Below are 70096 nucleotides of genomic sequence, written 5' to 3' on the forward strand. Positions count from 1 at the left end.
TTTCTTAATTATTAATTTTATTCTCATATATCATTTAAATTATAATTATTTCCAAATAGAAGAAATATCTCACTTAATAGTATCATGATGAATTAATGAAATAAGAATCATTAAAATATATTAATTGAATTGAATAATATTATTTAATAATTTTAGATGAAATAAATATAAAATTATGACATGACATTATACGATAAAATCAAACATTTATATATGTATAATATAGTAGATTACTCCAACTAACACCAATATGAAAAACATTATTGAACAAGTAATGAATATCACCGAAAAATTGGATTGACCGGTTTAATTAAAATATTGAACAATCAGGCCATGTTTAGAAAAATTAGTTGAAAGTTGAAAAATTAATAGATAAATAAAAATTAATAATTAGTAGCAGAAATTTGTTAAGTTAATTTATTGAATCATAATAATGCATTTGGTAAAATAATATGTTAAAATAATTAATAAAATTGAAATTAAATGAAAGAAATGAATATGTTTTCATGATATTTTATAAATTTAAATTTATTTTATAAAAAAATATTTCTAGTATTTATAATTTCATTTTTTGAATTAATATTAAGCTCATGTATTGTATTTAAAGATAACTTGTTTTGATTATATTTTTTAGTTAAATATATATATATATATATATATATATATATATATATATATATATATATATATATATATATATTAATTGGCTTAAAAGTTTTTTTTCTTTTATCTCACATGGGATTAGTTCAAAACGTGAAAAGGAGTAATAGTAAAGTGTGTTGTAACTTATTTTTTAAAAGTTAATTTAGTTAACTTGTTTCTAAACTCAATATAAAGTCTACAAAAAAAAACTCCACTTAAATATTAAGCTTTTTAATTTTTCCTCTAAATGCGTTTCATCACACCTAACTTTTTGACAAGCACAATCCTCTCTCTATAATGAAGCGGCGTACTGATCTCAACGTTATGACATGCATACTAAAACTGACTGATTGCAAACATTGTATTATACAAAGAGAACAAAATCCGGAATAAGTACGTAACTAGTTAAGTGTTCTTAGTTTGCTTATTACAAGTGGATATCTTCAAAGAAGAGAAGCAGAATCGATGGGGAAGAAAAACGGAGAAAGAACGGTACATAAAAGTGACCGAAATAATAATATGTCCTTATAGTAAGAGTTCTGGTTTGTCTTTAGTTTTGGCATCTCATGGCACAATTCAGTTATGTTTAATACACGTAGTGTATTAAATATGTGCATTATGTAAGAGTCAGGGAATGAAGGCAAAAGGAAATTCAGATTTGTTGCAGTAAACACATTTGGGTTCTTCTTTAAAGTAGCCATTCCATGAAAACGAATTCGACAAGAGTGGGCCGGCTAGTACACCCCTTTTAACCTATTCGTCACCCCTTGTTTTATTTTAGTTATAATGAACATAATCATTACTACAAAACAAATAAAACTAATTAAAATAAAATGAAGATGCAGCCAAATAAGGTTTACACGATCCTCTGATCACTCCAAACCTACTAATGCTTGCGGCACTACTTCTCCTATATATATCCAAAAGAAGAACGAAAGATACAAGAATATATATTCTGAATAAGAGACGTAGCTGAAAATTCTTCTGTGAACTTTATATTATTACTAGAGCCAAAGTTTGACTACCTCTCCAATCCTCAAGTGACTTTTGCCACTGATTTCTTTCATAATTCACCAATCATGCCACTAGTTTATACCAGCTAAATGATTTTAAAATCTGCAGTTGCTGTACTCATCCAGCGTATGCTAAGAACAAGGTTCTAGACACAATTATACACTTTATATGTTATTTTTTAAAAATTTTCTAGATATATGCCTTTTTTTAGACGATCTTAATCTCATGGTTAAAAAATAAATATAGACACATTTTTCAGCCGAATTCAAACCTTCTTCGTCATGTTGCAGAAACTAAGTACATAAACTAAGTGCATATTTAATTTGAAGTTAATTATATTATACATGCATTTCAATATAAATTTAGCGGATAAAAATAAAATCAAAATAAAAAAAAGAAGATTTTGATCTGTTAACAGAAATACTTTTACTTCAAACTAATTTTACACCTTTTGAGAACCAAATTTGCACTAATTTTTTTTTGCTAGACTAACCTGACTCTGCTTTATATATATGTCTTGATGTAACCCTTCGATGCCATGCCCTTCCTTCGCTAAATATGTTAAGATTCACACAAAGTAAGTAGCTATCAAACCATTCCTTCCGCTTTGCCTCTCTACCTTTCAATATTCCTGAACTCACTAGTTACACAGAACCTTAATCAAGCAAATACCATAAAACCCTATATCTTACTCTTCAACCACTTCCTCTCCACCGTTGTTTCTCATTTCTCACTACTTCCAACACTCCCATGCACGTCACGTCGTCACAAAGCCACATGAAAGCCGAGCTAAAGGGCACGACGTCCATTTCCTTTCAAAACCCTACCACCACTCTCTTCAACAACCCTCTCTCGGGAGCACTCAAAGGGTGCCTCGGAAGCCTCGATGGGGCATGTATTGAGAAGCTCTTGCTCCACTGTGCCAGTGCTTTGGAGAGCAATGACGTCACCTTGGCTCAACAAGTCATGTGGGTGCTCAACAACGTTGCTTCCCCTGTGGGGGACACTAACCAAAGGCTCACCTCGTGGTTCCTAAGGGCCTTAATCTCCAGGGCTTCAAGAATTTGCCCCACTGCCATGAGTTTCAAAGGAAGCAACACCATTCAAAGGAGGTTGATGAGCGTCACCGAGCTTGCCGGGTATGTGGATCTAATTCCTTGGCATAGGTTTGGTTATTGTGCATCCAACAATGAGATTTACAAAGCAATAACGGGGTTCCAAAGGGTGCATATTGTAGATTTTAGCATAACTCATTGTATGCAATGGCCTACTTTTATAGATGCTTTAGCAAAAAGGCCCGAAGGACCCCCTTCACTTAGAATCACGGTTCCATCTTGTAGACCACATGTACCCCCCTTGGTCAATATATCAATACATGAAGTTGGGTTACGTTTAGGAAATTTTGCTAAGTTCAGAGATGTCCCTTTTGAATTCAATGTTATAGGAAATACAGGACCATTAACAACAGCGGAATTGAGTGATGAATCAACTAATTTTCACTTTGAAGCAATGTTAAGTCTCTTGAATCCTACCATGCTAAACCTTAGGGAAGATGAGGCTTTGGTCATAAACTGCCAAAATTGGCTACGCTATTTGTCTGATGATAGAAAGGGAATTAGCCGCCAAAGTCTGTCGCTTAGGGATGCTTTTTTGAATATAATCAAAGGTCTTAACCCCCGGATTGTGCTCTTGGTTGATGAAGATTGTGATCTTAGTGCATCAAGTCTCACATCAAGAATAACCACCTGTTTTAACCATATGTGGATACCCTTTGATGCATTGGAGACTTTTTTGCCCAAAGATAGTTGTCAGAGGTCAGAGTTTGAATCCGACATAGGCCAGAAGATTGAGAACATCATAAGCTACGAAGGGCACCAAAGAATAGAGAGGTCGGAATCTGGGGTGCAAATGTCCCAAAGAATGAAAAATGTGGGCTACCTCAGTGTTCCATTTTGTGATGAAACTGTTAGGGAAATAAAAGGTTTGCTAGATGAGCATGCTAGTGGGTGGGGGATGAAAAGAGAAGAAGGTATGTTAGTTCTCACGTGGAAAGGAAACAGCTGTGTGTTTGCGACAGCTTGGGTCCCTTGTGAAATGAGGGATCATATCGGCATTGATGCAGGCCTGTCTTAAACACACTTCATGAGAGGCAAGTTTGGACCTACCATGAGGATGGGGTTGCAAATTGCAATTGCTTAATTCAGTGGTCCAAAGAGGAGAGGCAGAGGAATTTCATCTCTTTGTGAAAGTTTTGAAGTTGATCTGCAAAAGACAACTAGAGAAAACGGCTGCATTATGAGAATTATTACTATTGACAACTTTGTAATGGAGCTCTATAAAGTTGGGTCACATGAAAGGCAAAAGGGAGAAAAAAAAATGTGTACGCTGTCCTTTTAGTATGAGACAAATTTGTCTCTTTTGTTTCTTTTATGCAGCTTTAACTTGTTTCTGCTCAGAGCTTTAGGTATAACTTATAAGAGGTTGTATGGAAATCTCTCTCTTATTATTACCTAGTAGTTCTAATAATGAAAATTTTCAGATTAATTATTAGCAACCTTTGTATTCAAAACATATGCATACAAGGTAAGGCTGACAATAACGTTAACGTACCATAATATCATATTCGTGGGTTCTTACATTTAATGACTGGCTCAAATATTAATGTTTCCTCAATGGGCGGTTTTCAAATACTACTGTGCAATTTAATTTTTTAAGGCACTTCTAATATTATTTCTTAGTACGTATCCAAATGCATATAAAAGGACCACCCAAAACTTTAATTTTTTGATGAGTAGTCATCATCAATGTGAAAATGTACAGAGGCTAGGGCCAAATAATTATCTTTTCGAGTAGAAGGTGATAATGATAACTCATGAATTGTAGCATGTACACAGATGATCAACCCATTGCAGTTAGGGGTCCAGATGGGACCTCTTGTGATTTTTGTTTTGTGTTTTTAATGACAATCAAATTTGATTTTAACTGGGAAGGGAAAATGGACAACATGGTCCATCCGACAAAGCGAATCCGACCTGCCGAATTCGAACCAGCGACTTGAGGATAACTGAAGGTGGTCCCACTATACAGTTCTTGCGGTGTCATTGTTTTTAAATTATCAAAAATGTCCACGTAAGAGGACTTGATGAATTCACTATAACGGATCAGATAAATACTCTTCCATGGAATAGGTCAATGTTTCAATCAGTTATCCACTAAGGTTGATTAGGATTTGTTTGGTTTAGTATTAGATTAAACAGATAAATACTCTTCCATGGATCACACACACATTTTTTATGTACATTATGAGAAATAAAAATTCAAATTTTTTTATTTAACATTCATTTGGGAGTCTTCAACAATAAACTACACACATAGTTAATAGCGATAAATTAAAATGACATACATAAAGTCTGTCTCCTTAACCACTCGCACATATCGACTTATATTGAAGAATGCCAAAATGGTAGGCTACAGGAAATAATATAAAACTAAGAATTGAAGCAGTGCACGAGTCATGAGACCGAAACAAATCCAGAAGAAGACATGCATGACACGAGCGTTGGCCATATAAATCTTCTTATCATGTCTTTAAGTGTGCATAGAATAGGAAACTTTAATAATATTACTCATACTTAAGAGCTTTCATTTATCTGAGTTGCAGATAGTGTTTGAGAGTTTCAAAGATGAAGAAGGAAAATTCAAGGCTGAAATTAGCAACGATGTGAAAGAATTATTAAGTCTCTATGAGGCATCATCACTACAAATGTAATATAAGTGTGAGATAAAGTCACATGAGAAGAAAACCATCAACCTATTTAGGAGGATAAGACATTTTCAAGAACACATGTCGTGAACTTAATGAAGGAAGGGATAGAGAGTACTGTAGTGGCAGACCGAGTTAGGCTTGTGTTGGAGGGGCTTCCCTTTCAACAAAGCTTTCACAGACTAGATGCACGGCGATATTTGGCAAAGCTAGATTTCAACATGGTTCAATCATTATATCAATAAGAACTAGAAAAACTGTCAAGGTACGTATGAGGAAATAGAAAAGGAAAAGTATAATCACACATTATTAAAAGAAATTATCTGCAAAAAATCAGCACCTAATCCTGATTAAGTTAACATTTATTTTCTAACTATTAAAATTAAAGAAGTTAAATGGTACATAACTTTAACAATGTTTTAAAAAAATAAAATCATATACTCATTGTAATGCTTAGCGATGTGTGTGCCTCAAGCAAAAGTAAAGACGCATGAAAACCTATCCTAGTCATCAAGAAACGAGAATGGATACTTCTCATTTATATCATAATAATAAAAATAAACAAAAATATACAATTGTTCTTTTAAAATTTTAAATTACAATCATTTTTAAAATTATAATATAAATTGAGTGAATAGAGTAGGTAAAGTTAATATGTTTCTTAACATGTTTTATTTTGTTCATATAAATACAAGTAAAATAATGACGTCAATAAATTATTCTAACAACTCATAGCTCAACAAAAAGCCAAATTACTAAGCCAATAACTTATAAACACGGACCGGCCAATATTTAAACAAGTGGACGAGTGGTACTAATTATAGGAGTTTCAGCGGATTGAATTGAATCGGTTTTGATGAAAAAATTCATCCGATCAATTATTTCGGTTTTGTAAATGTTTAATTCACATTTTTAATTCCATCAGATTTAATTTAAATCGGTTTAAATTGAATCAATTTTTTATTTTAATCCTACTTTTAATTTTTTTAAATAATTAATAAAAGATAAAATATATAATAAATATAATAAAAATAATAATTTAAATATCAAATATTTTATTTATATTATTATATGACTAATAATAAAATACTTACTATCTTAACTCATATAAGTAGAAAAAATATCTTTATTAAATATATTTTTCATAAATAGATATAAGTTATATGATAATTTTATAAATATATAAGAAAGAAAAATAAAAATGAGTATACATATGTATAAATTCAATTTAAATCAGTTTCTAAAATCAAATTAAAAATACAATCTGATCCAATAAAAATTTTGGTTCAATTTTTGATTTAGTTAGTTTTCAGTTTTTTGAAATGTTTTTCAGTCCATGTTGGATTGAATCGTTTTATGATTATCTCTATTAATTTATGTTGTCCAATGTCCGCCCAAGTACTCATAACACCTAATAGGTTAAAAGAAACATAACAATACCTCTTTGATACATTCTTATATTAGCATATTTTTTAAGATTTAAATATATTTTTAATTTCTTAAATTTAGAGATGTATCTTTTTTAGTCTTTCAAATTAAAATGTTTTTTTAGTTCTTAAGTTTGCAAAATGTTTTTTTCCCGTCTCTTTAAACTGATTTTTAACGTTGGAAATGTAGAATTTGTGACATTTTTTTTACCAAAAAAAGACAAAAATTTAAGACACTAAAGAGAGAGACTTTTAAATTTAATTTGTCAGAGTGCTCATCCTGACAAAAGATCAAGATTCATCTCCTCCTTTTTATATAATTTGTACCATTTTTAGGGTATCCAAGTATTCAATTAGATTGAGTATCCGAGATCTTGTTTTGTTCACTACTAAAAAAAGAGTTTTTTACGACAGTTAATAAGTGCATTTAACGACGGTTATTAATCGCCGTTGTTTAAAATGTCGTTAAAACAAAATTAGTTTTTACGACGGTTATTATAATAACCATCTTTGAATGTATAAATCTTTCAAAGACAGTTATTAATTAATAATCGTCTTTGTATGTTGTGTCAGCATTTACATTCAAAGACGGTTATTTCGTAATAACTGTCTTTGAATGTGAAAATAAAAAACCTTTCAAAGACGATTATTTCTGTCATTGAATGTCAAAAGAAAAAATCTTTTAAAGACGGTTATTTCGCAATAACTGTCTTTGAATGTGAAAATCAGAAACCTTTTAAAGATGATTATTATGAAATAACTGTTTTTGAATGTCAAACGAAGAAACTTTTTAAAGACGGTTATTTCGTAATAACCGTCTTTAAATATCAAAAAGAAGAAACTTTCAAAGACGATTATTTCGTAATAACCGTCTTTGAATGTCAAAGTAAAAACCTTTCAAAGACAGTTATTTCGTAATAACCGTCTTAAAAAAGACATCGAAAGTGACAAATTATCAGACATTAAAATTGATATCTAGGTACTAAAATTGATATCCAACTTAATACGTACTAAAATTATCAAACATTAAAATATAATTATGGGTTTGATGACAAGTCATACTTTAAAAACTCCATGCATGAAACAATACAAAAAAGTGGACAAAGTGAAGTTCAAAACAGGCTAGGTCAAAGCAATCAACATTAACATGTAGAAAAATAAACCAATCATTACATATATCAATTCACTAACCTTTCAAAATCATTTGGGTATCATATATCATCTTATGGCTGGAAATCAGAGTGACTCAATGGCAAAAACAACACTACCACGCACACACCAAGAGTAAGTATAGAATAAATGAAAATCAGTAGATTTTAAATAAGAAAAAAGACATCTTTCATTAACTCTTTTGTCTGCCATTACAAATTATTTGACATCTATTTAATATGCAGATTTCCAGTAATTAAACCGTCAAAGAAAGCCAAACTAACCCAATCCAAATTCTACTTCTGTGTAATTGACCATTAAAATATGAGGTAACCTCTACATTAACTTCATGCAACCCTTGCACCTCATCTAGGTTTAAAGTTGCATACCTACATGAAAATTAGATACATCCAAATTAAGGAATTATAAATATCAAGAAACTATTAGACTAATATATAAAATAGAGATCAAATGCTTAGATACAGGCACACAATGAAGATCATGCTCATTTTGGTTGTTAATTAATTGAAAGAATAACAAAGAGGTAAAGAAAGTAAAAGGACATAAATTTCGTAATTACTTTGGCAATACTAGGTGGTGAAGTGCACGAGATATGCTAGTCACATATGAAGCTAATGATCCTATAGAAAACTAAGGATGGGATGATCCAAGATTGTGAAATGCTTTTCCATTTCAAACACAATGCAATGCACACACCCAAATTAGAAACAAATCCACCCACCTTATCAATTTTTTCAAAGCTGTCGGCCTTTCGCAGAATCCAGCCACCGAGTGCTTCCCCACACACTGTAGTGAGCCATGGCGGCCTTTGGCGGATTGCTCAGCCTTAGATTCACCTTTGATCTTCTCCTTTTGCCATGCTGCACCCCTTCACCACCTTTCTCCTTCTCCTTCTCACCATTCTGAACCTCTACCACCTCACATTTGCTCCTTGACACTCCATCAACCTTCCTCTTACTCTCACCACACAAATCCCTCTCCTCCTTCACATCAGAGATTATCCCCTTCAACACTTCGCTGCTAATCACACACCTCATTCCTCAAATCTAAGCTCCACCTATCCATATTGTATATGATTCCTAATTACCTAAACAACCATTAACACATTAATCAATGATAACTGTTAAATAATAGTGAATTAATAGTGGAAAATCGGTCTAAAATCAACTTAGAATTAATTATTTAGCAGTTATTTATGCTTTAATTTGGAAAGATTTAATTAATTTCGAATTTTGATTGCAGATGTGAAAAAGGGAGGTACTATAAGCAAAAAGGGGCAAAAATAAAGAAAAAAGAAGTAAATCAGAAGAAGCCCAAGTCCAGCAAGGCGCTAAGCGCAAGACACGCGCTGAGCGAGAGGTTTCGCGCTCAGCGAGACTACGAAGGCCCAAGCCCAAGTTTGCACCTATAAATAAAAGGGTCAGTCTAGGAAAAACACCACCACAGAACCCCCCCTCTTAGGGGTTTCATTTACTCATTTTCTTTCTTTCACCCACTTCTCGTTGTAAAGCCCTCATGATCATGAGTGGCTAATCCCCTAACTAGGGCCTGACAGGCCTAAAAAGCCAATGATGTATAGAGCATTTTAAGAGTTATCAATAAAAAGAGGAATTTCCTCCAGGTTCTTTATTTATTTATCGTTCTTTCTTTTTACATCCTGTATCTCTGAACTTGCTTTCTGTTAGGGTTTAGTCCACTCGGGAGAGGGTAAAGCCTAATTAAGGGTAAGGAATGAATACTTGCATCTGTTTTAAGGGTTAGGCCACTCGGGAGAGGGTAACGCTTAAGAGAACACTAAAAGGAGGAAATTATCGGGTTATCTTTTAGAGAGTTTTTCTTCCAGTTCTTTTATCTGCTTTTCTTTCTTGCTTATTCTGCATCTCGGACTTTGTTTTCTGTTAGTCTTTAGGCCACTTGGGAGAGGGTAAAGCCTAATTAGGGATAAGAAATGAATGCGTGAATCGATTTAAATATTCTATCTTCTAATTTTATCTTTAAATATCTTTTCTTTTCTTTTATCTTCTAATTTTATCTTTAAATATCTTATCTTTTATTTACCTTATCTTCTATCTTTCTTTATCTTTTATTTTAAATTCTTAAGTCCCTGTGGATTCGACACTCGGACTTCCGAGAACTTTACTACTTGTGACGATTTGGTACACTTGCCAACAAGTTAACAATCAATCCAATTGGGAAAAAAAACGATAATAAGATAAATGCACTTAAGCTTCACTATACGATAAAGAATGATTTCAATTCAAAATTAAATCTAAAATTGAAATCAGAAGCAAACCTGGTGATGTTCATGATTTTCGAGCACAGCGAGATTCAATGAGCTATATTATACTAAGAAGGTTCCTTTTTTTCTCAATCTTTGCCTCAATCATTTGATTCTAAGTTCTATATTATACTTGCAAGAGGTTCAACACAACAGGGGATAATGGTTCATGGTTGATGCATGCTCAGTTACTCACCTTTATAAATAAACACTACCTAGTTCAAGTTAACCAACCTTTGTCACGAGACAGAGGAACCCACGGTTCCAGAAAATCTCTTCTCGTTGAACTTAAGTATAACATTGATGAGTGCACGTGCTTTCTTGGCCGCGTGAAGAGTACCATCCGTCAAAAGCGAATACAGCGAAGACATAATCGAAGTCTCCTTGGCCAGAACACTGGAAACTTCCACGCCAACATTAACACACAGAGCCAGCAAAATGGACGCACATTACTCCTCCCCTGAGCGCGAAGTAGCAGATTGCAAAATCTTAGCCACCAAAGGCAACGCCTCAACTCGTAACAGTGCATAAGCCCCTTCCACACTCTCCACCAATGCCACTAGAATGTCCAAGGAATCAGTTACAAGATTAGCATTACCCGGAGAAGCTAACGTATTAACAAGAACAGAAACCGCACCCGTCGATAACACAATCACGTGGTTTTTCCGACGCAAGAGAAGTCCGAAGATTGCAACCACGAAATTGTTTTTTCCAAAAGTTGTTTCTTCTTTCACCATTTCCACCAACGCCGGAATCACATCGGGGTCCGCTGAGTGGAAGTATGAGAGTGAGAGTATGAGAGCGTGAGAGTGAGAGGGTCAGCTGAGTGGAGGTCAGCAGGGAGGAAGGTTGAAGAACTAGGGTTCGCGAAAGGAGAAGGTGGGAGGACGCGTTTTGCTTTTTTTTTTTTTTTTTTTTTTTTTTTTCTGAATTACGATGGTTTTTTATTAAAACGCATAGTAAATTTAATTACATATAACATTCTAAGGTGATTTTTAATAACCGTCTTAAAATGTGTGTCGTAAAATATTCTTGCCCTTATAATAATTACAAAAATGTCATCGTATCATTTTTAAGGCGATTCTTATGCAACCGTCGTAAAATATGTGTAGTAAAAAGTTATTTTTGTAGTAGTGGTTGGATGGCAGGTTCTCGACCAAGGAGAGCATTCGGATATCCTGTTTAACGAAATTATTCTTGACTTCAACGTTACATAAGATTCTAGTCTTTATTAAATTTATTACTAATATAATACCATATTTTTTAAGTTAATATTTGAGCTCCTTAGTTCGTTACACTTGTCTAGATAGTGTCACATCACAAATACGTGACAAAGCAAAGTGGGTTCATGGGATATGATAATGATGCCCAGGAATGCATTATATAATTAATGATGCCCAAGAATAATGATGCCCTGATTCATCGGATATAAGAATAAGACTGTGCCCAGCTGGCTCATCGTATACGATATTATTATGCTTTCATGGAATATATAATAATAATAATACGACATTCAGAGCTGTTCTAGACTGACCAAAAATCTCAGCACGGTTGTATCCATTTGCTCAGATGTCATTGCTGCTGCTATGTTTTCTCTTTACGGTTTACCTAATTTTATTTCCAAACATCTTTTCAACGGTCAGGTTTTACGGGATAATAATACTACCATTATATATTACATTTTTCTACGCGTATTTACAAAAAATAAACATCTAATTTATTTCCAAAAATAAATATCACATCTTGTTCGACCAAATTAATTTTCTTATTACATTATCACTCTAATATGATCAACTTAGTAACATGCATGTGAGATATATCACGACACTCAAGATTAATAACGTTAATATAAAAATTAACAGAAAAACTAATTTAATCTAAAAAGACACTATAAAAAATCAAAACAGATTTTTTTAATTTAAAATTAAAAAAGTTAAAAAATCAAAAATTATATTTTAGCTCAAATTTAATACTAGTGGTTTTGTTCAACAATTTTTAAAATATCTATATATGACCGGCGGCGCGATGGATTTGGATTTAATCTGCATGAACTGCACTTAATTAGTGCGGTTTATATTTGAACTTCATATAGCAGTCCAAATTGACGCAGTACTTCTTTACTTAGCATAGGAAAGTTGTTGATTTCCTTTTCTTAATAAGCTGACTATGTAGACTTTAGAACGAACCCTGCCCATCCTCAACCTCAAGTTTTCATGGTCGACAAACGATTCATCCAATTTTTTTTCCAATTATTTTAAATTTCATCCTTTAAATTACATAATTTTATTTTTAGTTAAATGAATTTATAAGTAAATTCTTTTTAAAATAAGATGAAATTATACTATGTTTATATATTAAAAATTGTCATTTTTCTTCCATTTGTCTTAAAAATATAATCAAGAATTTGATGTCACTTAATAAATCATAAAAGTTAACTTAGTCGTGAAAGAGACACAAAGTTGAACAACAACAGTAGATGATTTTTTTGAAACTAGCATTTAAATTAATTTTCACTTGGTCATGTCAACTTGTATAGTTAGTAAATTAACAGTACGGCTGCATTTGACGCGTAAATAAAACATAATAAATTATATTGGAAAATTTTAAAAAGTTAGTCGAATTGATTAAGACAAGGTTTTACATTTGAAAGATTTGAGCTACAAAAATATTCATTTATTTCTTTAATTTAAGATAAATGTAAGTATTTTTATAAATATTTTTTTAGTCCAATTTTTTTTCTTGAAATTGGAGCATCATCTTCACCGCTTAAATTTTATTTAACCAAAAAAAATTATAACACTGAAAATCAGATTTAAATTTAAAAATTAAAACTCTTAAGTACGTACACTTTTAAAAATCAACAAACGTGATGATTTATAATCAACAATAATATTAAAACTCTTGAGTACTTACACTTTTAACTCTTATAAATATGTACTTTATTATCCATCTTTCTAGTTTCTTATATCCCAATACCCTCCTCTTTTGTCAAGTAAGCTCCCTTTTTGGGAAAAATGGACAATTATTTAACGAGGACAACAAGTAGACAATCAATACAGTTATTAAATGTATTTAGATAATAGGTAACGTATTTTATTTTTATTTTAAATTATTTGTTTTGAAATATAAAAGTAAATCAATTTAAAGATTTTTTTATAATATAACTTGTCAAATACTTGACTATAAGTATCAGCATGGTATGTTTTCTGTAAGAAAAGTACCAAAATAATATAATGATATGATTTATAGATAACTTTTTTGGTTAATTTTGTATGTCATCACGAGTTTAATTTTAAGTTCATGTGCATAAAAAATATTTATAGGAAATTTAATTTTCTTAAATATTAATATCTTAGAGTATTAGTCATTGACTTTTGACCAAACAATATTTTCGGTTAAAAAAAAGCTTGACCATAAGTTAATTACCAAAACTATTCCGGTGCTTTTCTTTGTCATTACACAAATAAGAAAACATATATATTTGTACAAATCAGGAAGGTAAATTGAATGAATTGTGGGCATATCGACTCGAACTTCATCTAACCAATGTAAGAGTTAATGATTTTTTCCAATAAGAATAATTATTTATATTTTTTATAATAAGAATGATTGTTTGATAGTATTTCAATTAATTTATTGATATGATTATATTGAAAAATGAGTTGAAACTGAAACTTTCTTTTCATTTGATGAAGAATAGACCGGATAAGGCTTTTTATACCAACTTTTAAGTTTCTTTAACTAGTTTATAAATTATTTTAATCAAAACAAACCTATTTAGTACACGAGTTTATTTTAGTATTTTACTTTCATAAGTTATTTGAAATAATTTATGAAAATAAGTTAGCTAATAAGTTATTAATTTTTTTTCTTTTTAATTTTATTCGTACCATTTTATTTGAAAATCCATTTTATTCTTTCATTTTATTTAAATTTAAAAACCCTCTTATCCTTTTGTTGCTGTCAGAAAAATCCTTGTATTTAATTTTATGCACACACAACACACAATAGTCAATGCATCAATTGTCATCGTTACATCATTTTTAATCATACGGTCACACAAATAAAAATTTTAAATTTAAACAATATCAATAAAATCACAAATTTTTTTACCATTTTTTAACACAATTTTAAAAATTATTATCGTACTTTTTAAGATGATAAGTTACTAGAAATAAAATCAAAATGTAAAAATATTAATTATATCTTTTTACCTCATTTAGTTAACTTTATCAAACATATTTCAATTAAATCAACTAATTTATAAGTTTTCAGTTAATTTTTTATTTTTCAACTTCTTGTATGAAAGAAAACATCTCTTTATATGTAATTTTAAAGAAAAATAGATAAAATTATAATTAATGGAAAACTGGAATAAACAATAATATAAAAATGAATTCAGCAATCATAACTCAAGTCATATGAATGTGAATAAGTGTGGTAAAAAAGAAGAAGGAATATGAATAAATAAGGGAAGTGTACGTGGCACGTGGTATGAACTATTGAGTAAATAACCATTAATACAATGTACGTAGCATCATTGGTCAAACGGAATATTGAACGGCATGTATTTATTTTGCGTTACCGGAGGCCCAAACCCACAATTAATGGTATGTTAGCTTTATAGATAGTATTAGTAGTAAAATGTAGAAAAGTCAATTTGATATGGCAGAACCGTCTATATAAGCGCAGCCAAGGTATTTGAGCGAGTCCATCAAGAAACCTATGACTCTTCACAATATATAGTAGTCTTCAATTCAATGTCTGCACATGTAATGGCTGTTACAGGACTTAGAGTTTCATCGTTTACAAGCTCACTTGCTTCATGCCCATCCATTTATCAACCATGGAACCTATCGTTACAGACATCTAAACGAGGGACGATTCATAATAACTTGTCCATCAAGTGCGTTGCTTTCAATGACAACAAGGTACTTTTGTTTGCATTTTTCTTCTCTTTCTAAACCATGAACAATGTTTTCTATATATAGATGTCTTTGTAGTTGTTTTTGTCTGGGGGCGTTAATTTAAGCTCCCATATTCTCATAAAAACAGAAATTTGCTTTATTCTTTTAGCTTTACAACTTTCTGATAACTTAAAAAATACATTATGTGGCCCCGATCCAAGGAGTTTTCATCATGCAAAGCCACGGTTGAAGTGTAGGATTACTTCAATGGTATGTTCGGTTTAGAAGAAAAAAATAGAAAGTGAGATAATATGTATGGTTTTTGGTAAGAAAGATAATAAAAAAGAAGTAAAATGTTGTATAAAAACTAAAAAGTACAAGAAATATATATAAAGAAGTATGAGAAAATAAGTTGAATATGGTCTTACAACAAAACAATACTCATTATCTCACGCTTTCACTTTTCAACCTAATTTTGGATGGATGAAATTTTAATATGATCCCTGCTATTTATCTTTCATTCTTTCATTTTATTCGACAAACCAAACAAAAGGAGAGATTTTGATGATTGTGTTTTCCATCTTCCCATCATAATCCATTATACTGAAGACCGCTGTAATTTATTGATGTCAACTTTAAGGATACATTATTTTTAACTATTGAATTTAATCAAAATCTACTTATAAATTAAAGATTTCTTATATTGTATGTAATTATAAAGTTGTCATCTATAGTAAGAATGTTGACTTTAAAAATCATATCTAGGATGATTTCTAATTTATTATTAATATAAAAACCATTACACTAATAATATATGAAAATTGAGTTCTTAATTTTTTTCTTCCTTTATATTTGTATGAATAGGATTGTTTGATACTGGAAAAAAGTTATGAGAAAAGTCTTCCATAAAAGTAACTAGGAATAAGCATAAGAGTGATGATACACTTTCATAATTTTCACCATTTCCCCTTTACTGGATTTTCTCATGTTGATGGTAGTAGGTGCCCAGTCAAATTGATCTTCGGACAAACAATTTTGAGCAAGTTAAAAGAAACAGCCAAATGGCGTTGCTAAACTCAAGTGATCCAATCAAAATATTGAAGATGATTGACACCATCCAAAGGTTAGGAATTGAGCATCATTTCAAAGAAGAGATCAACGTACAACTTGGAAAGTTAGGAGATTGGGATGTCACTCAAGACCTCTTTGGCACAGCCCTTCAATTTCGCCTACAAAGACATAATGGCTGGCCTAGTTGTTCTGGTAAACTTATTTGCAATTTAAATGAAAATTGTGTTGAATATTGATTGTTTCTTATTTTCTCTCCAAAATAAAAGGACAATAAGACAAAAAAATTAATTGTAGCATGATTCACCATTATTTACATTAGCTTTATTGAACTTGTTTGTCCTTTTAAAACACGAGATTTTAAATTCATTTGTTGTATTTCTAACTGATGAATGAATGATGGTAATGTTCAAATATTAAATATATATTATAAAATTTTATTCACAAGCCTATTTCCTATGAACTTTTATTCTCATTTAGCCTCTGTAAGGTAGTTGCCTAATGTTGTTACACATACCAACTAATTTGATTAAATGTATGTTGTTGATTAATTGGTCCAGATGTTTTCAAGAAATTTTTGGACAAGAGTGGGACTTTCAAGGAATCAATCACCAATGACATTTGGGGTATGTTAAGTCTATACGAGGCATCATATTTAGGTGCAAAAGGTGAAGAAGTACTACAACAGGCCATGGACTTCTCCAAGGCTCATCTACACCAGTCACTGCCACACCTAAGTCCTGAACTACGAAAGCTTGTTGCCAAAGCCTTAACACTTCCAAGGCACCTAAGAATGGGTAGGTTAGAAGCCAGGAACTACATGGAAAAATATAGCCAAGCAACTAACCAAATACCTGCTCTTATGGAATTGGCAAAGTTAGACTTTGCCATGGTTCAATCAATGCACCAAAAAGAATTAGCAGAAATCTCCAGGTAATTTTAAGCTCCACATGATGACCATAGTAAATAACTAAACTAAAGGGTGTTGTTAGTTTGAATGAAAATGAGAATGAAGGTGGACATTGGAGGAATTCAAATAAAGAGTGTATGTTAATATATAGTACTATGTTGTTAGCTAGATAGTTATAACTACGCTACAGTAAAACTAGAGAAAATTACCATTAAAAGTTAAAGAGAAGATAAATATAAACAATCATAATTTTCATTGATTCCTTAATATATTGAAATCCTACATTAAATAACAAACCTAATGAATTGAATGATAATCCTACAAGTGTCATCATCTAATGTTTGGAAAATTAAAGGAAAATACAAAAATAAGAAAATTTCATATATTTATAACCTAACCCCATCCAATAATCTTTGGACAACTTAATTTATTGGGTCTAAAGTTAATCCCATTGTTTGTCCAAATATCTGGTCAATTGGCACTTAATTTTTCAAATTATGTTTTTTGACTTTGATTCTTACCATTTTTAATCCATTATTATTATTATTATTATTATCTAAAAAGAAAATGTGGTTTGAATACGCATCATATAATTGTTACTATGATCTGATTAGGTGGTGGAAAAACTTGGGACTTGTTGAAAGACTTGGCTTTGCCAGAGATAGACCAGCAGAGTGCTTCCTATGGACAGTGGGGACTTTTCCAGAACCACGCTATTCAAATTGTCGCATTGAACTTACAAAAACCATATGCATTTTGCTAGTTATGGATGATATTTTCGACACTTATGGCACATTAGAAGAACTTGTTCTTTTTACCGAGGCAATCAAAAGGTTTGCATCTAGAATTTGTGTGAAACTCAATTAGCCAAAATAATAATCAAATATGACACTTCTTTTTATTTATAGGTGGGATCTTGATGCGATGGAGCAATTGCCTGAATATATGAAGATATGCTATATGGCATTATTTAACACCACCCATGAAATTGCATATAAAATTCAAAAAGAGCACGGACAAACCGTTGTTGCTTGCTTGAAAAGAACAGTAAGATTTTAAATATTCTTTCAAATCGAAATATGTATGTGACTATAGGCAAGATTAGGATGTTAATGCGAGATTGGTGCTTAATTGGTGCAGTGGATAGACATATTTGAAGCTTTTCTAAAAGAAGCCAAATGGTTCAACAACGGATACATCCCAACTTTTAAGGAATATTTGGATAATGGGGTGATTTCTTCAGGATCATACATGGCCTTGGTGCATGCAACTTTTCTCATTGGGGATTCCCTATCAAAGGAAACCATTTCCATTATGAAGCCATACCCAAGGCTTTTCTCTTGCTCTGGGGAAATTCTTAGGCTTTGGGACGACTTGGGAACCTCAAGGGTATTGATACATTTAGATACACATCTTTTCCCTAGTTAGTAACTGATATACATTTAATTAACCTGATACAAAAGTATCATAATTCCTAAATATCCTAATTGCCATTTTGCTAAAAATATTTAATTAGATTAATAATATATTAGAACAAAAAAATGGACATTGTGACGATAATTTGTTGATGTTTCATGTCCAGGAGGAACAAGAAAGAGGAGACAATGCTTGCAGCATACAGTGTCTCATGACGGAGAATAATCTTTCAGATGAAAATGTTGCCAGGAAACATATAAGGCAACTAATACAAAACTTGTGGCCAGAGCTAAATGGTCTTGCTATGACCACAACCGCTCTGCCTTCGTCGGTTATGAAGGCTTCTCTTAACATGGCTAGAACTGCTCAGGTTATTTATCAACATGGAGATGATCAAAACACATTTACAGTTGATGATTATGTGAAAACATTGATCTTGACACCTTCTTCCAACTATTGAGATGAAAGTGATATCGATTGATTAATTGTCAATTATGTGTTACATGATTCATATTTATAATTTTTAAACATTTTTCTTTGCTGATGGTTGACTCCCTTCATTCACTGAAAAACATCAATGAAAACAATTGAGTAGAAAAAAATTTAATTTATATACAATATAAGTGTAAAATATATTTACATACACATCTAACTAGATTTGACCCTTTTATCTAGTCATTCTATTCATTATATGATCTGTTGATAAGGTAAATTTTTTTATTGGCTACATGTGGAAAAATATTTTATTTGGATAATGTATATAAATTAAACTCTTAACTGAAATTAGAAAACAAAGAAACTTTGAACAAATATTTAGAGATAAAAAGGTATTAATTCATTTAAAAGAAAGGAAATAAAATTATTTTGAGATAGACTTCTCTCTTCGTAAACCTTCTTTTTTAAAAAGAAAATGATATATACATTGACAAAATGTTTTGGAGGGCAAACAATAGAACAGTGAAGTAAAAAAAAAAAAAATCAATTTTGGGCTATACCAGCCAATTTAGCATTCATATTAGTCCTGCTGCACCTCTGTGGAGGTCTAACATTGGCAGAAATAGTAGACCGAACATCTTAATTTCCGAATTTCTAATGTTATCTAAGTAAAATTTCAAGAATCACATTAAGTAAAAGTTGATTCACAATTGATGAGTGTTATACCACACATGTTAGCAAAGAGTCTGTCTCCCATTCTTCAATAATTAACCTGCTTTTGGGAGTATCATATAACTAATGAGCAATTTCATTTGATAATAATGATCTCTCAAGAACTAATTGACAATTCAGGCCTACCACGAAGTCCAGATCTTCGGTTTGCAAAGTTGCCAGCGATTATTCCTTAACCAATACCTATTAATTATCTAGCATCTTAAAATTCTTAACAATTTGGTTGAAGGTTTGGCCAAATCAATCCTTGTCTTGCCCTCACCTTTTATCTTATCCTTGCTTATTTTATCATAAGGTGCTTGTGATGAAATGCACAAAGTACAGACTTTCCAAGTCCCGAATCCTCTCAAGAGTCAACAAAATCTGATCCCAAGTGTCCAACAATCCTCTAACTCTTATCAGAAGTGTCCAAGTCCTTGAAACTCTATTGAAAATAAATATATGTTTAAGATTTAATTCATCATGTTATCAATTTTAGTAAAGAATTATTTTTTATTTTATTATCATATTAAATTATTAATTTGATAAGTCCTTGATTAAAATTAGATATTTGTTATCATGATAAAAATTATGATAATAAGAAACAAGTTTTCTATAATTTTAATCTAAATGTTTTTTATCGTAGATTATTGTGAATAAGATATTAATAATTTAAATAGATCAATATATATGTAATAGTCTTTATTTGATAAAAGATTAATAAATTTCATTTATTAAATTGCATATATAGATAATATATATGTGAATGTCATCATTAAATTGACTCAAAGTGAGAATTTCTGATGATTAATGTTACTTTAATTTATCAATAGGAAGTTCTCAAAAACAAATATGATAGTTTTCTTTGACATGAAATTATCATACTGATTAACAAGTTATTTGTTATATTTTAATTTCAGACACCAAATGTCTTAGGATACTAATTGAATGAATATTGGATATGATTAAATACTTTTAGAATTAATTATTAATCAAGAAGGACAACTTTAGGTAATGAGTTTGAACTCTATGATAGAATTAAGACATTGATCAAAGCAATTGAATGACTTAAGAAATGACATTGATTAAATATAATGTGTTAACTTATTAGAGTTTGACAATAATATTATACTCTAGAGTTAACCTTAAACTATAAATGATGAAATAAAATATTACATTATTCTTCTAGTGGTTATTGAAGGTAAAAGATGTTACTTCATTCTATCCGAACGCTAAGAGTTTGTTACACGCCTACCTTAATTAGTAAATTAATTATGATTAGTTTACTACTGGTTTAATATTGAACCTAACGAGTGTTCCCATTTTTGTAAAAGAAAATAATTTATTTGATAATTAAATTAGAGAATTTAATTTAATAAAATAAATATTTTAATGAAATATTATTATATTCTTTGATAGCACCAAGAATATAATTAGTATATATATAAAAAATGAGTATTATTTTATAATTGGTATATATAAAAAGGATGTGATTAGTTATTGTAATTAGTAATGTGATTAATTGTGAATTATATTTATCTTATTATAAGAAGTTCCTTAAAATAAAAGATATGAGACAATTTATTTATATAAAGATAAAGAAATATGAAATTATTTTAAATAATTTTTTTCTTTTTTTTCTTTTTAAATAATTGTTAAATTAACATCATTTAAGTTTTTGTGAAGGGAATATTAAAAGTGATGAATTTATGATACTTAGTAAAATAAAGCTAATTAAGGGAAAAAAAGTTAATTAAAGCAAACAAGCTAATTGAGGAAAACATGACTAATAAAGGAAAGAAGACTAATTGAGGAAATCATGGTTGATCAAGGAAAGAAGACTAATTAAGAAAATGAGACTAATTAAGGAACATAAGTTAATTAAGAAAAACAAGACTAATTAAGGAAAGCAAACAGATGTCCACTAATTTGCACTTATAAAAGAAGAAGAGAAAAGAAGATAAAGACACACAGAAATTCCAAGATAATATAATTCCTTATGGAAGACAAATGTTAGAAGAAGGAAAAACAAGTATTGGGAGTCATTCTTTCCCTTCATTCTCTTTCTTATCTTTTCCTCTTTTACTAAATATTTCCCTCTTGCAATTGTAAAGTCTCCACGACAATGAGAGGCTAAACTCTCTTTGTTGGGAACTTAACAATCAACTACTCTTGATGTAATTTCTCTTTCTGTCCATTTATAAATATTATATTTATATTATCTTTTCTTTGCTTAATATTATTGCTTGTGGTTTGATCACCTATTTGCATTGTAAGTTTTAGGGGTAACATTGGAAAACGTCATTTTCAAATAGAACAGGGAAATGATACTTAAATAAAGTGATCACTAGGGATAGATTGATATTTGTTTGGCCTCTTATACATCTTTATTCTCAATGTAATTTACTATTTTAGCTCAGGAAAGGGATTTCAGAGTGAAAATAAATAAATTAGACTCTTTCATGCGGGGGACCAAAGTTAGAGTATAATAGTAAATACATGTGTAAATTGAAATAATTATAAATAGAGAAAAATCATTAGCATTACATCAAAGAATAGCTCTTGTTAGTTAAGTTTCCAACATTCTCATCTTTTAAATTTTTTTTTAGAATAATATTGGATTTTCTCATCTTTTCTATCATTAATTAGTTCATGTTCAATTCTTTTTCTTGTTTGATTTACTTTTCAGTAATTTAATTTAAAGTTATTTTTTAATTGAAATGATATAATTAGTTAAACAAATTAAATATATAAAAATAAAGGATAAATTGATGGAGAGAGATAGTTTTTAGTTAATTGTAATGACACTATTGGAAAAAAAATTGATTCAAATAGTTTTTCATACCAATTTAACATATTCATTAAGAAATGAAATGAGAATACAACTTGAGGAAATAGTAAAAGCATAAAAAAAGCTAACCTTTAGTTGCTTATCATGTTATCTAGTTGCTTCGGAGGCCCTCCAAGTTGACCAATATGATGGACACAACATGATGAAAAAAAATTGTCATCTTCTAGAGAGAAACTTACCATACCAATGTTGACTGATTAGACTAAAAAATTGATCAATATCTTTTTTAACAAATAAGAATTTTAAAAAAAATTGAGAAAAGATTAGAACCATGATTCTTAAAGAAAATGACATACTTCTTTACCACTACATCCACATGCTCATTTTGATATTTGATGCAAAATATAATATTGAAATAAGTTTTATGTAAAAAAAGTTCAAAATTATTATTATTATTTATTATAATAATATTTTTTTTATTAATATTTAACTTTATTTAATTAGGTATTTAATTTTTGTAATGAATTAAATTATATAGTAAAGATATGTAATTAAATAAAATGATTATATTTTTATTTTGGAAAATATTTATGTATGTGGTTTATTGACAATATTTTTTTATCTATATTACAATAAATAACATGAATATTTTAATATAGATAAAAAAATATTTTTACTAAATCACAAGTATTATTTTAAAAATAAATGTAATATATAATATAAAAATAAAATTTATATAAATATACGCATTCTAATTTATGTAAAATAGAATTTAATCTTATATATTATATTTTAAAAGATAATATATAAGATTATAAAAATATGATAAATTAAAAAGAGTAAAATTTGAATTTTGAACTATTATCACAAAAAACTTATATTAATACTATAGTTTGAATATCTTATTGGACCTACTTAGTGCACATAGTGTACTAAAATCAAATTTGGTCTTCATCAATGCATAAATTTCACTTATACCATATTGAACCTTGATGAATCATTAGTAATACACTTATGTCATATATTTTAGAATACTTAATTTTACAAAATTTGATTATGACATATTTTCATAATATATAAAGGGTATTTATTTATTATAACTTTTAAATAATTATATAAAACAAACAATTATTTTGCACAAAACAAACATTAAAATATTGATGATAAGCATGATTTATTTATCTTAATCAAATAATATAAATATTGGTTCGTTAATTTTATTAAAATTTATCATAGTATAATTAAAAATTATATATATATATATATATATATATATATATATATATATATTATTTATAAAATATTGTAAATATTGGTTTGTAAATTTAAAAATATTACTAATATATTAATTTCAATAATTTTCCAGTATAAAATTTATTTAAGTATATCATGTATTTTTATGATTTATTATAAATTAAAAATTAAGTTTTTTAATTTTTTAGAAAAAATAATTTCAATAACTAATTTGGTCGCTAATCTCAAACATTATTTAATCTTATAGTGACTAAATCGTATTTGGTGGCTATCTTCAAGTATATTTCGGTGCCTATATTTTTGTATCTCTAGATATATAGCGACCTAACTTTTTATTTTAATTTTAAAAATTTGGTCATAAATTCAGTCATAATGAGATGAAACTATTCAATCACTATTTTGGTCCTAGTAGCGACCACTTTTCAATCGCTAATTTCGTTGCTAAATTACATTTTTTCAGTAGTAAAGCAAAAAAGTTGTACCATGGATCCAACAAATACAAATAGAAGAGCACCGAGTGCTATGCAAGAGAAATCCAAAAAATGGTATGAAACCTCTATCGGTTACTCTCCAATTGTAACTTTTTGTTTCTTGAGGTACTTTTTCTTTCCATATCATAAGAAAAACTCTCGTTTCAAATTGAAATCATGATTTTTTTTTATTAAAAGATAAGATAATAAATAGTTAAGATACTTCTATTATTTTATAAATATTATTTTATATGTATTATTATTCAAAAGTTGTTAATTTTAAAAATTGATAAAAGTTTATAACTTTAAAAAAATAATTGACAGAAATATTTTTAATTTTGTTTTATATCATTTATATATTTTTTAAAATTATAATAAAATAAGAAAAAAATTTAAATATAATAATTTATATTAAAATAAAGTTTAAAATAAAAATAAATACATGTAAAGTTAAATATTAAATATTTTATTTTAATTTATAAATTTTTATAATTTAAAAAATTAATAATTCTTGACTAATGATATATATAAAATAATATTTGTAAAATTAAATAAATAAAATAAGTTTCTTAATGATTTATGTCTTTATTTTTTAAATAAAAGGTTATGAGTTCAACTTCTATAAAGTCTTTTTTTTTATTTTTCACTTTAATAAAATAGAAGAATCAAAATTACAACTAAATATCTTGATTTAAAAAAATCACCTATTTAAAATGATAGAAAACCATTAAGTTGAAGCTAAAGTTATTTCTCTGTTTACCAAAAACCATTAATTCTTTTTTCCTTGTTGAATACCAAACAATGAACAACTGTTGGAAACGCAGGAGAGTCATGCTAAGCTTAACTTTAGGCTAACCTAAATAAGAAATTGCGCTTTTCCTCTTTTGTTTATCTTGGCTCTTAAGTTCACAAATTAATGAAATTATGTCAACATCAAGCATTGCATTAATAAAATATTTTATGCTTAATACGTAACTTCATAAAAATAATTTATTCACACCTGGATTTTTATAATTCAGTTCACTTGTTCTATTAGTCGGTGACCATCACGGTACATACAGAATCTTGTGGTGCACCTAACCTAACCAAAGCTAATGCCACCAACTTATAGTTGATCATGGCCCATGATCACTGACTTTTGAGATAATCACGCCCGATACTAGCAGTTCAGTGTGTTTGTAAATGAAATGGTGCAAGTGTACATGGGTAGTTGGATACCAATGAAACGAATTCAATGATGGGAAATGTGTTTTCTTTCAATATATGGTAATGCAGTGTTAATGGCTACCAACCGCTGTCTAGCAATTAAAATTCCCTCTTCTGTTGGCAATTAGCAAACCAAAGAAAGGGCATGCAGGAATTTTTTAATATATGGATCCGAGAGGTGAACTTCAGTTAAATAAAACTAGCGGTGCAACAGATAAGAGTGTAAAAACAATCAGACATCAGTTGGAACACTATTCACTGAAGAAAAGTATGTAACCTTTTTCAGTTTGATGGACAAGGAAATATCGTGAACATGCCCATTTCCCCATCTATTCTAAACATGGACGGACCGAGTGCAAACATCATAATCGCGGTTTGAACTGGTTTTATAGTTTAAATCACACCCAACGTCTTGAATAATTGTTCAAAATTCAAAGACAGATTAATTAAATTTCTCTCTCTCCATAACCCAATGACATAATTATAATATATTCATATGGCCATGTTTCCACTGACAGTGTATCTAACCTAGGGCCTGTTTGGGTGTAAGCTTTTTTAGAAGCATTTCTAGAAGAAGAAAATAAGAAGAAAAAAATGAAATGAGATTCTCCATTAGCTAAAATGAGTTTTTCATTAGCTAATTTGTAGATGTCATCTCATCTTTTAGAGAAGTTATATTGGTGAGCTTCTAAAAATTAACTCATGGAGAATTTATTTTTGCTTATGGAAAAATTCATCTCATCTTTTTTCTTCTTATTTTCTTTTTTTAGAAGTGCTTCTAAAGAATCTTACTCAAATAGGCCCAGGATGATATAATCCTAGGAACGATCACCCAGTAACGCTATCTATCTATGGGCCTAGGATTATATAAGGGAACCATACATTGAACATAACTGCAATAGATCAATAAGTTACAAAACCCTCAATATTATTTTTAAAACCAACGCAGAACGAACAGTGAACAACCCGCACATCCGACCGAAACAGAGTAAATTTGAAACTAAGTATCCTCAAGTATTGCATCATTTTCTTTCTTCTTATCCTTATCTTCTTTATAATATTATAATATTTTTATCCTCAAAGCCAATATAGTTCATCAGTTTGAAAATGCACCAATATTCTTCTTTTACTTTTATTTCATTTTATAAATTTTATTTATGACAATAGCTTTTATACTTTAGATCGAAAAGTATATGTTTAATTACTTTAATTGCTCTAATTACTTAATTGCTCATACTAATTTTAACTATAATCATTTCATGTTTACGTCATTTTTTAATTATATATTTTTGGAGTCTCCGGTCTTAATTGATTTTTTTCATCCAAGTTCGAATCTGTTGTTTATTGGATTAATGACATATTAGATATGTATTTTTGGTTTTAAATCGTTTTTAATTTGATAGATAAATTAATGCATATAAAATAGCTAATGTTTAATTACTACTAATCATTCTTAATAAAAGTGTTAAATTTTTGTCCCCCTAACCAAAATTACTAGTTCTGTCCTGCTTGTACGTGTCTACCACAATCACTCAATCGCTGGCCTTTGATTATCACCCTCAAAATAATTTGAAGTAGTTGAGGATCTAATCAATATACCAAAACCCACGTCCTTGTTCGAAACATTTATCAATTAAGTAATTAATTATTAAACAACTTTTTGAAAATTTAAAAACTCTGTTATAAAAAATATTTAAAAAGAAAAATCTTTGGGGCCTAAATTAGACTAGTCTAAATATGTACATAATATATTTTACTTCAGAGTTTTTTTTTTTAAATTATAAACTTTCAAATAATTTTTTTTACTGAGCTTTCAAATAATATTTAAAATAAAGGTAATTTTTTCTTTGTTAGTATTGTCTATTATAAAATATGCATTTATTTCAATGGAACAATTGCATTCACAGCCGAGGACAAGTCAATACTTAATTCTAATTGAGAAATTGGTCTAAACATGTGCAAGTGTGCAACATATTAATTGATTTAAGCCAAATTCTACCTAACTATTAATTCCCGGGTCCGGAATGGGCTTTATTTGTGAATTTACAAACTATTCCTTCAACATGCCTAAGTCCAATTTATAAGGTTTATTAATTTATTATGTTAAAATTATAATTTTTAATTCAGGTTGTTATTATCATTTTGTTATATTAAACATATTGATATATTTTAATGTGATAGATTTTATTTTAAAAAATAAAATCAATTTTTTTCTTTTAATTTTATACATTTTTCACTTTATACAAAATATATTTTTTAAGTTAATATTTAGGTTCGTCAACTGGTCCATTTACTTTAATCTTACAAAAAAGTCCATTAATTTCATGAACCAAACTGATTACGAATCTTAAAATAAAATTATTTATTTCATGAATCAAACTTACCTAACCTATTTAAAATACAAATTTTACAAGAACCTTAAATGAACCAAACTAATTTCTCTAAGGAGATATATAACAAAAATTCTTAATATTTCTTGAACATCCTTAATTGGTGCTGAGCTAATTATAACACAAAGTCGTATTTCTTTAGTCAATAAAATTCAAAAAGTATATCAATACGAGAGAATTCACATTCATAATAATAGACATAATTATTGTGCGTCAATCAAATGACATCAAAAGTATTTGTTTCCCACATAGGTGGTAGTTTGTTAACGTACCTGGGCTGCAACTTTTATTTCTCTGTTTTATGTAAATTTCTTAAGCACTATTTTTTATAATGATAATGTACTAATTTTTATAGTATTACTTTTTTTTAGAGATAAAGTATTCTCATAATTAAAAATCCTCATAAGACTAATTCTTAAGATATAAAGATTATCAAAGAAAATTTTACATCTTTTAATAAAATCTTCTTAATAAGTATGACTAGAAAATCAAATTTCTATCAATATGTTTTGAATGATTAATGATTGTCACAATTATTGGGTGTTATGCAAATATGGTCTGGTGGTTACGGGAAAGTTTTCACATTAAGTATCTTTAAATACTTCTAAACAAACTGTTAGATGATCTCAAAATAAAAAACAAACTGTTAGATTTAATATTTCTTCTAAAATCCAATTAACTAATTTACATAAATTAAATGACATAATTAATGATTATATAAATATAGTTTTTTATTAGTTAGTGATGTAAAAATATTATGTTGAAAATACACATTTATTAAACTTAAATAGTATTAGATAACAATAGCAAGTATTCATGCATTGCATAACTATTTTTTATTCAATTACAATTTAAAATTATAAATAAAAGAAAGCTTTACATTTATAACATAAATATAAGCAAGTAATTTGAGTAAATAAGTATAAAAAAAAACTAGGGATATAAGCGGATTGAATCGAATCTGTGAACCTGTCCAACCTCTTATTTTTTTTTTTTAATTTATATTAATTTAAACAAACAATAAATTTTTATTTTATTATTTTTAATACCATCACAACCTTAATAAAGAATGAAACAATTGAAAAGTTTAATTAGGTTTGAATATGTGAATTACGTCAGATTCTATCTATGAAGTAAAGGTAAGGAAGTACAGGCCACGTGCAGCACGCCTTTCACTATTAGGGCTGCGGTCTGTCTTCTTGGACCACTTTTCTACAATTGAGTAAAACCTGTAGCACGTGTTTGCTATTATACAGCATGCTACAACTGTAAACAAAATAGCCTTAAATAAATTTATTTACGTATTATTAAAAACTTTCAAAGCATAACTATTTTAGTAACCAGCGTCATTGGTCAAACAGAGTCACGTTTAGTTGGTATGGAATAAAAAAAAAGTTCTATAAGATCACGAACATGTAAAATTATAAACAACCTAGTACGAGTTTTAATTTATTAGAATATTAGATGGGTCATCAAGGGGTGAAGGATTTAAATAGTTTGTATGCATGCGGTCGATCTTAAATTCTAATTTCAGTATCATCATTACACACAATAAATTAGTATGAGTTTCTTAAGTTTTTTTTTTTTAATTTATGGAACGAGTTTCTTAAGTTTAACACACTATTAACTTGAAATTCAAATCTTGAGCATACTATTTCATTAAATATTTTTAAGAAATTTTTTGTTACTCATGCCAATCTTATTTAGTTTGAACAGAACAATCTTTAATTAAAAAGAAAAAAAAAAAGAAAATTACTTGTACTTCAACAAAAATATAAAATAAAATAATCAACGAAACATAAAATGAAATATTAAATTTAAAGTAGCTAGTGAATGGTTGTAACATTGTTTTAATGACTATAGGTATCTTTGGTTTAAAGAAGTTACAAAAGTATATTTATGAATTTGAATATAAAACTGTGTTTTCCAATGCATAAAATGAGAAGAAAAACTTGTTGCTTTGGAAGTAAAAATACTTTTGAGTCCTCTCAACTTTTTAATCTAAAGATGTATATTGTAACTAATAATATTTGTAAAATTTTCTAATTGAAATTATATTTTACAAATGAGTTTTATTTGTCAAAATTGATAATGATATAATTTTATTAATTTTAAACGAAAAACGACTCTTTGGCAAGATGCAATAGTGTGGAGAGGAGCTGAACGTATCTCTTCTTTTATAAAAGCGCAACGAAAGCCATTCTATGGTGCCAACTAGTCTTTTAGTGCAATCATATACCCATAGTTGACGCGTCAATATGTCTTCAAATGTAATGGCAATTACAGAACTTAGAGTTTCATCGTTTACAATCTCACTTGCTAGTCACAATTCAAGGCCATCTATGTATCAACCATGGAACTTGTCGTTGCAAACATCAAAACCAGGGATGGTGCCAAATAAATTATCCATCAAGTCCGTTGCTTTCAGTGAGAAGGTACTATTACTATTTTTACAATGCTTTCTCCTTCTAAAGCATGAAGATCTTCAAAACTTAGTTGTGTGGCAACATTAGTTCTAGTCTCAATTTATTTTAAGAAAGAGGTAAAAAGAATAAAAGTTAAATAGAAAATGATCTAGCTAACCAGTCTCCTTTTTTTTAGAGGATGACCTTGCTAACCAACCAGTAGCCTTATTCTTAAGGAATTAAAAGGATTTTTTTTTTTTTTTATTGGCAATCATATGAGAGAAAGTGTAAGGAAGTAGTGGGTAATTTTTGAAAGTAAATAATGGATAAAATAATTTTGACAAAATGTGAAGACTAAAGGAATGTATTAATTGGCAATATTGTTATTGTTATAGATGACGTAGATATGCTGTCATTTTTTATATAATTTTTAAATTGTGATTGGTCTTAGGCAACTTGAGTAAGATTATCTCGCATAACAAATAATTCTGATCTCTACTAAAAAAATAATTGATTTTATCAATTTACACGATAAAATTAAAGAATTTCATTTGATTAAAATATCTTTTATTTTATAAGTTATTAATTGAATACTTCATAGTGTATTTATTTCTTATACTAAATACATGTATTATTAAAAACATAAATAATTTAGGATAGATAAATATTTTTAAAAAGGCACGGGAAATTAAAAGAAAAGAGTTTTTTTTTTTTTTTTGAGATGAAAAGAAGAGTGTAGCAAATAAAGAAGGAAAAAAACCCGTCTCTTTCTAAATAAAGAAAACACATGCAGCACGTACTGTAGATTCACGTTGAAGACAAAGTAAATGTGAAACTAAATACGCTATCAATTTCCAAGCCTGTTACTGCCCCTTGAAAACTCAAAGTCATTGCAATAGGGAATGTCGAGTTAAAATGTGGTTCATCCTTTCCTTTTCTTAGAAAACGCTTGAAACGTGTAAAGACAAAACACCAGTAATGCGGGATTAGGAGTTAATAATCACCAAACATGTCATGTGGAGATATGCCCATAAAAATACTTTAATTAATTTATTGATGATGGCCGTGGCTCTAATCCAACAAATTTCAACCAAAACCACCTTCGACATACATATATGATGATAACTTTTAATTTATTGATTTCAACCTTAAGGGTTACATTGTTTTTAATGTTTTTCCTCCCTTTTTATTTGTATGAACGATATATATATATATATATATATATATATATATATATATATATATATATATATCAATATTGTACTAATGATTTTTGTGTGAAGTGTTGCAAAATCCATCAAAAGGGGAATTCGCGTCTCCATGAAAAAAAAAACAAATTAAAAAATAATTTAAAAGTGGGAGAATAAATTTGCTTGTTTTAAGGTGTTTTAGGAATACACTTTGATAATTTTCACAATTTTCCCTTGGTTTGATTTCCTCGTGTTGGTGGTAGCAGGTGCCTAGTCAAACTTATTATCCTGGGATGAAAGATTTCGATCAAGTTAAAAGAAAAAGCCAAGAGGCATTGTTAAACTCAAGTGATTCATTGAGAACATTGGAGATAATTGACACCATCCAAAGGTTAGGAATTGAGCACCATTTTGAAAAAGAAATCAACTTACAACTTGGAAGGATAGGGGATTGGAACGCTGCGGAAGACCTTTTTGCCACATCTCTTCAATTTCGCTTGCTGAGGCATTATGGCTGGCCTACATGTTCCGGTACACTTATTAGCCATTTAAATGGACATTATATTGAATTTTGATTGTCTCTTATTCTCCTCTCCCTAATGCTACAAGAGAATAAGAAAATTACATACAAAATTAATTATAGCATGATTCACCATTATTTGCGTTGCATTTATATAGTAAACTTGTTTAAGTTGTTTGTGCTTATTTAAACATGAGAGAATTCAATTCTATTCATTTTTTTACCTTCCTTGAATTATGTTGTTTGAATATTAAAGATGTATAATAAAAAAAATGTTCACAACCCTCTCTTCATGGATTACATTTTCATTTAGCCTTTATATTGGTAACTATCTACCTAAATGCTGATGTTGTTACCCAAATATGCTAATTTGATTATGTATTGTCGATTGATTATAGATGTTTTCAACAAATTTTTGGATCAAAGTGGAAACTTCAAGGAATCTGTCACTAGAGACATTTGGGGCATGTTAAGTTTGTACGAGGCATCATATTTAGGTGCAAAAGGCGAAGAAGTACTACAACAAGCAATGGATTACTCAAGGGCTCATTTGTGTCAGTCACTCTCAGACCTAAGCCCTAAAGTAGGAAGTATAGTCGTCGAAGCCTTGAAGCTTCCAAGGCACCTAAGAATGGGTCGGTTGGAAGCCAAAAACTTCATGGTAGAATATAGCCAAGCAAGCAACCAAATACCCGCTCTTCTAGAATTGGCAAGGCTAGACTATGACATGATTCAATCGATGCACCAAAAAGAATTAGCAGAGATCTCGAGGTAATTTTGTTTTCAACAGAATCGTAATAACAAATAGTTGGACCAAGGGTGTGGTTGGTTTAAGTTAAAATGGAAATTAAGATAGACTTTAGAAGAATATACAATGATCCTTCCTCCGATCCTCTCGTAAATATAAGGAAATAAATATTTTAGGCTAATTAAAAAATAGTTAATTGTATTTAATTGCATCAATTTCAATTAAAAAAATCATTTTTTAACTTATTCTTCAATAAAACTTATTATCAGAAATTAAAAAAGTTATTAAAACTAATAAAAAGTATTTTAGAAATAATAATTAATTTTAAATAAGATAAAATTAATTGAAAATTTACTATATTTGAGATCAAGAAACGAATTTTTTTTCTTATATATATATATATATATATATATATATATATATATATATATAAGATTAGAGAAAGTATATGTCTCATCTACATTCAAATATCTTGTCAGCTAGTACTGCTTGATTTGTTTGATTTCTATTCTCAAAAATTATTTTTAATTTTTGAATTTATAAATAATTTTATGCAAAATCGACATATATAGTCCATGTCTCATTACATGTAGCACCACATCTAATGACCCACAAACTAGAGCTATGACTACAAAATAACATAAGAAAATGAGAAAAAAAAACTCCCAATTAATTTTAATTTTTGAGTTTTAAAACATTTATTTTGAAAATAATTTTTGTAACATAATAGATTTTAGATCAGAAATTGATTGTTGATTAATGTTGAATTGTTTTTAGAAAATAGTTTTTAAAACTAAAAAATGAGAAGGAAATCAAACATGCCCTTAATTTTGCAAATTGTTTTCCCAATTTTATCCTTACTATTTTCAATTTATTGTTATATGAAAATGCTTTAAATCTGGAACATAAGATTGTTTCTTTGTTTTGATTAGGTGGTGGAAAGAGTTGGGACTTATTGAAAGACTTGGTTTTGGAAGAGATGGACCAAGAGAATGCTTCCTATGGGTGTTGGGGATTTTTCCAGAACCACGTTATTCAAATTGCCGCATTGAACTTGCAAAAGCCATATGCATTTTACAAGTTTTGGATGATATGTTTGACACTTATGGAACATTAGATGAACTTATTCTTTTTACTAAGGCAATCAAAAGGTTTGTATCTGGAATTTCTTTGAATTAAACTCAAGTAGCCAAATTAAAAATTAAATTTGATACTAGTGATATTTACAGGTGGGATCTTGATGTGATGGAGCAACTACCTGAATATATGAAAATATGTTATATGGCATTGTACAACACCACCCATGAAATTGCATACAAAATTCAGAAAGACCACGGCCAAACTGTAGTTGCTTGTTTGAAAAGAACAGTAAGAATATCGCTATCCTTTTAAATTAAAACAATTATGGAACCATGGTGAAGAGTAAAAGATTAACGAGAGACTGTTGCTTAATTGGTGCAGTGGATAGACTTAATTGAAGCTTATCTTAAAGAAGCCAAATGGTTCAACAACAAATATGTGCCAACTTTTCAACAATATTTGGATAATGGGGTGATTTCTTCAGGATCATACCTGGCCTTGGTGCATGCATCTTTTCTCATTGGGGATGACTTCTCAAAAGAAACCATTTCCATGATGAATCCACCATATCCAAGGCTTTTTTCTTGCTCTGGGGAAATTCTTAGGCTTTGGGACGACTTAGGAACCTCAAGGGTATCTCACTTTATATTGATACATTTACATACACATCTATTTTCTCAAGTTAGTAATTGATTCACATCTAATTTACTTGATAACATAGGTACTATAGTTCCTAAGTATCCTTATTACAATTTAGCTAAAAAAGTTAATTCGATTACTGAAATATTAATTACAAGAAAACCGACATTAGGATGAGAAGTTGTTGATGTTTCACTTTCAGGATGAGCAAGAGAGAGGTGATAATGCTTGTAGCATACAATGTCTCATGACAGAAAATAATATTTCAGATGAAAATGTTGCCAGGAGGCATATAAGGAAACTCATAAAGAATTTATGGCCTGAGCTAAATGGTCTTTCCATGACCACAACCACAACCACTCTTCCTTTGTCCGTTATGAGGGCTTCTCTCAACATGGCTAGAACTTCTCAAGTTATTTATCAACATGGAGATTATCAAAGCATGCTTACGGTTGATGATCATGTGCAAGCATTGCTATTTACACCCTCTATCAACTATCAAGATGAAAGTGATATCAATCATGTTATTTGATTCAAATTTATAAATTTTTAATTTTTTCTTTAGTGATGGGTTGACTTCCTCGATTCACCATAACATATGCTTATAAAAAAATAATAGACTAGTTAAACAATTGAATTTATATAAAGAAGAGTACACATTCATTTTATAATTTTTTTTAGAAATTATAAACCAATTATCTAGTAATTATTTTTGTTAACAAGGATTTGATACCCACATAACCATGCTAATACTGAAAGAATAGTCCAAGCATTAATAGTGTAAATAATATTTGCACTATCATTCAATTATGAACGTGATTATTGCTACAATTTTATTTTGTGTGAATGAACATTGTTTTTGACACATAATCCTTTACAATGATAAGAGTATGAAATAAAATAAAGATTTACCTTAAAAAATAAAATAAAGAGTTGCATAGCGTTAATTTAGAGATTAATCTAACCAGGTTTTTAGTTAGTCTTTTTTTTTATTACTTGCCAACATATTAAATTTGGTTCAAGTAAAAATTTACTGGGACCAATTGGTTCGGGCCAACTCCCTTGATCTATGCACAGGCCCATTACACCTCCAACACTGTCAGATTTTTTTTAATTTTCTTTAAAAATATATTTTATGAATTAATGGTTCAGGTAAGACTCAAATTTATAACTTTTACATTACTAGCATAACACTCTAACCAACTGAACTAATATATTAGTTTTGTTATAAAATAATTAATATTATTATATATAACACTAAAATTTATAATATATATTTAATGCACAAAAAATTTACATAATAAATTTTGTGACAATTAATTTTAATCTAATAATTACTTTTTTACATATATAAATTTTTATTAAATTTATGATTTTTATTTAAAATTTATATATATATATATATATATATATATATATATATATATAATATTATTAAATTAAAATTAATTATAATAAGACCAAAAACAGAAACTTACTTAATGTAATAATTATAAAAAAATATAATTAAATTTATTAAAAAATATTAAAAATACTTTCTTAAAAAATTTAAGGGATATGGATTGCAAATCTATTTATTTATTAGCAGGAATAATTTTGAAAAAAATAAAAGTGTTAAATATGGGAAAAATTTACACGATATAGGAAGAAAAGGCCTCAGTAAACAAAGGAAATAAGGATGGTGAACAAACTTTAGGGGCCTTCGTTCTCGATTCTTTAGGGCAGTTGCTATATCCACTTCTCTTCTTTGTTATATTCATTCTCCTTTTTAATTTGTTTTCTAAAAATATCCTATTTTAAAAATACACTCCCCTATAGATAGTTTTGAGAAAATCACCACCCCCGAAGAAAACCTCATGCAACCCTTAATTTTTGCACCCAAACAACACATTGGAGACCTTCGGATATTGAATGTGGGACTCGGATTTTGAAGAGAAGTCTTAGGTAGTTGGAGAGAGAAGTAATGATGAAACATCCACCGCAACACTAGATGCTTCTAATCTTGTAACTCCTACATTGTGCTGTCATTAGGGTGAATTTGGTTCTTTATTATACATATATTCAGAGTTGGCTCGCAGGTAGTGAGCAAGTCTGGTGTATTGCATCTAACATTATTCAAGAAAACATTCCAATTATGTTTGTTTAGCACTTCTATTAGTGTTTTTTAAATTATTTGATTCTATTTTATGTCTACACATGAGATTTTAGAATTAGAACCTTTGACATCTTTAGAATGCTAAAATTCATAGCAAGTTTGAACCTTAAAATTCATGGCTGATTTTTCAAAATTATCAACAAGGGAATGTATTTTTTTGAAAGATGGCGTTTTTGGAAGACAAATTGAAAAGGAGAGTGGATAAGTAAAGACTAAAGTGGATATAGCAAGTCCCTTCATTAGGCTGAGAGTGGGGAGTTGGAGCTTGGCCCAAACAAAAAGATGGAAACAAAAAAAAAAATTGTCGTGGTTTGTTTTGGTACGGTGTTCTTTGCTGGTGCCTTTTTTGTTCAATCCTTTAAAGTGGTTTGGAGGGAGTGAAAGGAAAGAAAATACACTAAGACAATATTTTTTTTTCTTTGTTTGGTTGAAGAAATTTGTTTTTTAAAACAAGTTAATTTCATGATACAAAATTTTAAAATTTTCTTTCTTCTCTCATTTTGTTTGCTTCCTACCTAACATAGGGTTACTGTTTCCTTCCTATTGTTTTTATACTCATAAATCCTAATAGCCAAAGCACTAATTTCACTTCGACAAGTGCATTAGACACGAGTTTATATGACTAGAACATAACAAATAGTTATGGTATACGAGAGCTAAAGCCAGAGACATATGCACAAACTAAATTTACCTAACATACCTTTTTAGGCTTTTAAATACACTTTTTATTATAAATTATAATTTATTAAGAATTAGAAAATTTTGTTAATCTATTTTTTTTATTTAATTTCATTCATAATTTTATAATGATTTTTTTTAGTTCGTGCTTAGTTTCATATAAACGCGGAACATATTAAATATAAAATAATATTTCATAAATTTTTATAACCCAAACATAAATGTTATTCTAAATGTATCCAAAATGTCTTTCAAAAATTTAAATGAAATACAGGTCTTAAATTATTTTTAGTTTTTCGTGAAGCTGAAGGTGAAAAAAATTATTTCTCATATTTGATTTACTTTTTAAAGAATAACATTTCCAAAAAATAATATTTTTCCGGAATATTTTTCAGTCATATTTGCTACAAAATATTTCTTATAAGGAGGTGAAGATTTAATTTTCCTGAGTAAAAGAAATTACTACAATAAAGTATCACAATACTCTTTTATTAAATTATTTAATATGATAAAATAATTAAAGTTTTTTTGAAAAAAAAATATTATTTATTCTTTGATTTTAGAAAACTTATATAAATATTTCTGAAAATAATTTTGACCAACCAAGTACATTTTAGTCATAACTAAGAATGATAATTTTCAGAAATCTTGATTACTGGGTACAAAAATTCTTCCTTTATTCTGAACGTCCAGGAAAAACATCCTAACGCGGGAGGTAAACAAATCCCATAAAATAAAGGTCTCAACAAAAATTATAAAGACAAGCAATATAGATTATGAATGTGTTTCCAAAGTCTTCTATACCTTTTCTTTGTGTCTAAAACAGTTAGAATAAACCAATCAAACGAAAGGTCCCATAAATGTCCTAGGGTCACAAAAAATCATATAAAGCATATATGCACATAGTATTTAAGCTAATCAATCATGACATTACAGTTCATAATTGTAACAAAACATAACAATTTAGAATAAGATATATTATTCCTTTAACTATCCTTTCCTTTTTTACTCATTTGACAAATTTGGACTCACAATCTCAAGGAGCGTTTATAAAAAAGAATGATATCAAGGAACATTCCCTTGTAATTGGCAAACAATCTTCCCTTATCGAAGGAAACATATATTGTTAAAGGTGTTATGTTTTAATATCATCTTCTTTAACATTTCAAATCTTTGGTCGTCTTCAAGGGATTGAAGGAGCTATTACTCTTCCCTTACCAAACGAGATCAACATGATACCTTAATTTTTATACATAAGAATGGTCCTTCCAATTCCAGTGGTAAGAGTTACCCTAAAAAATACATGTTCACTTTCATCAAATTCTAGAGGCATTATCCTTTTTTTTTTTACCTACTCTAGGCAATATGCTACTTATTAAATAATTGTGAAATTTAAAGGAATGCATTTTGGTGTACTAACAAATTTTAAAATATTCTTTCAGATGTTTTTATTAAAAATATTTGAGAAGTGATAATAATGTATTCTTTAACACAACTATTTTGACATTTATTCTATTAGTTAAAATTTATTAAAAATTACAATATCATAATATAAACTCGTTAAATGAAAAATGAGATATTAAAATTTATGATTTTTAATAAATTTTAAATAATAAGAGAGTTAAAAAATGTATTAACACTGTGTTGTTAGCATTTATTTAAATATTTATGTAATTTTATATATGAAGAAAATATTATATTTATAAAAAAATATTTAAATCCTTTTTTATCCTTATATAAAAACAACTTTTTCAAATGCATATTCTCACCTCAACATATTGAGCATAATGTAGATTCCCAATAAACACAATGCACCGATCTCAATACATAAAATATAGTACCATTTAACCCGAAGAGGGAATTGATGAGTGAATATAAGAAAAGATGAATTGGTCCCTTTGTATAATTGTGCTTTCCACTGTCCAGCTGGAAATGCTGTCAGCAAAGGCAAAAACGGACAAACAAAAGTAGATATCCCACTCCAATTTTAAAAGCACTAATGAATCAAGGAATGTTATTAATATATTATTATGTAATATACTTTTACATAAAATAAATTGTAAATAATATTATATTTATTTTTAATAATAAAAATATGTTGAAAATATTTTGTAAGAATGTGTTTCTACCATTCTGTTAAATGAATTATTAAATATTTTTTACATATCTAAAATATTTTGCAATGTAGTTTATAAATGTGCATGTAACATTTGAGTTAAAAATTTCAGTACAACTTGCGAAATTAAAAAAAAAATATATATTTAATAGAAAATTTTATATTGACTCATTGATTCTGAAAAATTAATCAAGTTAAAGTTAAAAAAAATATTATTTTAACAAGTTTATTGATATAACTTGTTAAAATAATTTTTACAGCTATTTAAGTTCAAATTTATGATTAAAAAAAAAACTTGTTTTTGGTGTATGATAAAAAAAAAAAAAGGCTAGAACCCCTCCATGTTTGAAGGGATAGGGGGGACCCAACGGGTACAAAGGAAAAGCACGAGATTGTTATGTTCATACAGGTGACAACTGTTCAATTAAGATCCCCAGCTGGCTTTCTCCACGTGGCGAGACTTTATTGGCTTAGATCTGCATCATTCTTGTGGTACCCACTTTCTGTGAACAGCTTTGGCCAGCTATCACTGCCATCTTAACGGCTATATTTTTTTAATCTCATATCAATCTATGTTTTTTTGTTCGTTCATTCCTTGGAATTTGAAACCCCGCACACTCCTTCTCTACGTGGAGCGAATGAACGGGGCTATAAATAACACCTAAAGCCCACAGGCCTCTTTTGTGAGCCCTCACAGAGAAAGGCATTGGGTAGTAGAATTGTAGAAGCTTCACTTCACTCTCATCAACTCAGAGTTGCATAGAAATTTGTCTCTATTTTTGTTATTTTCTCTCTTCTTTGTGGACTTTTAGCAACTATATTGTTTCCAATGTCCAAGATGTTGGGAGTGTTTGTGGGACTTTTGTTGGTGGGGTTGGCTGCCTCTGCCAAGTTTGATGAACTCTTCCAGCCCAGTTGGGCTATGGACCATTTCATCCATGAAGGAGAACTCCTCAAACTCAAACTTGATAACTATTCTGGTAATTAACCATTTTCTGGTTTCTTTGAAGACCTGTTTAGTAATGTTATTGTTAACAGACCATTATCTAATTTTAGACAACATTTTTTTTTGTTAGATCTGGTTCTTAACGGTCCATTTAATACCATTGCAACAAATCATTTGTGTGTTATTTTAAGCTAAACATGTTACCTTTTTGGGACATTGCAGGTGCTGGATTTGGATCTAAGAGCAAATATATGTTTGGAAAAGTGACCATCCTGCTCAAGCTTGTGGAGGGTGACTCTGCTGGAACTGTCACTGCTTTCTATGTAAGTGAATTCTTTTATCTTTTTTTTTTAAGAACAAATTTGCTCATGATGCTCTTTTGTTGTTTTAGCAACTAACTATAGTGCATAGTTATCAATGAACATAATTTACGAGTCCCCTATTTAATTTAATATTTTACATATTCAACTCAATGTATTGAGCGTTTCTCAAGTGCAGACAACCCTAGAGAGAGTCATGACCTATTACAATCGATGAATTGACTATTACCAGAGCCATTAGTGTCAGCTACCTACTTCATTTCAACCCGTGAATGTGCATACATCCAATTGATTCTTGCATTTATTGTCTCTGTCCCTATCTCCACATTTGAGCCACGATCTAATATTTTTAGCGTAACTTTATACTACTACTATCCTATTATTATATTCTCATTTTACTCCGTATTTTATAAAATAAATGTTAAATCCAACCGTAAATATATATAGTATCTTAAAATTGTATAACATATTTATTTATTTAATAGATAAGAAACTTTAGAAGTACTTACATGTTTATGACTACGATGGATCCCTTCATTTTGACATAGATCAACCTAATAATCATATAAATTCTCTTTATTCCACTTTATATTGACCTTAATGACCTTTACAAGGGACCGTGACCGTGACCTGCTTAGACCAATAATTGATGACATCTTACATTGATGATCATTTTCATTTTATGTGATGCAGATGTCATCAGACGGCCCAACTCACAACGAATTTGATTTCGAGTTTCTGGGCAACACCACAGGTGAACCTTACTCAGTCCAAACCAACGTGTATGTGAATGGCGTTGGCAACAGGGAGCAGAGACTCAACCTCTGGTTCGACCCCACCAAGGACTTCCACACCTACTCCATCTTCTGGAACCAGCGCCAAGTTGTGTAAGTCCCACTTAATTAATTAAACACGGTCATTATCCTAAACATTAAATAACTAGTTAAGTAATTATATTAGTAATTACTCGTGTACTAAGTAAAAGTAATGTTAGTTGAACCTGGACTCTTTTACATAGCCCGAAAAGCTGTCAATAAAACCCGATACTGCATGCTTTTGTCAGTTGAGCCTCATCGTGTCCCCCATTCAATTATAAAAACACAAACTCATGGTAAAACCCAAGAGGAAAAGGAATCTTACATACACATAATTTTTATATCATTAAGTCATCCTTATGTTATTAAATGTTATATTTTGAATACAATCAAGTTAAAAATTCTATCATTGAAAGTATATCTATCTCAATGTACAGTTTCCTAGTGGATGAGACGCCAATAAGGGTGCACACGAATCTGGAACACAAGGGCATTCCCTTCCCGAAGGACCAAGCCATGGGCGTGTACAGCTCCATCTGGAACGCAGACGATTGGGCAACGCAGGGTGGTCGTGTGAAGACAGATTGGAGCCACGCACCCTTCGTTGCTACCTACAAGGACTTCCAAATTGACGCGTGCGAGTGCCCCGTGCCGGTGACGTCAGCAGATAGCGCTAAGAAATGTAGCAGCAGCGAGGACAACAAGTACTGGTGGGACCAACCAACGTTGTCTGAACTGAACTTGCACCAGAGCCACCAGCTTATGTGGGTTAGGGCTAACCATATGCTGTATGATTATTGCGCCGACACTGCTAGGTTCCCCGTTGTACCTGCTGAGTGTGTTCATCACCCTCACCATTCAAGAGAAACCAACTACCATTAATTAACATAACATGTTCTTCATGTTTCACGTTCTAACATATCTGCCCTTAGCCTTATGTGAATTCTTTTATTTCCTTGTTTGGTCATCATTGCCATCCAATTTTTTTTTCTATTAACATGGCCCTTCATGTTCCTTTATTTCTAAAATTTTGACCAAGTGAGAACTAGTCAGATTTGTTTAGATATTGTTTGGTAATTATAGATTATACAGAATCGAGAATTTTGGGGAAGATAACGAATACTAGTAATTGAGAAGATGAATAATCCAGGCAGTGTGGGACCCAAGATTTAAATTTTGAAGACCCCTAGATCTTAGGGAGTAATGTTGGTTTCCAGCCCGAAGATTCTTCCAAGGAGATATTTAATCAACTTATGTATAATAATTCCAACATAACAATAACTTTCGAAATCATCTCATAATAACACTACAAAATCATACGCATCAATTAGGAATAAAAAACAATACATCATATAATTATATATTTATTTATATGTATAATAATAAAAATAATAAAATATACTTTACTTCAAAGCTTCTAAATATATGAAAAATTATAATAATATGAATACATATTTTTAAATGTAAGAATTTCCTAAAGTACACTTAAGTAAATATATATCATATATAAAATTATAATCTAAAATATATATCATATATAAAATTATAATCTAAAATGAATTGTGCAGCCGTATCACTAAATAAATTTATACTACAAATTAGGATTTTATCGAAAACATATATGCATATACACTAATTATATTAAAATGCAAACTACACGAAATTCAAGCACGAGAAGTTCAGTCACAAGAATTTGAACATTGTAATTCGAATCAAATCACAATCTAATCCAATATTTATATATACTACAATACACTAGAATTCAACCAAAAATTACTGCATAATAAATTCAATAATTTAGATCAAAATTAGAGTAGTGAAGTACTTGAAGTTTTGAAACTATTCTCTATGACATGAACATTAAATAAACTAATCGAGTTAGATTTTTTTTTAAAAAAAACTAAACGGGTGGAGTTTTGATTTCCTATCATATAATTAAGGCAAGGGTCATATTTCTCTGTCTATCTATATGATTAACGTGAAGGGGACAAGGTACACAATTCCGTAACAATTCAATTAAATAAGTAAAAGCCAATGGGATGAAAAGCAAGGCACAAGAAGTTCATAATTCGAAGGAAAAACAATTGTATAATGTGTAGAAGACCAAATTCAATTAGTTGCATATATATAGACTCGAAATTTCACAATTCACCATCATTGCAATTCGTAAAATTCTCGGAAGCACAGATTGTCACAAAAATTCAAATGTGTAGTTGAAACAATTTATTAAAATCCCTAAATAGTATCAAAAGGGGACTAGTACAAATTCACAAACAAAATGCCTAAATTAACAATTAAAAATAGAAATTATCATGCAAGAAAAAAAATGTCTCATTTCCCCTTACATTGATTATGCATTTATCAAAATAAAGTGATGAAAACGACGATCCTCTATTCTTCTCCCGTTGGCAATTGTGATGACACAATCACTAAAGAGAGCGAAAAACAAGAGACGAATGAGAAATATATTAGGTTTTGAGAGAACATGTTAGCTTTTATAGTTGAAGTGGACTTCCCAAAACTAAAGACCCCAAGACATTTAGTCCAAATATATTTACAAAAAGTCGCTTCACATATATAAAATAGAGCCTTAATATATATATATATATATATATAAAATTGAGACCACATCAAAGTCAAAATTGCCACAGTTAAAAATTCTTCTACTGAGAGATTGATCAAGTTAAAGTTGAAAAATAGGTATTCCATGCCTTAATTATTATTATTATTATTTTACTTAAACTGATTTTAAATAACTGTTATATTAAAAAATTATCGTACAATAACTATTTATAATCGTGGGGTGATTTTTAAAAGTAATTAAATGATAAATTAAAAATAATAAATATGTACAAGAAATGTGAATATTTTTTATTAATAGATATAAATTATTATTATTATTATTATTATTATATTGATCAAGTTATGTCTGACACAAATCCAAGCTTTAGATAACAATAAAATACATAACATAAATTAAAAGTTGAAAAATAATTAGGTGTGACAATTGAGTATATGTTTGAAAATTATGTAAAAAAAGTATGTTTAAGACAAAGATATTTTTTTTGTAAAAGAATTAAAATTATTGCTTTTACTTTACTTTTATTTTTATTTGTTGAATTACATTGAAACACACACCATGGTAATTTAAACTGTAAATAAAATATGTACTTATTCATTCGACCCACTTAACCCCAAATCCCATGAGGACACTATTGTTAAAGCTTGAGACAAAGTCGAACCCGAATAAGAGTTGAATGAAGCTCAAGGAAATAAAAAATTCACAATGCACTCGTATCAAAAACCTCACCAATTAAGATTAATCATCGACTGAGATTCTTCAATAAACTTCTTTAAAAAAAAATTTATGACCTTCTCTCGTCATTGTCTTGTCAAATATTTTCCTTGCTTCTGGACCGTACACAGCTCCTTGGACTAGAATGGGGTCCCATGCTAATACATACACACGTGACCTACAATCCTTAACCTAAAGGGTTGTTTGGTTGTGTGAAAAAGAAAAAAACGAAAGAAAATTAAAAATAAATATTTTTAAAATAAAAAAAAGAGATATGAAATCTATATTATTTTTTCAAAATTTATTCTTGAATAATAATTTATTTTTTTCAACCGAACAATCACTTAAGAATAGAAGGAAAAACCATGCACAGTGGATCTTTTGTTAGTGGTTTGTGAATGAGTTTCTCTAAATTTGAGCTTTTGGATAAAACAGATTCAGCAGTAAAGTGCAGCTCAACAAACGTGGCATGCCCTTTAACTAGCACCACTGTAGGTGAGGTCGATGTGGCCAATGGATCTTATCCGTTTTAATATTGGCATCAGCTGTCATTAAGATAGATTGGTTAATACAACTCATATATAAAAGGGAAGTATGCAAATTCAAACAACAACCAAATATATTTTATCCCATTTTCCATCCTTTGTTCTTAATTTGTCCATTTTATTTTTATTATAAAAGTGTCCTCTAAACATCTCGTATAACTCACGTTACTTGAGCCACTGAACACTCTTCTTAAAAAAAAAATACCATGGTTTGGACTCCTCACCTAACAACGTGGTCTTTATTTGACTTGTTTCTCTTATTAATTTATTGGTAAATGTTAACTAACAAACAATGCTATTTTCTTTACGACATCCTAACAACTGGAAATAAAAAGAGAAAATATAGGAAATACCACCTATGTTTTTAAAATATGATTTTATGTAAAAAAAAATTAATAAATTTTGAAAAATAATTTCAAAGTTGGGCTTTTGAGTGCAACTTTTTATACTATTTATTTCCTTTTTCATGTTCCAGACACTGTTTTTTGTTTGCTAATTTGCTTAAAGTTGCATGCAACTGTTGTGATCTGTTAGTTCTTATGGGCTATTACTTGATAAATTTAAATTAGTTTTAGTTATTTGTATTTTTTAATTAAAAAATGTTCTTAAATATCAGTTAAAGTGTAATTATATAATTTATTAAATATTTTAATTGTTTTAAAATATATATATTAAATAAATTATGTGTATATATATATATATATATATTATAAAATTAACTTAAAGTATTTTCAATTAAATACTTTATATTTTTATTTTCTCATCGGATATCTCAGCGATTATCATTACTTTAGCGATTTTTTTTTTATCTATGTCACTTTCAATAATAACTATAATAATAATATTTTGTTAAATCATTACAATTTTTTGTTCCTTTATCCGTTAGTTAATTTTTTTATAAAAAATTAAAGTATAATTAATATGTTAAAATAAACTTCATTTTAAATTTATCGATAAACTCTTAATTTATTATATATATATATATATATATATATTCTTGCATAATTAATTTTTGTTAAGGAAAAAATAATAACTATTGCTATTTTTAAATTAAAAATACAACTAAAAATGTTAATTTCCATCTAATTAAAATTTTAAAATAACTTATAAACAAAAATAGATACCTCCTTTAAAATACTACTACTATTATTACTGTTAAAAAGAAATGGAGGTAATATTATTTTTCTTTTTTGCTACATGTATTATTAACTTCATTGTCTGTCTGTTTGTATATCCTCGAAAATGATGAATGAAGCGGCTGGTGAACCCTAATTAGTTGTCGGTGTTTGTTGGAAGAGCACATCTCTGTTTTCTTCGTCATCTTCCCCTCCCCTCCCCAACCAGAGATGCGCCCCGCAACACATATGTACTAAAGCTTTCAACTTTTCAGCATCCTTTCAGGTTTCTTACCTCTTTCACCTTCTTTTCGTTATTCTTCACATCTCTACTTGATTTCAAAGAAAGGGTTTTTGTTTTAGTTAATTTTCTCTCGTTTGTAATTTACCCCTTTGATTTTTTTTATAGTTATTTTTATTTATTGTTTTTTTTTATTCCCAATTGTAATGGTACCATCAGGGGAACTAATCACTGGATTGCATTTGCATTAGATATTGTTTTGAAAATTTTCGTATTGTTTATACTGATGAGTTTAGAATTGGGCTAGTAGAAAGTAGAAACATTTCTAGAAAGGTGGCAAGATTGACATGTTATGGAAGGGGCTGTTGAATTATTAACATGATAAATAGGGTTGTGTTTCGCTCTCACTTGAGCTAGGTTAACAAATTGGGTTATAGCGAGTGACCTTTGAATTGATTATGTACTTGTTTGTATTCACATTGGGCTATGAAGAAGCAGGTTGAATTATCAGCTAAATGTCCACATGTTTGGTTCCACTGAGGGATTGATTCTGAGTTTCAAATTGATTTTGAGTTCGAACAAATTTTGGTAGTTTTTGCGTTGGGTAACAAAATTTATACTGAGTTTTACTACTGACTTGCATTAAGAATAAACACTTCCGGACAGAAATCACATCACTTCAAAATCAATTTCCATCAAAATTAATTTTGTAAACACTCACCCGAACACACACAAAAGCTTGAGGGCCTGTTTTCTTGGCAGATGCATGATTATGTGTTGTTATGTTTTAATGTTAACATTGTAGATTTTGTTGGTTATTACATAGTGCAACTTGAATTGCATGCAGATGTTAGCGAAAACCCATAACAAAGGGGATGGATCTAAGTCCCTGGCTAAGATACTGGCAAAATGGAAAGAATATAATGCCCAGATTGATTCCAGCAGTGATGCGGATAAGCCAGTTCGCAAAGTTCCTGCCAAGGGATCGAAGAAGGGGTGCATGAAAGGTAAAGGGGGCCCTGAGAACTCGCGGTGTAACTACAGAGGTGTTAGGCAAAGGACTTGGGGAAAGTGGGTTGCTGAAATCCGAGAGCCAAACAGAGGCAATAGGCTTTGGCTAGGTACTTTCCCCACTGCCATTGGAGCTGCCCTTGCATATGATGAAGCGGCCAGGGCAATGTACGGTTCCTGTGCCCGTCTCAACTTTCCCAATGTTTCAGTTTCCAGTTTCTCTGAAGAATCTTCCAAAGATTCTCCGGTTGCGAATCATTGTGGTTCGTCAATGGCAGTGTCTGCAAACGAGTCCATGATTTCACCAAGTAACTCGGGGGTAGGTGCAGAAGATGATGTTGATATGGAGCCCATTTCCTTATCCTTAACTGTAAAGCATGAGAATGGGGAAGGTGAATCGGGGATAAGTTCTTCCCCTCCTTCCCCATGATGTACATTGGGACATGGCTAAATTTTTTAGCGCATGTACTTGTTAATGGTTAGCTTAGGTTTAATCATATTTGATCCTGGAGATTAGCTGTTGTAAAACTAAAATGAACTCCGTTGCAAAAATGGTCATTTCTTTTGGCCACCTAATTTGCATGGATATCCTGTCTATTTTTAACTCATTAGGTGTGAGTCATACTTACCTTTGTCATGTTAGTGTTACATGCCTCTTCCCTCACTTCTACATCTCCATACCCATTTGATATTGTCTCTATCTTGCCCTGCATATTTTTGTGTGATATGTCCTGCTAAACCAATATTATACCACTGTGAGAATGTGGTTTACTTAATTTTAAGAACTTACATTTCTCATGTAACTTTCTTTTTACATCACACTTGACTTGCCATGCATGATTGGGTTATAATAGGGGATGGAAGCTTTTGGAAATTGGAATAGTCTATAGTGAATCTCCATGGGTCTCTAGAGGAACAAATCAGGAAGTATTTATGTGTTGGATTTCCTGCTTTTCTAAACTAACATGGATGCGAATGTCTCAATCTTTATTGAATTAAAGTAAGATATGACAACAGTTTTTTTTAAAGTAAGATATGACACATTGAGAGCAGGAGAATAGGAAGATTCATAACCATGATGTGTCTTGTGTGACCCTCTTCTCGGAATTCCTTAGTGCTAGTACTAGACATCTTTTCTGTCAATTATATTAACGAAAACCTTCGTGAGATACTGAGATAGAGTGATTTATGGCTATTTGAAATGTTTCTAAATTCTATAAATAGGCACAGTTTCTATATTCTCGTGTACCTACATGTGGAGGTCCCAATTTGGAAGAATATAATATATGCAAAATTGTACTTTTGGTCTCCCGATTTATCTTCAATTTCAGATTTGGTTCCCTTATAATTTAATTCATATATTTGGTTTTCCCAGTTTTATAAATCCCTTTATAAATTCAGTCAAATTTCATTACTGGAGAAGTTGCATTTCAAATTTCAAACAAAAATATTATTGTCATACATAAGTCACTTAAACAGTTGTATACGCATAATATCGTATGGGAGAGCAAAAAAAAAAAAGTGAGAGTTATTATAGAACCTCTTAAAGTAAGAGATCTGAAAATTTTAGACTCAGGTCGGGATTCATGCATCACTTTCTCAAGTTGAACAACCTTGAAAGTGGGGGGGAGACAAAGAGTGATTTTTTATGGGTTTTAAGTGAGTGAAAAACTTGTGATGAAAAAGAAGTGCGAGATCTATCAAGACCTACCATGTCTCTAGCATCAGTGGCTAAGTCATTCAAAAAATTAATTTTGTAGGAACAATTTATAAATGGATTTATAAAATCGGGGGACCAAAATCGAAATTGGAGTAAAACTGAGGGACCAAAAGTGTAATTTTATCTAAAAAAATGAAGCCTTTACAGAAAATCATTCAGACGTTGACACGTGGCATTGACACGTGATATTAACACGTGGCAGTCACACGTGACATTGACACGTGACAGTCAACGTCTGAGATTAACGGTCAACGTCTAAATCGGGCTTTCAGGACCAATTTTGCAGGGATTTATAAAATTGGGAATCAAATTTATGAATTAAATTATAGAGGGATCAAATCCGTAATTGAAGATAAAGTGGGGATCAATTTTGCCTATAATATAAAGACATGACGTTTTGGGAAATAAATATTTTTCTAAATTTTGTTCCATTTCAACATTATCCGTGGACTGTTTTTTGGGGCAAACACAAAGGCGACCGTTTTGGGCCGAACAGAAATATCTCCCGATTTTTATTTCGCCAACTTCTTAGTTTCTAACCATTAACAGTAAAAAAATTATTATTGTTAATCTTATTAATTTTGCCTTTATTCCTCTCTCTCTTTTTTTTTTCCATTTTTTCAATTGTTATTATTTATCTATGTCGAGAAATTAAAGGCATCATTAATTATTATCTTTTCAATTATGTTATTTTCCTATTTAATTCTTAAATGTTTTATATGGTTATCATGAATGAGAGATAAATAATAATGAAAGTTATATTTAGAAGCTAAGAATAATTTTAATATAAATTATATTAATTATGTTTCTTAATTTATGTATTATTTTTACTCTCTTAAAAAAGGTATTAATTTTACTATACTATATTATTCTTTTGCTTGTGAGTTCTGTTTATAACTTTAAGGCCCAAAAAGAATATAGTATACTCTATTTGTTTACTGTACTATATTCTTTTGCTTGTGATTTCTGTGTATCATGTGCATTCGTCATCAACTGACTGTATGGAATTATGAATTATTTATATTTGTAGTATGTTTTTTATATTATTTTTAATAAAAAATAACAATATTTAAAATATTGCATCCTCAAATATATTATAAAATTGAAAACATTTATTGCCAACTTTCACATTGAAATTAGCCCTGGCTGAGTCCCACAGTCCCACACGTATTTCCAATAAAAAAAGAGTACTAAGAGAATTGAATGTTTGGGACTCACAAATCCCAGATCCACGAAATGTTGGGACCATGCCTCGTATATATCATTGTCACGTGCAGTCTCAAATTCTCCAAATACCAGGTTTAATTCCTTATGCAAATTGTGTTAGAACTTGAATTACGTTTGATATCAGAAATAGGACTATATTAGTTTTTTTTTGGTAGGCATAGGACTATATTAGTAATTATTTTTTTAATAGTTTTAATTTTTAGTTAATATTTTTAAAATGTTGATAACTAATATTTATGTTTTATTTTTAAATTAAGAGATACTCTACCGGACTCAATTATAAGTAATGAAAGAAAGGAGTAGATTCAAATATAAATAAACTTCAATTACTTTCATCATATTATTTTTAAAATAAACTTATTTGAGATTTTATGTTTAACGATACTTTTTTATTCTTGATGTTAAATTTTAGTAAAGAACACATGAAAAATTTTATTTTTAAATATGATGTAATTAATAGAATTAAATGATATTAACTAATTTTTTAATTAAAGCAAAATTAATTAATTTTACTTATATTTGAGTCCGAAGAAAACATGAATATACAAGTTTTTAATTTAATTTTTTTATATAAAAGGTTACTTTATAAAAAAAAAAAACTTGATACTATATCATGAATTAAGTATTTTAAAAGTTCAAGCAATTAGCTAAAGACATTTGAATTGGCTTTTACATTCTTCTAAGTCCAAGAGTCTTTTATCAGCCTTGTTAAGTCTACGTATTTGTGATTATTATTTTCTTGTATCAAGGAAGTAGTTGATACATCTAAGATAAACTGTGGTGACATATTTGAAATGAGTTGTTAATTGAGATCGAACGTTGGTAGACGTTGAATGATGTAGATTTTTAAGTGGGTTGAGATTTTATATCTTCGGATGGTTGCAAACTGCTCCATGAGATCAAGTCATCGTTAAATAGGTAGATATTTGCAAAAAAAAAAAATAAAAAAAATTCAACTCTCAAGTAGGCCTTTTTTGTTTTTGCAATGACAGCAATGAAAATCGAACTTAAGTCCTCATATAACTACTCAAACCCTTCACCATAGACTGACCCAAGTGGATTCAATTAGACTTTTAGCTACTGCTATGCTTTTTCCATGCAAAATTAGGAAGTAATTCCTTCATCTTATGTATGAGTTTTGAAATCTTTTAATTTATATTAACTTTAGAAATTCAATTAAGAAATTATCAGTTATTTTTTCAATAATATTCTCATTTGTTAGTTTTCTCCTAAACACTTAAATGAATTTATAATTATATCCTAATTCTTTTAATAAGAATATTTTTATTAAAAGATAATTTTATCATAATAATTTGTGTAGTTAATAATTTTCTTAAATATGCAATGCCTTAAAATTCAAAGTATAAAAATATTAAAATTTTTATTAATGCACTCCACTGTAATTTTTAATATATTTCTAACAAAATTTTAATAATTTATAATTTAATATTTATGCATTACCAGCTAGTATTTCTTAAATTGTCAATCAATAATAAAAAATTGTTGCTGGTTATAATTTTTAAAATAATAGTTATAAAAAGAAAAAAAAATCATCATTCAGAACAATAAATTTATGATTAAATAGGAGTCAATCTAATAATTCTTCACACGCAATTTCCTCTTAATTGTTTTTATCTGTTATCTTCAGACCTAAGGACAAATAATACAAAACCGCGGGAACATATAGGAGTGGGGGGAACCGTCAAATGACTAACGGACTAACAAGTTATTGTACTAGTTGCTATGATGATGACCAACTAGGGTGGTCGAATAGTTAATTAGTGATGTCCAAAAGCTAGAGTTTTCGATGATATCCATGAGGAAAGTGATAGGAAATCAATTAATGCATATGACTCGCCTTCTTATTTCCAGCTACATATGTGCCAACTGTGTTCTTCCACGATTCCATCTATTCTTACTCCCCACAAGGGGAAAACTAGCCAGGGAAAGGGATTCTATGGCACAACTAAGAAACAAAAATGATCCATGAACATGACACTAAAAACTAGTATGCTACACCATTTGGATGAATATTGTTGATCCTCTAGTCTGGCATATATATATTCTTCTCTCTATCCCCGTTTATGATTTTGGCTTCAGCAGAATCTATCCCATATAGTCTCCTCTCCTTGGTGTCACGGTTTACAATATTTGGATGTGGAGAAATGACTTTGTTTTCTCTAGAAAGTGTCTTCAGGATGAATCCTTAATCCTTTTTGTCCCTGCTGCACTTAGTGCTTGATTCTTCAGCATTCTCGTTAAGTCTGTTTTGTTGTTAGGCCCGTGAAAGAATCAAAAAGGAATTTGATTTTCGTATACCCCTCTTTCATCTTCCTATTCCCCAATTTTTTTGTCGATTTTTTTTATTATCAAAATATCCTTGTCAAAAACTTAATTATGTTGTACAATTTTCATCATCATGTAATAAGCCGAGGAAGGAGTATCAGTCTATAGTACATAACATAAACAGATTTTCCTCTTATGTTAATATTTTCGTTATGTTTCCATTCCGAGTCATAGATTGACACGCTCAATGAACTACATTAATTATTTCAGTTGAAATAAAAGTGCCTTTTAAAAAGTTATATACATTTCAATATCGAATTAATCATGATATAGATTCTTTGTGATAGGTATTCAAGTTTTTTAATTTATGAAATAGAATTAATAATACTCAATTGCGTGATATGGGAAGATTAGAGAGATTATGATAACTTTTAATCACCTAATAATTTTTCGAAACTAACTAACTTCTTTTGCTGCACCAATTATTACAAGTTAATTTATATTATACCACGGGAAAATATCTTATTCGATTTACTACTAAAACTTGAAAGACTACACAGGAGTGGGTTTAACTTTCTGAGCTAATCTCACAATTGAAACTAGTTCTTTCCAAGCTATGCTAGTAGCTCAACATCAGCATCATGGACAGATTTTCAATGAAGAGAGCACCAGTCCTTGTGACCAGGAACCCAATTAGGGCATTTTGGGCTAAAGTAACTGGACACAACGTTGGAGTTTAGAAGGTCCAGAATGGGCGCATATGTCACACATCGAGGAGTCTTGTATTGGTTAATGGACGCACCCTGGCTAAGAGCAAAGTCCATGAGCTTGTCAAATGTGCCATTCTCAACTATCTTAATTTCCAAGGGTCCAATAGACTCTGATACTCTGCCTTGGCGATACACGCTGTTTAGTGATTCCTCAATTGCAAGGCAACAATGACCAAAAACGGAAGAAGGAATTGTTGGGGTATGGCCATTGGTGCTAATTTCCCAGTAAAGAACGTAGTGGCCAGGGATGGTTGATGTGTCCACACAGCTTGTGTATTCTGTTAGAGATGCACCAAATTGAGCAAGATGGTCGGCTCCACTCTTCACAGCATTTTGTAGCTCAACTTCGTCGGTTTTGTCGGAGTCAATGCTCAGAACAACGTTTTTTCGACACACGAAGTTGAATTGTGGAGCCTTGTTCTTGAATCCGGCTACACGGAGAATGTCACCAACCTGTTGCCGGTTTTATGATAACGTACGTCAAGATTGATAATTAACTATTTGAACTTAAAAGGAGAAGGTATTAATATAACTAAGGAGTGAAATTTTAATTGAGACTTTGATTTTTTAACACTAATTTTCTCTCACATTTTATTAAGTAAGATGTGATGATAATAACGAGGATGATATATTTAAGATATTTTAAGATATTATAAATTAAATTTTTAAAATATTTAAATTTTTGTTTAATAAATTTTAATTTTTAAATAAATTTAAAACATTTTAATTTTAATTTTTTATTTTAATCTAACGATTAAAATCAATCATTCTCATTTTCATATAAAATAATCATTTTCATATGATATGATATGATATATATATATATATATATATATATATTATCTTTTTACTTTTTTTTTCCACTTATTTCACATCCTAAGATGCAAATGAAAAAAAGAAAGAAATATTTCCATTTACTACATATACAATGAGTGGGTGTTAATAATATATTCTCTAATATATACTCTTTCTAAGACAAATTATAAAAAAATGTAACATACTAAATCTTGTGTTTTTTTTATAAATAAAATGTAGCTAATAATAAAAATATATGCTGAGAAGAGTATTGTTAGCATTTTTCAAATGTTAATATATTTGTATATCTTGAGAATATGACATTTTAAAAAAATTAGTTCTTTACATTTTTATTTATTTTAAATCCTTAAAACTTGTCATAATATGTGTTTTTAGCTCAGATCAAACAAGGATTAAAAAATCAATATTTTAGGAAGTATAAGCATATGTTAGCTGCTTAATTAATTACCTGCATAAGTGGTGACCACAAGCTCATACTCTTGACCCAGCTTCACATCTGCAAGATCCAACAATTGTTCTTGCACTAGGTGAGAAACTGAATTAGTATGTCCGTTGATCTCATCGAGGGGCAAGAACTCAAAGTATGCCATGGTGGGAATGAGGGTGTAAGCTACCTCACTTGGGTCACACAAGGGGTTCAAATTGAGACCAAAATAGCACTCAGAAGAAGCATACATGGTGCACACAAGAGGGAGACCATTGCTATAATAATCCAAAATGGGAATGTACTGAGACATAGTTCCCGTGACAATAACATCAACATACTTAGTGTTAGGCCATATCCTCGTAACAATTCCCTTCCACGACCCTTTCATGCACTCAGCTTCTACGAAATCCGCAAGCGTGGGATTTGGTTTAAGTACTTTCATAACGGCCTCTCTCACTAAAGGGTCGTTGATTTTGGCGTCTAAGGTACCCTTTCTTATGTCATTGCACAAAGACACGAAGTGCTTTTCGAGGAACTTAAGGGCACGAATGAAACCTGATGCGAAGACTGCCCCAACTCGAAGAACTTCCTCGTTTTGGCAAAGGCCGCAAAGCAACTGAGAGTACATGCTTTGGTAAGAGTCAGGGCAGAGAATGGTTTCATTGGGGCTTGTGTAGTTTGTGTAGGGATCGTGTTTGCGGTGCTTGAAATGGGAGCTTTTGTAATAGCTGGTCAAAACTGGACGAGCAAGGAGTCCACCTGGGGTCTTGGCTTCTGATTTTGTGAACAAAAAGTACATGCCTTTGCCTTTGTCCAAAGCGGGCACAAACTGATCCATCACCGGCATCAAGAGGCTATAAAGCATTGATCTCCTCTCTAGCTCCTCTTCTATGGTTGGCATCAATTTTCTCTCCCCACCAGAAGTCCCAGAGCTAATTCATTCAAGAAACATATATCTCAGATTAATTTCAGTTGCACTTTATTTGAAAAGGAAGAAGGACAAGTTATATGAAGAAAATTTATTGTCAATATTGTAGCAAAACCATACCTTTTTGGCTTTCCCTTATCATGTATCGATTGAAAGAATTTAATTGATCGACTTCATGACGCATTTTTGTCTAGATATTTTTTTAACCAAATATTTATTAGATAATATGTCATTACCAGCAAAAGAAAAAACTCATACACTACCTTTAGACATTAGATCTTCCACTGTTAGTATGTAATTTGTTTTACAAAAATTAAACTATTCATATTGACACTAGATCAGTATACTAATTGTGTAATAGATTGTACTAATAAACAAATTTATGGATAATTCATTCAAGAAATGCAGTACTATTTAGTATACATTCATAATATTTATATTAATAGTTTAATTTTTGTTAAACAAACTGATTATTTAAGAAGACAATTAATACATACTTTCTCTCAACAAGGAAAAAACTAATTCACTTTAAGAAAATATTTAGTTAATATCATTTAATTTCACGTCTAATCACATATAGAAAATAAACATTTTACTAATTGAAATTTTATATGGAGAATAAAAAAAGGTCATTAGAGTTAAAGTTTTAATTAAATGAAACATATTTTAAAGTTTGTTTCATTAAATATAATAAAATTAATTAAAATTTACATATATTTTAGACGAATGTATATGATTTTTTTCTTCTTACATTCGAGACCAGAACAAATATTAATTTTTCTTGAAATATATAACATTTTTTATGGTAGTCATTTAAAATAGAATAATGGTATATGAACTATTTTTGCTGCAAACACTTTATTAATATTTATTATTTTTATCTATTTCTTTTTTTATTACACCATATCATCAAGTGTATTTATATTGTTTTATTATCATGTTATAAATATAAAATATCTATTGATCATTTTAACTGTGTGATCTTCTCTCTCTTAATTATATTTTTTTTATATGTAAAATTTGAATATAAAACTTTACTTAAGACTTATCAATGTCTAATATACTTATATTTCTTATCTCTTTTATATTTTTTAGAAAATAATACTTGAACACCTAATATGTATTAAACACCTAGCGACAGAGATAAAAGAAAGAAAAATATAAACACTATAGCTGATATGGTGTGATAACAAAAGAGAAATATAGAGAGATTATGGACGTTGAGTTGATATTTTAAAAAATTGATGTTTAAATATCATATTTTGTATTTTTATCTCGCTGTTCAATAGGTAGGGGATGGCCACCAATAATTTTTTTTATAAAGTCCACCAATCATTTTTGCTTAACATAAATAATAATACAAGAAAAAAGTGAATCTCAAACATTTAGATATCAATAAAGTGATTAAGTTCATGTATATTTACCTGGTGAGGAACTCTGATATGGGTTTGGAACATAAAATTGGAGAGGTATCACCGTTGGCTATACGATCAATATATGGCTTCAAATCCTCGTAAGTGACCACGGGCATGATCTTCTTGAAAGTGTTTCTGTCAGTGCGCCCATCTAGGCCATGGCGTTGGAGGTATTCAGCGTGTGCACTACGAGAAAGGATCTGGGCAAGAACCTTTTCTTGAATTACATCAGCGTTGCTTGTGACCTCTTCAATGTATTCGAGTGCGCTCTTATTGTTGTTACTAGTGTTACTACCATCATCATCATCATCAAGATTATCCTTTGGATCGTGGCATAAGTGCTTTGTAGCTTTAGGCATGGCTAGAGAATTAATAGCTATTGAGTTTCGGAGTGTGGAACCAAACATGCACACCTAAAGAGAAACAAGAGTTTAGATTTAGGAGAAGAGAGGGTTGGGAAACTAAACAAAGTGAAAGTGCTTATATATAGGCAAACTGGGAAACTTCTCCAGAGTCCAAACAAATAGGACAAAGGGGTAGGACTGTAAACTTGAAAAATGTGACTTTAATTAATTTCCAAGTAATGTGATTGGAACTTTGGAAGACCAAGTTTATTTGGGGTTTAAAATATGGCTATACAAGAACTTTGCTTCGGCAACCGGGAAAGCATGGTTTCTCTGACTCTAGAGTGATAGTCTTTGTAAAGGGAGAAATTATTTGATGATTTGGATTATTATTATTTTAATTAATTTAGATGATATGTTGTTAAATGTTATGAATTCTTTTTATAAATTAAAAATATTAACAGATAGCGTATAAAGTTGGTTGGCAAGTACATGAGCATTTGACGATGGTTTGGAACTATTTAGGTTCTATATATTTGATAGAATGAAAAGAAATAGAATGGATGAAAATAAAAAGGTGAAAGAGAATAATTATTAAATAAAAATAATTTAAAATATTTGGCTGAAGAAAAATATATAAAAGATAAAAAAAGATAAAGAGATGAAAGAAAATAAGTGAAAAACAATACAATAAATCTTATTAATTTTTAAAATTATTTTTACTCTTTTTATCTCACAAATTTCATCTTCTCTCATTCTCTTATTTTTCTCCTACTAAACAAAGAATTAGTGTGTTTGGAAAAAAATTTATAATGTTGATCAATCAAACTTTATTCTTTCTCTATGTCTAACATAACAAACAAACAAGGAAAGTAACTTCAAATTTCTATGTTCATTACGTTGCAGATCCAAACATGCGCTTAATAATTTTGTATAAGCAGGGAAGTTTCAAAGAAGGGAACCATAAAGTTGGTGTTTGCTATTGGAAGGGCAATATCCGGGTAAAGACTAGGGGAAGTATATAGGATACAATTACCGCCGCTGTTGTTGAGAAAACCAGCAACAACGTTGGCTGCGCGGTAAGTAAATTACGGCTATAGTTGCTCGTTGGACTCAATATTAAATATTGCATAGAAACAGGTCATAACATATTTTGTGTTATTATATTTTTTGCCAAATGTTGTCTGGTTGAGTATACTAATAATTAATGTGTGTATTAAATGTTCGTTGACTACCATTCTTATTGGCAGGATCCATATTTTTAGCTCTGCTACTGTATATAAAACAGTTTTGTTAGTTATGACTGAAACTGATGTATATAGGTTAGACTATTTCTTATACTTTTTTTTTTCAAAAAAAAAACTTCCTTGATTACAAAAAAAATAAAATAAAAGGAAGCAAGATACATATTCTAATGACTTTACTAATTTTCTCTAGAATATTGTTGCCTGTGAAATGATTGCTACATATAAATCTACTTCGCTAGTCAGGTATAAAGTTTCATAAAAGCAAAGTAGCAGAATGCATATGGCTGCATATAATTCTTGGGAAAATTAATGTTAAAGACGGACAATTCAATTTAAAAGGACATATAGAAACTTTAAATTATTGAAAAAGATCGCATATTTGTATGCCTTTATATTTAAATAATCTTTCTTAGGGATCTTAATTAATAATTATTTTTTATTGTCTCTTGAGTTTAGCTGTAAACTGATGACTAATGTAAATGAAAAACTAATGAACATGGGAGCGGTCTTCAAAATTAAAGTAGCTAGTGGAGACTAGTTATCTATCAAGAATACAGGTATTGAAAATGGAAAGATATTGTACCGACCTCGCGTTAGTTTTACTGTATTTGAGATATTATCTGTATTGATGTTTGTATGAATCTTATGGTTGTGTCTTTAAAATACGTTATAGTAGATTAAAGGAGAAATGTATTTATAAGCTATCTTTTTTTTATCAATTTCTAAGTAATGTAAAACTTTTTTAGTATATATTGGTACAGAGCTGATGAACTTGTTTTCATGTGTTTTTAAGAAAATAATAAACGAAACTAAGGTATTGTCTTGTAAGAGTTGTAAATGCGAAACTTTTTTCTTTAGACTTTTAGGGCAGGGGAGGCATATGCTATAAAGGTTAAGCTCTATTCCGTCAGCACGACTCCAAATAACTGCCTAACTATACAATACTCGCGACACCTGCATAGATAAAATGAATGGGAAACTATATTTTCCAAGTGAAGATAGCGATAGATGATGGAAATAAGAAGCTTTTGGCTTCCTTATCCTGACGCCACTTCTAGTTTCAAGTAAACTGCTCATTTTTCTTCCAGGACCCATCACTGATTCAATTCAGTGATTCTGTACACCCACTGATTAATGCGCTACTTTGTCATTGAATTTGTAAGTCGCTGTTTCTAGCTCTACACACACAAACAACACTGAATGTGTGTTATCACACTCATGCACAGCACTTTAATAATTTCAATATATTGCTGAAAAACTCATTTAACCGATTAAGTGTAGAAGAGTGGCTTGACTACAGTAATTTGATTAGAGGCAACAAAGTCTTGTGGTGGCCAAGATATCAATGAAGTTGGATTCTTGCAAGTAAAATGTGATGGATTTTAATAACAAAACAATCCACAATCATGACTTATAATAATAGTTATTAAAGAGTTAAAAACTGTGTACGGAGAAGAGAAGAGAAAATTCATGTATATTTCTTAAAAAAGATCATCAATAATAAAATGAGAAAATTCCTCTATACTTGATAATTAGGGTTTTTCATGCAATATTTTGTTGTACAAATTTTTCTAATGGGACAACAATTTTATAATCACAAGAACAAGATTTTCAAATATAGAAAAATTATTAAGTGATTTAAGATCGTTATGATTTTCATTAATTTCTTTATATGATATCTAATTGAGCATTATTGATTTTATCTTATAAATTTAAAACTTAAGTACGTGTGTATAAATATTCATCATAATCATAAACATATGTTAATTTTAAGTTATCTAATAATTTCTATTAAACCAGAGTTCATTCCATCACAAACTCATGCACATCATAAGTGCAAAGAGCTAATATCAATAAATTAAAATATCATAAGTGTTATTTTCATAATTGATATTAATAATCTAAAATTTTATCCAATAATTAGATAATATACTAGTTCCTAAAATTTTAACCATCTCTCACTTGCATAACGTTACTTTATAGAGATAAATTAAAGGTTAGTAAAACAAATAAAGATATCAATTATGTCTTAAAAAATAATGAACTATTAACAATAACAAAATTTATATCTAATAAAGAAAAACATTATACAAGTCAATAAACTTACATTTCATATATTTTTTTAAAATTTTAAATACATCTTAAATTTACAATTATTTGGTAAAATATTAATTTGAAGATAGAACACAATAGGTAATTAATAATACTTGAAGATTTTCCCACGTAGCTATTGTAAGTTTGGGCAAAAGCTCTCTTTATTAGAAATCCAATTTTGGAGCACTCTAACAGTACATAAATATCTAGTTGACAATCTTTAGTTTTCTCTTTTTTATCGTATCACTTCTTCAATCATATCAGGAACTTATGTCTCTTCTCTTTTTATCTCTTTATCAGTGTCTACAATTTTTCCTTGTTCATAAGCTTGCACGTCTTTTAAACGATCGTTTCTTTCGAAATACGAATATGATGAGTACAATAAGATTTTAACTCAACTAGCAGAGAGAGAGAGAGAGAGATATCAGGATCAGTTCCTCTTGATATAAAGTATATATACGAATGTCATTGACTTTAGTAAAACTATGTATAGGGATTTACAACAGCACATGAGCAGCAGCAGGGGGAGACGACTATTTTATTAATCCTAAAAGTTAAAGTGAATTAAGGAAATTTTTGTATAATTTTGGTAGATTAAGTTTACCAACTTTAGGTGTGATTTATTTATGATGAGAACATAATGTAAATTATTAGTGTCTATTAACAGAAAACATAAAAATCACCCAATTAAATTATTTCAGGTGAACAAATCTTCATATATAGTTAAGAACTTATCCGAACTTCAACTAAAATGCATCGCAGGTTTAGGTAAGTATATCCACAATCTGTCCTAATCTTGCTAAAAGCAACACCTACAGGGGATGCTGTCCTCATCAAAGGCCTCGAGTAACATAGAAATCGACATTTGTCCAATGCCCTTATGCCACCTACGTACTTGATCTGCTAACTTTGCTAACATAAATGTGCATAACATAAATGTCTTGCATCTAGAGGTTGCTAACGTCTCCCCTTCATAATTAATGTTAATGGGGAGGGATTTTCCATTATATATTGAAGACGGACGTATGCAGTCACTCTTAAATATATATATATATATATATATATATACTTTAAAAATGAATGTTGTTGGTAGCTTTTAATATAATTTTAATCTTTATAAATATACACGGTTAAAATTAATTTCAATCTTTTAAATTAACTTTTTAATCTAATTTTCATAAATATATATTTTTTAAATATTTTATATCATTACTTAATAAAAATGCGACATAAAACTAATCATATATTTAATAATTATTTAAAGAGAGCATTTGATGTAAAGTAATTAGATGCATGCTATATTATTGATAACTAACCGATCTAAAAAGATATCTCATTTTTAACTATTTTTTTTTTCATTCTTATTTCTTTCATCCTTTTTCCGTAACCTTCCTCTTTCTTTCATCTTTTCTCGTTAAAGTAGAGATCTCCACTAACATTTTGTTTTCCTATACTCAATGTTAGAATATTTTCTGCAAGTAAATCACCTAATTCAAAGTGAAGAATTATTCTGATGACACCCGAATCATATAGCCATCCAGTTTGGTAAACCTTGAAAGAGGAATCTGTCTTTATCCACTCACTGTTACTGATTCCATATATATCAATAGCTGTGTCAATAGACCACTATATTTGCCTCTATATGTTTTTAATATAACTCTGAAGAATTTGTGGCAGTAAATATAAGTGTGGCCCGCAGTGGTAGAACGTGATTGAGAATGTCTCAAGCTAAGAATTAGCAACGGCTACACAGATCATTACGTGGCCTAATAAACAACACAGCCAGAATTCCATAGAGGATGGTCTATATATTAACGCACCTAAACCTACACGTCTTTTCATTTCCAAGTTTGATTGCATATCTGTTCCTAGCTAGTCTCCCATTCATTATTTAGTTGTCAAAATGAACCTTGAGATCCACGTTACAATGGATAACCATACTCTTGCACCCCTTTCTTCTGTATATAATAATAATTCTGAATAAAAGAATAAGAATGAATACATCTTTCTTTTTTTTTTGACAAAAAAGGAATACATTCTGTAGAAGTAGAAACTAGCCTTGTAGAAGTAGAAACTAGTCTTTGTAGTTGAATTAAACATTATTTTCACAACATTTTTTAAAATATTTTCTATTTTTCTTAATTTCCTTATTTATTTTTCTTCACATTTTCTTATTTTTTTATTATAAAAATCATGTAAGAATTATGTAAAAATAATGTTACTCTTTCTAGTTTTAGCTAATCAATATTTGTTTTTATTTTGGAGAAATTGTATGAAATGATTATAACTTAGTTGACAACACACTTTGAGTTTGTGGGAAATAAATTGAGTTCAATCCTTGTATAATGCACTTTTAAGGAGAGACGATAAGTTTTAAGTGTTACTAAACTACATATTCATGATTAAATCTCATAGTTAGCTCAAAGGACTTCAAATTTGTGGAGATACATCAAGATTTCATTGAGGAGCTAAAGATCCTAATTATGATGATTGAAAAATAATTGCCTTAACATTATAAAGACTTCATCAAAATCTATTATTTCTTTCATTTTTTTTATTTCTTTAATATCATATCACTTATTATACCCATATATTTTTTCTTTGGATGTCAATTAGCATGTTGGTGTCAAAGTATCATTTTCTTTGTTTTATTTAGTTAAACATTCATTGGTTTTTAAAAAATGCACACTCCTCGAAAAATAATTATAAATTGGCACACCCTTTTGGCTTGATTTTTTTTTAACCATTTTAGGTTTTTTTTGGCAAACTATTTACCAAAATAGGTTGGTCAACAAATTATTTACATGTCATGAATGATTCCTGTCATGTACGATTTAGGAGGTGCCAGTCAAAATGACACCTTGTGGTCAATGTTTTTCATCTTCTAGGAGGTGTCACCTTGTAGTGTGACACCACCTAGGTGTGGTGTTAAAATAGGAGACACTACACATAACTTCTCCTCAAGGAGGCACTTGACAAAACACTGCCTTTATTTTTTGTTTTCGAGAGGCACCAACCTGGAGTTTGTCACCACTTCAGGTGTGGTGTCAGTGAAGGAGGCCCCACCATGGTATTTCCTTATAGGAGGCGCCACCCAAAGCAACTCCACACCTTGTTTTTTTGCTTGAATAGTAGGCACCATACAAAAAATTACCTACAGAAATTGCATTCATGAATTAGGAAAATATATGAAGTTGAAATTTTGGTAATTCAAGCTACGGTAAATGTGAAAGCTAACAAACACAAATTGCATTGGAATCACAATGATAGTTTCAAAGATGATTTTTGTGTTCATTATCACCAAAGTGATCTCAATTTTAAGGACAATTACTCATGGTGTGCCCTTCATGCCTACATTGGCTACATGTTTGTGTTTGTTGAGATTTCATCCAGTCCATTTTATTCCTTATGCGCATAGACTTTGGTCAACCTTTAGCACATACCCTAAATGCATATGGAACAATAATTGGGTCACTCCTTTTAGGAATGGTTTCTTCATAGCCAAGAGGATTCCAATTGTCAGAATATACTTGAATGATGCTTCAATTTTGTACACTTGATCTATATACTGGTACAGGTTGATGTTAACATCGGCACACGGTGCGATGACGCAAGATATATGTAGGCTTGAAAAGTTCCACACTCATAGTAATGTTCATTCAAGATAACATATTATGTTTTCTGTCCCCTATGTGTTGCATGATTGAACAACTCTTCAACGTCAAATTTTGTTCGGCCGATATCGTATCTTTTAACGTTAAAAATGCAAGCTTCGATGTGATTTTTGTCAAGGACATCTAACAGCCTCTTGTTGTGGTGTTGAAAGACACCGTATTCTGCTCTGTCTTGCACACCTCTTCACACAAAATACTAGATCACTTTGTCATGCGTAACCCTAACCAAAGCGATTATGGGCATATTTCATGCACCTTTGAACAATCTTATTTATTACTTCTGATAAGTTGGTTGTCATATGATAGTCGGGTGCCAAGCTCTATTTTTTCTTTCAAAGTGCCCCCAATCCAATGCTCATTAATCTCTTAAAATTTTTAAGTCTCGGTTCAAACATGTTGTGTAAAAAATTTAATAATTTGTTGACATGTGCTGACCAATAATTAGATATAAATATAATCAACAAGTACCTAACATAGTCAACTCTTATTTTAACTTTGCATTCATGAATTTGTGGTTGAAGTTGCTTGCAATATGGCGAATGCAATACATAAGATAAGCATTAGGGGGTTGTCATTTTGGTGACAACGCAATAGCTGATTTGATGCCTTGATGTTGATCTAAAATCAAGCATGTATCCTAGAATGATCAACAGATAAGCATGAAGTGCTACATGTATCCTAGAATGATCAGTTGATAAGCATGAAGTGGTACATGTATCCCAAAATGCTCAACAAACAACTATCCTCGAAACAAATGTAAATTCAACGCATGGGTGAATCGCTCCAACTACAATTGACTATGTACATGGTTGTTGATGTTGTTAAAATGTTGTTTAAGTCCTTTCAATTTCACCCTACCCTTTCTCAAATTGGTACCAATTGGAGTAACTCCCAACAAATCTTTGCATAATTGAGCTCAATCATCACTACCAGCACTAGTCACAGGTTTACCGTCAATGGGCAAATCCAACAAAGTACTAACTTCTTGGAGTGTGATTGTGCAGTCTCCAACTGACATATGAGACATGTCGGTCTCTGGTCTCCAACGCTCAACAAGTGTTGATATCAAGTTATTATCATACAAAAAAGTGAGATTTGTACAACACCAAGAAAACCAATTTCATCCAATAATTGTCTAATGTCAACTAGAATCACCATAGGTTCATGTCATTGACGTTGACCTCGACCTTGTTGACATTGGACTTACCTAGATTGTAAAATACGATCTACTTCATCGTTCCTCACAACTTTCAATACATGCGCAAGTTGTAGAGGTAGCAAAGAGTTGTCACGTGGATGGGGATGTACAATTGAAACTTCCTTCATAATAAAAATTATATTAAACCTTAGAATTTCATCAATAAGAATTGGTAATTAATATTTTATTATCTATTACATATCTAATTAAATATACTGAAAAAATAAAATTATAAATAACAATCAACAAAATAGCTACTATACAATTTAAGAATCACATAACTTAGTAAAAAAATGCATCAATATTTTTTCATTTAATAAATACATTGTGGTAACAAAAAAAATTTATTAAATTTTTAAATACAGTTATATTTGTTCTACAAAGTAAAAAATGGCAACAATAATTTTCTATTAAATTTTTTTTCTATAACTATAGTTTTTTATACAAAGTAATAAAATAACAACCAAATATTTTCTATCAATTTTTTAACTACAACTATATTTTTTCAAAAAAAAAATGAACATAATAATTTTCTATTAAATTTTTTTCTAGTGCTATACTTTTTTCTACAAAGTAACAAAATGACAACAATAATTTTCTATTAATTTTTTTTCTGCAACAAAGTAATAAATTGACCATCAAATATTTTCTATTAAATCTTTAACTACAACTATTTTTTCCTACAAAGTAAAAAATGCCAACAATAATTTTCTATTATATTTTTTTACAACTATAGATTTTTCTACAACTATATATACTATAATTTTCTAAAAACAATTAAACAAATGCATCCTATTATATTTTGTACTATATTTTGTTCTACATAATAAAAAATGGCAACTTATATTTCCTACAACATTTTGTTTCTCTCTAGGAAGTACAAAATGACAACATATTTCCTACAAAATTTTCGTACTAAAGTTAGGCAATAAAAAATACATCATACTATATTTTTCTACTTAAATATGAGACTTATGAACTAAATAATTAAATAAAACAAAAAACAACAACACACTTTTTTTTCCTAAGAAGAGACTAATAACTGAAAAAAACTAAAAAAAAAAATAAATGGAGTTATCTTGCAAGATGAAAGCTACAGTTTCACCACACCACCATCAACCGCCTCAACAACATAAAAAATGCACCTCAACAACACACTCACAACACCAAAAACCTCTCAGCAACAACAATGGCAACACTCTCTTCGTTGGCCTGCGTTTTACAGGAAAATCATAACATTAACTGGCGCCTGAAATACACAGATGACAAGGTCCAGGGTGGTGCCACCACTAAGCTCATTGTTAGGTCTAGATGACCATGTGTCTCATTCACCCTAGATTTTGATGTATAACATAAGTATAAATTATTGATATTCTAATGAGTTTTTGACAAGTGGATATGATTGTTATATATGTTAAAGGAATATCATCCACAACTATAGAGAGTATACTCCGTTTTAACCTAGTGTCTAACAAGCTATATTCAATGAGCGTCCCCTCATGTGCAAAACAACATAACACATTGTCATAAGGTAAATTCGTGCGTCCAGTCTCAATGACTGAGTATCACAAAAAGGGAAGTGCACATGTACTATTTTATTCAAATTTTGTTTGTCTCTATTACATTTGAATAACTAATATTTGAATTCAAGAAAATGACAACATAGAAGTGACTAGAAGACCTCCATGGAATATCTCCTGGAAGGTTGCTTTCACAAAGGTCAAAAAGCACATGACGTCATCTATACTTCATATAAAATCCCCGCCATTCAGAGCTTGACATGTCGACCAATTCCTCTACGTGAGACAACAATCCTTTCAAGATAATGACACAAATCCCGCGACAAATACCTCACTGAAGCCTATAAAAGGATGTCTCCCTCAATGAAGTGATTTATTAAAAAAAATGAGAAAAAGATAGTACAAGAGTGCAAGAAAAATACTTGAAGTGAAACTCTGATATAAACACTACAAGTTCTACATTGTTATTATTCCTTGCAAAGCAAAAAAATTTGTGTACGTGTTTAATGTATATCCACTCTTTGAGTGTTAAGAATACTTGTATTCAATCAAACATTTGTTCGTGAAAGTCATGGGTGACTCAATGTTAAAAAATACTTGATTTCTTATATTCAAGGGGAGTCTAAGAAGATACCAGAAGTGGTGTTAATAATACTTGTAAAGTCAGGAGTTGCAGATTAGAATACTTGTTTGTAATCACTGATTGATTAGTGGAATCCTTTACTAGTGAGTAAAGGAGAACTGGACATAACTTAAGTTGAATAAACTAGTATAAATCAAATGTTTCTACAACTCTCCATATTGTTTTATCGAGTATTCTTATTACTTTTTATAACACCACTTTACACCAAGAGCTTATTTAAAAAATTGTTTTAAGAACCTTTTATTTGTCACTAGGCGATCACTCTGTTCTTCATTACATAGGTTTTTATTCTTAGTGAACGACTAGTGCTTGTCTCTATATTATCCTTGTTATAGTAAAAAGTTTTTATTTTTTTATACACACACATTATTCAATCCCCAATTTTAGTGCGTTTCTTGCAGTTTCACTCATAATAGCTTATTGCCTCTTGCAGATTGTCCCCTCGACCCTCGAGAAGGTGTAGTCAAATTGCATCCCCTTTCTCATCACGTTGGAAAATCCCATTGGTTGTGTTGGAAAATGACAATAAGGGAGGAGTTCCACAGGGTGGCACCTCTAGGAAGTGACTCTTTGTGTGGCACTTTTGGTGTAACACCACACCTGAGGTGGTGCCAAACCCCAAGGTGGTGCTTCCCACAAAAAAGACAAACATTGACTTTGAGGTGCTACTTTGACTAGCACCTCATAAATGAGAGGTAAATAGTTTTCTTGATCATCCATATTGGCAAATTGTTTGGGAAAAACACCCAAAATGATAAAAAGTCCTTCTATCATAATGGTTTAAGTGATGAAAAATCAAATCATTCTCTTATATCAATTCATTAATAATTTCCTTAATGAAAAAGAAAAGGATAAAACTTAACTAAATATAATGCATAATATTATTCTTCGGTTGACATTAACATTAATAATGTTTGTAATTGTACCCTCCAATCTTCATTGGGCCAAGTCCAATGGTTAAAAATTTCATGTTTTTGAGTCTTCGTACGATTATACTCACACCTAGGAGGAGATTGTGTATCCTTCAATCTCCATTGGACCAAGTCCAATGATTAACAACTCCATGCTTTAGATTCTTCATATTATCATACTCGAATTTAGGGGACTGTGTACTCTCCAGTATTCATTAATTGGACCGAACCCAATGCACTGAACCTAGGTACGACCCTATAGGGTAGTATCTTATCATATCCTAACTATATCCCAACCATATCTAATCATATTTAATTATATTGTAAATATATATCAACCGTAATCTAATTATGTATATATGACCTAAATTATATCTTATCTTCATAAATTATGGAGATACGATATAGGGTTAGAGTCTCTAATATACTCTTTTGAACATACTATTTTCATTGGCTAAAATATATTAAAAATTATAAAATTCAGTAGGTCTCACATCTTATTTAATAACTCTCAAGTGATTTGTAGTTTCCAATACATTTTAACTAATAAGAAATGTGTATGGTGGAGTGAGTTAAAAATTACACTATTAGTACTGCTCCTCCTTACCATAATTAGGAAAATCTACATAACTCACACCTCACCCAAAAGAAAAGACATATTACATTATAATTCTAGGAAAAACCTATATCTTATGTCAAAACACTTGTTTTTATATTTTATCGTATTTTTACTATTAAACGACCTCTAAAGGTAGATGATCACCTATATTTTTCTGGTTCTTGTTCTTTTTATTTTATTTTTTTATAAGCGGGTCACTTATAGATGGTTTGAAGTTCTCATTCTTTGTTGCTTGCACTATATGGCTAAGGAGTTATTTATTCATTCTTCTCTTTTGTTTCTTCTTCTCTTGCACTATAACGTTTCTTAATTTTGAGGAAACGATATTTTTCTTTTGGTATATTACTTCATAGGAAGAAATATTTTTTCTGAAGACGTACATATGCTTTCAACAATCTCTTAAATCAATTCATTCTAATTATTTATGGAGGCATAGAATCGTATTGAATTATTGATGGATTGAACATGTCTGTCCTTTCCCTACCCTTTCCCCCAATTAAATTATAACTTTGTTTCTTAACTATATTTTTAAAATTAATTTTAAATTTTCCTACAATATTTTCCTACTTTTTATATATGTTAAGCA

General features: G+C 29.7%; 6 protein-coding genes across 6 annotated transcripts; 5 read left to right on the plus strand and 1 right to left on the minus strand.

Annotated features, from left to right (window-relative positions):
* The first annotated feature begins 2128 nt into the window (after positions 1–2128).
* Positions 2129–4206, plus strand: LOC100805056 (scarecrow-like protein 32). The gene has a single exon (XM_003539462.4). It carries the CDS (start codon positions 2407–2409, stop codon positions 3787–3789), a length of 1383 nt encoding a protein of 460 aa, XP_003539510.2. The 5' UTR covers positions 2129–2406; the 3' UTR covers positions 3790–4206.
* Positions 4207–14996: 10790 nt separating this feature from the next.
* Positions 14997–19135, plus strand: TPS14 (terpene synthase 14). The gene is made up of 7 exons (NM_001353333.1): positions 14997–15225; positions 16203–16464; positions 16830–17202; positions 17794–18012; positions 18088–18226; positions 18320–18568; positions 18762–19135. Exons 1-7 carry the CDS (start codon positions 15055–15057, stop codon positions 19053–19055), a joined length of 1707 nt encoding a protein of 568 aa, NP_001340262.1. The 5' UTR covers positions 14997–15054; the 3' UTR covers positions 19056–19135.
* A 10922-nt stretch (positions 19136–30057) lies between these two features.
* Positions 30058–35102, plus strand: TPS15 (terpene synthase 15). Its single transcript, XM_006593221.3, has 7 exons — positions 30058–30287; positions 31714–31978; positions 32366–32738; positions 33648–33866; positions 33945–34083; positions 34177–34428; positions 34637–35102. The coding sequence occupies exons 1-7, from the start codon at positions 30111–30113 to the stop codon at positions 34964–34966; spliced, it is 1755 nt and encodes a 584-aa protein (XP_006593284.1). The 5' UTR covers positions 30058–30110; the 3' UTR covers positions 34967–35102.
* Positions 35103–39950: 4848 nt separating this feature from the next.
* On the plus strand, positions 39951–42437 carry LOC100527891 (xyloglucan endotransglucosylase/hydrolase protein 9). Its single transcript, XM_003540279.5, has 4 exons — positions 39951–40363; positions 40552–40652; positions 41343–41536; positions 41902–42437. The coding sequence occupies exons 1-4, from the start codon at positions 40213–40215 to the stop codon at positions 42344–42346; spliced, it is 891 nt and encodes a 296-aa protein (XP_003540327.1). The 5' UTR covers positions 39951–40212; the 3' UTR covers positions 42347–42437.
* Positions 42438–46536: 4099 nt separating this feature from the next.
* On the plus strand, positions 46537–48334 carry LOC100527471 (DNA-binding domain-containing protein). The gene is made up of 2 exons (NM_001249580.2): positions 46537–46705; positions 47508–48334. The coding sequence occupies exon 2, from the start codon at positions 47508–47510 to the stop codon at positions 48099–48101; it is 594 nt and encodes a 197-aa protein (NP_001236509.2). The 5' UTR covers positions 46537–46705; the 3' UTR covers positions 48102–48334.
* A 5013-nt stretch (positions 48335–53347) lies between these two features.
* LOC100806653 (indole-3-acetic acid-amido synthetase GH3.6) lies at positions 53348–57701 on the minus strand. The gene is made up of 3 exons (XM_041007594.1): positions 57270–57701; positions 54933–55849; positions 53348–54138 (listed from the first exon to the last, which is right to left on the minus strand). Exons 1-3 carry the CDS (start codon positions 57665–57667, stop codon positions 53558–53560), a joined length of 1896 nt encoding a protein of 631 aa, XP_040863528.1. The 5' UTR covers positions 57668–57701; the 3' UTR covers positions 53348–53557.
* Positions 57702–70096: the final 12395 nt, after the last annotated feature.

This window comes from Glycine max, chromosome 12 (genome assembly GCF_000004515.6).
Source record: "Glycine max cultivar Williams 82 chromosome 12, Glycine_max_v4.0, whole genome shotgun sequence".
In the NCBI taxonomy this organism is placed as follows: Eukaryota; Viridiplantae; Streptophyta; class Magnoliopsida; order Fabales; family Fabaceae; genus Glycine; species Glycine max.

Excerpts from the sequence above, each read along its gene's own strand:
- LOC100805056 (XM_003539462.4), top strand. The coding sequence starts at position 2,407 with ATGCACGTCACGTCGTCACAAAGCCACATGAAAGCCGAGCTAAAGGGC.
- TPS14 (NM_001353333.1), top strand. The coding sequence starts at position 15,055 with ATGTCTGCACATGTAATGGCTGTTACAGGACTTAGAGTTTCATCGTTT. Across the intron at positions 16,465-16,829 it reads TGGCTGGCCTAGTTGTTCTG|ATGTTTTCAAGAAATTTTTG; the intron begins GTAAACTTATTT and ends TAATTGGTCCAG. Across the intron at positions 18,013-18,087 it reads TTTACCGAGGCAATCAAAAG|GTGGGATCTTGATGCGATGG; the intron begins GTTTGCATCTAG and ends TTTTATTTATAG.
- TPS15 (XM_006593221.3), top strand. The coding sequence starts at position 30,111 with ATGTCTTCAAATGTAATGGCAATTACAGAACTTAGAGTTTCATCGTTT. Across the intron at positions 30,288-31,713 it reads CCGTTGCTTTCAGTGAGAAG|GTGCCTAGTCAAACTTATTA; the intron begins GTACTATTACTA and ends TGGTGGTAGCAG. Across the intron at positions 31,979-32,365 it reads TGGCTGGCCTACATGTTCCG|ATGTTTTCAACAAATTTTTG; the intron begins GTACACTTATTA and ends GATTGATTATAG.
- LOC100527891 (XM_003540279.5), top strand. The coding sequence starts at position 40,213 with ATGTCCAAGATGTTGGGAGTGTTTGTGGGACTTTTGTTGGTGGGGTTG. Across the intron at positions 40,364-40,551 it reads CAAACTTGATAACTATTCTG|GTGCTGGATTTGGATCTAAG; the intron begins GTAATTAACCAT and ends GGGACATTGCAG. Across the intron at positions 41,537-41,901 it reads TGGAACCAGCGCCAAGTTGT|TTTCCTAGTGGATGAGACGC; the intron begins GTAAGTCCCACT and ends CTCAATGTACAG.
- LOC100527471 (NM_001249580.2), top strand. The coding sequence starts at position 47,508 with ATGTTAGCGAAAACCCATAACAAAGGGGATGGATCTAAGTCCCTGGCT.
- LOC100806653 (XM_041007594.1), bottom strand. The coding sequence starts at position 57,667 with ATGTTTGGTTCCACACTCCGAAACTCAATAGCTATTAATTCTCTAGCC. Across the intron at positions 55,850-57,269 it reads ATATCAGAGTTCCTCACCAG|CTCTGGGACTTCTGGTGGGG; the intron begins GTAAATATACAT and ends TGAATGAATTAG. Across the intron at positions 54,139-54,932 it reads CACCACTTATGCAGGTAATT|ACCGGCAACAGGTTGGTGAC; the intron begins AATTAAGCAGCT and ends CGTTATCATAAA.